This window comes from Aptenodytes forsteri, unplaced genomic scaffold, assembly GCF_000699145.1.
Source record: "Aptenodytes forsteri isolate BGI_AS27 unplaced genomic scaffold, ASM69914v1 Scaffold3, whole genome shotgun sequence".
NCBI classification, from domain to species: domain Eukaryota; kingdom Metazoa; phylum Chordata; class Aves; order Sphenisciformes; family Spheniscidae; genus Aptenodytes; species Aptenodytes forsteri.
The window spans coordinates 2,278,321-2,349,357 of record NW_008795283.1 but is presented as its reverse complement, the minus strand read 5'-3'; the positions used below and the strand labels follow the sequence as shown (position 1 = coordinate 2,349,357).

The 71,037-nt window shown below is 46.0% G+C and overlaps 1 protein-coding gene across 1 annotated transcript; it reads left to right on the top strand.

Annotated features, from left to right (window-relative positions):
- Positions 1–32,880: 32,880 nt before the first annotated feature.
- Positions 32,881–67,803, top strand: GALNT16 (polypeptide N-acetylgalactosaminyltransferase 16). The gene is made up of 14 exons (XM_009279285.1): positions 32,881–33,056; positions 36,033–36,131; positions 42,742–42,809; positions 45,265–45,330; positions 46,380–46,501; positions 48,559–48,646; positions 49,621–49,705; positions 50,616–50,719; positions 54,409–54,535; positions 55,491–55,583; positions 57,732–57,815; positions 58,857–58,998; positions 60,383–60,499; positions 67,666–67,803. The coding sequence occupies exons 1-14, from the start codon at positions 32,881–32,883 to the stop codon at positions 67,801–67,803; spliced, it is 1,509 nt and encodes a 502-aa protein (XP_009277560.1).
- Positions 67,804–71,037: the final 3,234 nt, after the last annotated feature.

The window sequence follows — 71,037 nt, the reverse complement described above, 5'->3', positions numbered from 1 at the left end:
AATGAAATAACCAGAGGGAAACGTGCTGGGGATGAAGCATGTGGGTCAGCAGGGGACCCTGGCTCGCCTGTGCATCAGGGCGATCACCTCCCTTCTGTAGGGAAAGCCCCGGTGCAGAGCGTGGCTGGGTGGGATCTCTTGCTCTTCCTTGGCTCTCCGCAGGGTGCTGGCTGGTTGTTCCTGTCCCATGGCATCTCAGTGACAGCCCCGGGACCTTGTTCTCTTTTACCTGTTTCGATGGTGAAGACTGCTCCCTTGTGCTCCTCCAGCCCTATCTGCCAGCTCCTGTAGTAGGGTTGTAGGCTCTTTGGAGCTCGTCGTGTTGGTTGTTGCTGCTGTTCTGCCTGTACAGCGCCTAGTGCAGAGGCCGTGATCCACAACACGTCCCGTACGATCACATTAAGGTAAAGGCATAACTAAAGTGAGACCCATGGACTGGGAGTTGAGCTGGCTTACTGACTGAGCTGCAAACTCATCCTCCTTACAGGCTTCTGTGCCTCAGTTTCCCCAAAGTCTAAAATGGAGATTTTTATCTGCTTCACAGGGCTTTTGGGAGGCTTAGCTTGCAAGTTTTGTAAAGAGCTGGAGATGAGATAACCTTAGCAAAACATTTGGTTGAGTTCACCCTTTGTACACGTTTCAACCAAGAATGGGATTAGCAGAAATGCAGCAGGTCAGGGATGATCTGCTGCAAGAGGAAGACGTTAAAGCCACAGCACTGTGAGCTCTGCGTGCTGAACAACAGGATTTATGAGGAAAGGCTGTGTTCTATAAGTCCATATTCCTGCAACTAATAAAAGTGATAAAGGACAGGAGCTGGACTGTCCTCATCAGATTTCCAGGTCCAAATTGTGCTCATGGCTGCGGAGACAGTGAGATATATAGGAGTACATTTAAAAAAAAAAAAAAAAAAAAAAAAAAAAGGGTTTTTTTGTTGCAGCCATTCCTGCTGTGGCCAGACCCCTGCAACACTTTATTTTTTTTGATCTCTGTGGGATCTCTCTTATAAATGCCAGATGAGAGGCCTGTGCCAGCTCCCTGGGAAAGGATGACTTGGTAACTGTTTCTCTGGGGGTATTACTGCAGGAGGAAGGTTCAGTGACAGTTCGACAGCTTAATATTTTATTTACGGTGTTTATGTTTTAAAAACGTGGGAATGAATGCCATTTGCCTAAATGGCAGTTTTACATTTTACATTTAATTTGTCCCAGTGGCCCATGTGGCACATGAAAAAATAAAAAAAAGAAATGAGGTCTGTGGGGGTGAAACGCAGACCTCCTGAAGGTCATCTTTGACCCGAGCCTTTCCATTAAGCAAGTGAGTGAAGCAGCCGCAAGTTTTAGCAAAATGAAGCGTTCTTTCAGTATGCAGCTGCTTCCCCAGTTAGATTTGTCTTTGCATTTACAAAAATGCCCTAGCAAACCTCAAGATTTACTAAAAATTTAGCATGGTTTGCTGGAAACAGAAGACTTTGAGAGACATCTCAGGTCACTGTTTGCCATGACTGAAACTTGACCCAGGTGCTTCATCCCGAGGCAGGCAGGTCAGGAGTCACTTGAAAGGCAAGGGGAGAAGATCTGGTTTTGTTTCAGTGGCACCGAACTGGGACTGCTTGTGTTGGAGTGCTGAAAAATGACTTAATTACTCCTGTTAGAAAAACATGCAGCGTAGCACAAAGGCAATGAAATAACCAGAGGGAAACGTGCTGGGGATGAAGCATGTGGGTCAGCAGGGGACCCTGGCTCGCCTGTGCATCAGGGCGATCACCTCCCTTCTGTAGGGAAAGCCCCGGTGCAGAGCGTGGCTGGGTGGGATCTCTTGCTCTTCCTTGGCTCTCCGCAGGGTGCTGGCTGGTTGTTCCTGTCCCATGGCATCTCAGTGACAGCCCCGGGACCTTGTTCTCTTTTACCTGTTTCGATGGTGAAGACTGCTCCCTTGTGCTCCTCCAGCCCTATCTGCCAGCTCCTGTAGTAGGGTTGTAGGCTCTTTGGAGCTCGTCGTGTTGGTTGTTGCTGCTGTTCTGCCTGTACAGCGCCTAGTGCAAAGGCCGTGATCCACAACACGTCCCGTACGATCACATTAAGGTAAAGGCATAACTAAAGTGAGACCCATGGACTGGGAGTTGAGCTGGCTTACTGACTGAGCTGCAAACTCATCCTCCTTACAGGCTTCTGTGCCTCAGTTTCCCCAAAGTCTAAAATGGAGATTTTTATCTGCTTCACAGGGCTTTTGGGAGGCTTAGCTTGCAAGTTTTGTAAAGAGCTGGAGATGAGATAACCTTAGCAAAACATTTGGTTGAGTTCACCCTTTGTACACGTTTCAACCAAGAATGGGATTAGCAGAAATGCAGCAGGTCAGGGATGATCTGCTGCAAGAGGAAGACGTTAAAGCCACAGCACTGTGAGCTCTGCGTGCTGAACAACAGGATTTATGAGGAAAGGCTGTGTTCTATAAGCCCATATTCCTGCAACTAATAAAAGTGATAAAGGACAGGAGCTGGACTGTCCTCATCAGATTTCCAGGTCCAAATTGTGCTCATGGCTGCGGAGACAGTGAGATATATAGGAGTACATTTAAAAAAAAAAAAAAAAAAAAAAAAAAGTGGTCTCTTGGGCCCCATCTTTGCAGAGAAATTACCCATGTTGTGATGTGCTTTGAGCATATGGGTAATTTCTCAGTGTTGGTAGAGCCCGAGTTTTTGACAGGCAGCTGCGGGCTCTCTTTGGAGCCGCTTCAGGGGCATCGTCCCTGCAGAGAACTGCCTCAGCTCCTTCTGCGGTGGCAGTGGAGGTCCAGCAGCACTGTTGGTGTGTCAGCTCTGTGCTACCCTGGGACGTGAATGAGGCTGCTGCGTGGGGCTGCCCCTGGGCAGGGAAGCTGTTTTAGCCAGTCTGATGATGCTTGGTTGGTCATCCTGCCATGATGGAGCTGCAGGGTTGACTTTGCAGTCCAGGCTTCAAGGCTGCCATGGTCAGGCTGGGTTAATGCTCCAACTTCTGACTCTTATAGCACAGGCACTGATGACACTTGGCTAAAGCTGCAGAAAATGATCTGCTTTAACCTCTTGTTTTCTTTCTCCCACTTGCCAAATGTTTCCTCTTTTAAGCTGAAATGTTGTCCTTGTGAGGAGGCTTTGTTTTAAAGTAGCAGAGAGAAAAAGCAACTGTGCTGAAACCTGCATCAGCCATTTTGTGGGCTCAGGAGGAAAAAAAATAGGAATATTTTTCTTGTCTTTTTTATTTTGGACAGGCTGAATCCTGAAACAGCCGGGTCTTGGCTGGAAAAGTGGTCTTACCCAATGAAGGTGTCTTCAGAGGTTCTCTGAAAAAGTCTTCTTGCAGGACAAAATTGGAAAACACTCATGCTTTCCATCTGTTTGCATGCTGAGTGCCCCAAATGAAGTATTTGGTGCCAGTGTGTCACGGTTAGTAATGCCATGCTGTACCTTTGTGCCTTTTGATATCAAGTATGCAGTAAAAAGCTTAATAAATGAGGAAGAGCATTTAAGAGCTGCAAAAAGCAGTGTGGTTCCTTTGGTAACTGGTGAGTTAGTCTCTGAGTGTGGGAACAGGGATACAGTAGCAGTGCAAATGGGAGCCATCACATCCACACAATGAAGTTAAAAAAAATCTGTGCTCCCTATGTAGTTTTCAAAGTAATTTTAAATTGTAAAAATTAATAGTAAAGTATCGGGGTTAGGAAATGTGAATGTTGCGAGTGCTCACTGCAGACTCCTGTTGCTCAGTGATGTGATCATGCTGTAATTCCCAAGTGCTAGACTACGCATGTGTTGTTGTTTTGTTATTTTTTTTTTCTTTGTACCTTTCTGGGAGACATTTTGGATCTAGTTGCATAGTAGGAATTACCAGCTACACCAGGCTGCTGATGGAGTTGGCTGTATGTGTTTCCTAACCTTCTGGGATGTCTCAATTTGGCTGAAGTACCCATTTTACACCTAAAGGTAGGGCACAACCTCCCAAAGTGATCTCTGGGTGGGTTGATAGGGGCAGTGACAAACAGGTAGGGCATAACCCTGTCCCCAGCATAGGGACGCTTAGTTGCCATGTCCCCGCTGGTGCTACACTTGCTTCTGTGATGCTAAGGCTCTTGGTTTTGTATTCGGGAACAGCAGAGCCGGCTCCCCTGGCAGTACCAGATGCAGGCTGGGGTGAGCACAGTAATGTTCTCCCCTCGCTCGGAGTGCAATGTGGTGTTTATAGTGAGCTTGGGTTGGCAGCAGAAGGATGGATGCTCTGCAATGAGGTAACACTTTCATAAAATCTGTTGGAGCAAATCTGAGCAAACACGTCTGTTTGCATCCTCTCTGCGTTCGGGTGGTCTAAGTCTGGTTGTGCCGTGCCCTGGGATGCCCCATTGCTGTGCCGTGCCTGCTAGCTGAGCAGCCCTGTGGGGCATTTCCAGTCTGTGCTGGGAAAACTGGACCACACTGGTTGGGCACTCCCAAAGAAATTTTGGGAAAGGCTGGGAAATCAGTGTTCCTTCAGAACTAGCTGTGGTCATCACAGAGGGTCTGTTGGGTCAGGCAGTGATGAGATGTGGTCAAGTGAGGTCTGGCCTTGGGGAGGTTGCCCAAGCACCTATCAAAAGCTCCCTTTGGCCAATTGTGAAAGGGTTTTAAGTCAGTGGATGGACTGCTGGCTCGGGTCAGGTTCTTGAACAGACACATATCTCATGCTACATGTTAGGCAAGCCAGGAGGAGGTGGTTTACAGTGAAAGTAAACAACGCTGTCCTTACAGCGCAGTATACAGATTGAGTCACATCGGGTAGTAGGGAAAATCTGCTGATCTGCTTGCATCGCTTAGCTTACAGCATTATTAAAAATAATTATTAATTGTAAATTATTTACTCATTAGTTTTCTTAGGCCCAAAGCCACACCTTCAGAAAAGATGTGCTGGAGTTGAAGGGAAACATGGTGGGGTGATATAAATGATTGTGCTCAGCAGGCTAATATGAAAAATAGGTTATTTGGTATATTCTCCTTTCTGCTGCTGTTCAGCCATTAGTTGTGCAGCTCAGTGCTGTGTGCTTGGTACCACTCTGACCTTTGCTGCCCCTTGCACCTGTGAATCAAGGGGGCTACCTGGGTGCTCCTGCCACCCCCATGGTTTTGGACACGTTAGTCTCAGCATGGCAATGCCCTGGCAGTAGAGTCTTCTCGCCCGCTGCTGGCATCCTCGGGGCAGTGGGTCTCACCAACTCTCACTGAGGAATTGGCAGGGACAGTGTACTGCGGGGACCTTGTTGTAAGTGTATGATGTGTGCAAAGCTGAGCCCTTTAAATCTTGGTGCCCTAGTTAACAGGAATTTAGTCCTCCCAACCTGTCACAGTCCATCTCTTTTTTCCTCCTCTTTCTTTTTAGTTAGAGGATTACAATTGTCGCATTGAGCTTAAAGGGGATTGGAATGCTCTGTATCTTTCTTCTGCCTTTCCCCGATATCTCCTAAGAGGCATCATAAAGAAAGGGCAGGAATGGATAAACAGTTATTAGCATCACTGCAAGTGCTGAAGAAGGGATGAGAAAATTCTCCCTAACCTTTCACGCCTGCCTTCTTGCAGGGTCTGCATGGGATGCTCTGTGACCTTCTGAGCTGTGACAGCTCCCTGACACACTGGCGTTAGCCCGTGTCCCCAGATAGCCTGGTATGCAGGAGCAGGGACTCCTGGCAGTCAGCTGGGCAGGAGCAGCAGCTCCAGGAGGGGAAAGTGCTGATGGGAACTAGGTGTATGAAGGGATCCCCTTCTTATTCTTCTGTGCCTCCTGTACAGAAGGAGCCCTGTAAGGTGTTATTCTAGTTCCCCAGCTCACGAGTGCGCAAAAGGAACTTGTTGCTGCCCGTGGGTTGCATGTTCAGAAAACCAGTATGCAGATGCACTCAGTTCCTTCAGCTGGGCTTCAGCAGAATCCAGAACTGTAACATCTAAAGTTTGAATGAAATATCTTGACTTTTTTGGCGGGGTGGGTGAGTGGTGCTATTCACCATGCAAGAATCCTTCAAAGTGTTAGAAAGCAGAAATGCACGGTGACCATTTGAACTCCCTAGTTTATATAGCAATAAATCTAAGAAATTAGGAAATAATGCAGCGCACAGCATTTATTAAATGTCCAGGAATTTGCTAAACTGAGTCTTGTGACAGATTCATTAAGACTAAGTAAATTTTGAGGATCCATGTTACATTATCAATTTTCTCATGTAACTTTCTGTTAATGCTTTTATAATTCCACTAGAAATACACCTCCCACAGCTATATTTAACTTGCTGGCCCTGTGTGAAGCTTTACCATTCTCTGTGGCAAGGACAGCCATGAAGCATGTTGCCAGAAGGTTATTTTAAATCATTAAAAGCAATTCATATCTTTCCAGTCTTGAGTAGGTGAGCTGAATCTGAATGGAAAATATTTCTATCTAGCTCAGAATTTGCTTTAAGTTATCAATTTAATATTTTTCTGCCCAAGGTAAATTCCCATATCATTGTCATTGTCCCATATCTGATGTGGGTAGATTTAGACGCATTTTGCTTATTGCCTATCAGTTGGTGGCCCTTTGAGAGTCAGATGGTGCTGAGCCCACCCCAGGCTAAGCAGCTCTGCAACGCAGGGTTCAGATCCGCACTGGGTCACTATCGGGGTGGCTCCAGCCATTATCTGGGTCTGCTTGGCAAGAGCTGGGTGAGTGTTGGCAGTGTGCTTAGGGTTCAGGTGCAAAAGGAGAGACATGGAGAAAAGCTGTTCTCTATGAAAACTCAGCTGGCTCTGGCGGCTGCCAGCCTTTCCCTGCCCTGGCTGTAACTCTGTATGCCAGGGGAGTGCCTAGCCTGGCTCACAGCTGGATGTGTATCTCTGTAGCAGACTCCTTCTGGTGACTTGTTGGATAATAAACTGTTAGGGGCTGCCACACGCCTGCCTGGAGTTACCAGTCACCTTGCCATCCTTTTCTGAGCGATTTGCACATCAAAGTTACGCAGCCTGAGATCTCCCGTACGTCTTGCTCCTAGCCCAGACCTCACGTACAGCCTGTGCTGCTGGGTCCCTCCTGATAGTCTGCAGATCCCTCCTCATAGGGGTGGTTGGGTATCCAGAGCGGGGGCGCTTCTGTGCAAGGTGAAATGTGAACTGAAAAGACAGTCTCTGTCCCGGGGAGTTTATAACCTCCATAGATGAGTAAGATAAAGGGTTGGGGAGAGAAAACATTCTTCCCCCGCCATTTCCCTGATGTAGAGCTGAGATTAAGCCTCAATCTCTGCTGAAAGGAAGAACAGAAAAAAAAAAGGTATGTTCGTTATTCAGATCTGCTAACCTCTGGTTATTAACGCTGATTAAAATACCAGTGAAGCCAAGACAGCTTGGATATTAACTGTGTACCAACATGAATTCAAAGAACTTGGTACTAGACTCAAGCTATTACCCAGAGACAATTAAAACTCGGTTTGTCCTGTGGTAGCTGCTGTTGTAACTGGCCGTACCTCATTCTTGTTAGAGTTTCACTTGCCTTGGTAATTTGGATCACCTTCCCACCATCTGTAATTTCTATGTGGTCAGTGATGGGCTCGTCACTTAAAAACCACTTTGGCACTTCGCATAACTTGAGGCGGCTGAGATAGCTTGGGGGGAATAAATTTGGCTCGTGTCTGGGGAGGTCGGGAACTTTCCACCCCCTCAATTACCCCGCGTGCCAGCTCAGGTTTTGGTGTGCATTTTTTTCTACGTGTTCATTTGGGGAAAGAAGCAGCATTTAAGGATAAGCCACTGAGAGCGGGGGTGGGGAGACAGGTTAGAAAAAGCTTCTAAATGATTCCTGTATGTGCAAATGTTAATCATTAAACCTGTTACCACTTAACAGCATGACTTCTTGTTATGACAAGCTGTCTCTCTAGGCTGAACAGGAATAAATCTCAGGGTGTTTGCGGAGCTCTGGGAGCTGGACTTCAGCCTCTCCCACCTCAGCCCTAATACTGCATGCTGTTTAAGCACTCCTTAGCGGGCTGTGGTGGTGACCCATGTGGCAGTGGGGCTCCTTGGGGCTGCTGCTGCTGCTGCTTCAGTCTTAACGCTGTCTTTGGAGAGTTAAATTCTCAACTTAATCAGGGTAAAGTGAGGTTCCCCACGTTATGTTGTTTTTAATGCCGAGTGACATCTGTAATCAGCATCTGGATTCTAGTTCTGTGCTCAGACCAGTAGCCTGTGTGATTTGCTCTTCTTGGGGGGAAAAAAGACACTGTAGGCACTTTAACCATTCTCTCTGCAGAATAAAGAGTGTTTGCATCTGGGAGTACACTCCTGGCATTTGTAGTATGTATTCGTTTTTTGTCTTGCTACCAAGTTCTTAAAGCAGATAGGTAACAGCAACGTGGGTGCCTGCATGCTGAAACACTTATATTCCTGTCCAGTGGCACAAGTTGTAATGGGCAATACCATCTGACTGGGCGTATGGCCTTTTTGCCACAAGTTATCAAGAGTCAAATGCAAACACAAGCAGCAGCATCTACTGTCACAGGAGCAGAATTTTACAAGGATGAATTCGGCTAGTTGTACTCATTTCCGTGCAAAATAGGAGTCTGAATGTAGGACATCCACTGCTGCGGATGTCGAGAAGGGGTAGGTGACTATTTCAGACTCTAGCTCTCTGGACAACATCAGTTGGATGATGAAAAGTTACAAATGGATGATTAGGCCTTTACCCCCGTTGTTTTGGCAAGTGAGATTGGGTAATATTTCTTGCTAGTAATTCTGTAATGCAGGCAGGGGAAACTTAGCAGTCTAAAGCTTGAGGGCCCTGGGGTATAGCCTGTACCTGAGCTGGATAAGCCACTCTGCGAGGCACGCTGGAGACAATCTCTCCTAATGAGAAAGATGAGTAGCAATGTTTCTGGGGCAGCAGCAATATGCCACCTCAGAAGGGCTCCTAACAGCCACAAGCAGCTCTAAGTCCTTTGGGAAGTCTGTCCTGTTTGACATATACTTGCTATTGCTTCTTGAATGTCTCCATACAGCACTATGGGATTGGGACAGAATTGGTTCTTCAGAATGGCTCTGTGCTGTAAGCAGAAATGGGCTATTTGGAGTTACTTGAGGGGGAAAAAATGGCCAAAATAAATAGACTGAAAACCCTGATGATCTAAAGGAAATACCTTTGCTCCTGAGAAGGGTGAATTTAATTAAATTGATTTGGTGCATTTCTGAGAGTGTGAAGGTGAACAGCAATATGCTCCTTGGTTTGCTGAATTAGCTTACATGAACTTGGAGGAGCTTCCTTTTTGCTCTCTGCGGGTAAGAAAGACGTATGAAAAAGCCTGGGGTGCAAGAACTTTTGTCTTTAATATATGCTCCTGGTGTAGGGTGGGTGTGGAAGTATTCAAATATATTTAAAACATTTGAATGTTTGCTGAAATGTAGAATCTTAAGATTGTCTTTCTTACCTTATCACTTCAGCTATTTGAGTTTATTAGGAAAAAAGAGGGCTTTTTTGTGTTTCTTCTTAACACATACAGTGTGGTTTGCATCAGTCACAGAAAGTGGAGATGTTAAAATGACTGTATCATCCAGGCAGCCTCCCTGCAGATGCTGACTGCCTCCTGTAGTAATGGCCCACACTATCTTTTGGAGCGTCTTTCTTGTTTGGGGAGATACAGAAACGATCCGATAGCTCTTCCTTCCCTCCGTCCCGTTAAATAGGTTGACAATATAATATGCAGGATGCACAACGCTGTGGTTTTAGTCTGTATTGAGCCAGATTGAATGCTCAAGGTCCGAAACCAGAAGGAAAGATTATCTAAAGATGCTGGGATTATAGGGTAGGATTCAATGTCACTGGGCTGGAGCTGGCTGCTCCTTGCTGTAGAAGGAGCTCGGCCACATCCCCTCCTTTGAAGATGCGTGATTTGGGAGGAAAGGACTGCTGTTAGAGAGGCCTGTCTGCTCCTCCAGAGCTAATTTAAGAGCCTGCCTCCCATTCAGGCAAGGGAAATGCTATCAGTGGAATTGTTCCTAGTATACTAAGTGGCCTGGCTGTATGTCATGGCCTAATGGTGTTACCGCAGAGAGCAGCAGATAGAGGATGATTTTCCTTGAACGTTTTCTTTGCTGCGTGGGAAAGGGGCTGCTCCCATCTGATTCAGCTGCTAGGCAGCCAGATTTCTCTCTGCTGGTCAATAAACAAACTGCTGTTTTATGCACCAGAAACTGGGGTACTGGCTGCTATAGTTATGACTTAATTTCTAGTGTCAGATTAGTTAGGACTTAGATATTGCACCAAGCCAAGGATCTATCTACTAAAGATGTACAGGCTAAAAGTGAATCCATATTTCTACGTTAAACAGATTTGTAGCAGCATCTGCAGCGGCCCAATGATTTTTACAGGGGAAACAGTCCAGAGACAGTAAGATTGAGACACTTCAGTTGGTACTTTTGGTAATAAACATTTTTTGCGTTGACATGTCTGGTGCACTTGACTCTTTAGAAATGTGGTAAGTGCTTAAGCATCTTCTTTTACAGATCAAGAGTCTGAGGGAGGCTCAGAAAGGTTAAAGTCTTGATTTACACTGATTGCTCAGGCTCCATTGACTTTCTCTTTGAACGTTTTCGCACCAGGCATTTGACTGACATCCCTTTCCCTAGAGCTTCAGTGCATGTGCAAATAGTCACAGCTATTTTGCAGGGAGGGGAGGTGGATCAAGGAAAAGTGACGTGAATATACCCCACTGATGCACAGTGCCAGCATGCTTTGCCCCCCAAGGATGATGCTTCTCCTCTTGGGGTGTCTTTGGGACGAAGCATCAAGAGTGCTCAGGTGTCTGTTTGCAAGTGTGACATCTTGCAGTGCTGCAAGGTGAAGACCCTTGTAATGAGCGGCTCGAATGAGGCAAACAGTAACGAGTTGTCCAGGGATGGTTCATTGGCTCCTGCCTAGCAGAAGGAAAAGTGTCACTGATTTGTGCTTACCTAGCTATGCAACTGAATTTTATCCTTAAACTGGGCTCCTGGTTAAGATAAAATCCCTTGGGTGAGACGCATGCCATTTGCACAGGGTTCTTAATTGGAAGAATTAATCATAAACACGGGCATCTTTCTCTTGTTAATATGGCAGGGGATAGAGATTAATTACATCAGCAGAAATCTGTCTGTTGTTGTTTACTATTTCTATGAAATGTGACAGTTCTTAGTGTCTTCAGACAGAGATGGGGTTCCATAGGATATTGCTGTGCTGCCACTATTATGCTTTTAATTATTTAATGAATTACTGACTTTTGAGTTGAGGTAGCTCCACAAGGCTTGTTATCTGCTGATCAGGAGATGCTTAAAACTTGCATGTTCAAAAATTTCTAGATCTGCAGTGATAAAGGGAGACAATCATGGCATGTTTAAATTTTTAATAGCAGCCCTCTCCTAAAATATCTGTTCTCCTCTCCCATACTGCCACTAGCAAAGGAAGGGATAGAGTGCAAGGAGATAATTTACTATGATAATTTCAAAATTAACAGCTTAGTTTGGGGCACAAGTAGATCTTGCATCCTGCTTCTCTCCCCTCTGTCCTCCTGCCCCCTCCAGTTCAGCTGGCCAAGGGATGCCATTTTGAAAGTGTCTGAAGAAGAGAAAGTCTGTGCAGAGCTCAAGAAGTGGAGATTAAAATTGCTTATTGGGTTCTTCTATGTGAAACCTAGCTTCCAGCGCCAAGGATTAATTGCTTACATTCAGGTTTTGAAGGGTCTGTGTCTCTCGCAGAGAATAATGCAAGAACAGCTTGCTGGCTCCGAAGCACGTAAGCATCATTTGAAATGCTTGCTGGTGGGGTGCAGCAGGGCTCTCCTCTGAAGCTAGTGGGAGCAATTAGACCACTGGAGAGTTGGTTTTGGTGGGGTTTTTTGGCCAGTAATCCCCATCTCCTCAGGGAAATTTTCTTTTAGCTGGTTTGTCTCCTTTCTTCCTCCCCAGATGGATATCACGATATAAACAGATTGCTAAGGAGAACTGTTTCCTTTCCCTGCCTAAAAAGGAAGTGAACGTATGGAAGCTGTCTCATGGAGACAAGTTTTGAGTCCTCTTTTAACTTGGCAAAGACTTTGCTCTCAGCCCAGGAGCCTTGAGGAGCAACGCCAGTGTGGCAGGCAGAGGCAGAAAGGGAAGCCCACATAGATGGCTTACAGAAAGAACGGACAAAGTGTGTATTGAGGATATCAGTGTTGTAGCAGCTGGGTACACACCTATAGCGTACTGGGCCAAATCCCACTCTGGCTCTCATGGTAGGTAAAAGTTGTGATTTTCAGCTGCTTCTGTCCTCTAATCACGAAAGTGAGGAGATTTGTGGTATTACTAGAGAGGAGATGAGTGTTTGTCCATGTGTTTAATTAAGACCTGCTCTTCAGTGAGTGCTTTATTGCAGATGCTCTCTGCACACTTCTTGCACTTTTCTTTTGGGATAAAAGTGTTGAGAAATTTTCTTCAACCCCTTGTCTTCTGTACTCTCATGTCATGAGTTAGGGATGAAAGTGCCTCCTCTGCCAAATATGATCTGATGGAAGGTCTTGCCTGGAAGATTTATTTATTTGAGTATGAGGTTTTAAGTTTAAGTGGACATTAAGTTGGTATTTAAAGAAGTATCTCAAACTGAAGGAGGGTAGAACAAGCATTTCTGCCTGTCCTTGTTCTCAAGTCTGCAGTGCCTATCACTCTCGGAAGATGAACTGACTGTTGTGGAGTTGTTAAGATGCTTGAAGAGTCACTGACCTGTGGGCTGTGGAGCCTTCTCTGTCCAGAAACCCTCCCTGAATAGTTTCTCCACAGTTTTTTAAATGTCTAGCTTGCAGTTTGGGTGCCCAGACATGAATGATTTTAAGATCTGTTGCATGTCTGAGGACAAGAGTTACAGACACTTAGAACAGATAAGAATTTAGTTAAAATTGGTAAGAATTTACTGACAATCCATAGCTTATTGGATTCCTCCATGTAAAATCTCATGTACAGCACTGAGGTTTAATTGATTAAACTCTTCTCTAGAAAATTTTATTCTTTCAGATGTGTTTAATGTAAAATTGCCTTACTGGCTCAAAAAAGCATAAAAACAGGAGTTTAAAGTGGTTGTTGCCAGGCAGAGAATACTGTTATCTGCTTTTAATTATAGGATAATATTTTCCTTAAAAAAAAAAAAAAAAAGGTGAATCCAAGTCTTTTGTATTCTTATGGTGAATGGAAGCAGTTAAACACTTTGGGGTTGAGATTTGCAAGGTCTTTCAGATGAAGGACTTAGGTAGACCTGGAAGTAGGTGTTTTATGAAGCTGTTTCCTGCTTTGCAGTTCTCCCTTTGAGCTGAGATGGAAAGGTGTTAATCACTTCTCAAGGGCCCTGCAAGACATTGCTGCGGTCTTGTGAACATCGTTGATTGTGTCCTCCAAAAGATCTTGCTGGGACCATGCAGCTGGAAGAAGGGATGGACAGCTGTGGTAGCTTGCTGAAAGAAGCAAGAATATTTGATTTAAGAGCCTGCAGGCACTTATTACTGTTCCTCTTGTTCTGTTAAGGCGCTAATCTTATATTTTGCTCTGCAGGTTGCCATGAACAACTGTGCCATTCCTCCAGATTTTGCTAGCTGCCAGGAGGGACAGTGCTTGGGAGGTCAAGAAACACAGGAGGAACTAGTCTTACCAAGATGTCCCTCCATCTGTCTGCAAACGATGCTTGTATTTCCTTGTCCCTCAGTACTGCCTCCCTTTTGGGCTGTGAAAGAGGCAGAGGCTGAGCCGGTACGGCCCCGTACCAGCGGGAGATGGGGGCTCTGCTAGGTCATGAGAGGCCTGGGGGCAGAGGGGTCATCTTCCAATAACTGGACTGAGAAGACACTGAGGGATGTGAGGTGTATTTGGAAGGAGTCAGGGGGGAAACAGGAGGAACAAAAGCCAAGTTGGTCTCCACCAGATGCTGGCTGTGGTCCCTGAGGAAAAGCATTTTTGCTCTGTTGCCACTGATGTTTGTACTCAAGGTTAAAGCACTTGGGCAGAAGTGAAGACACCATTCTGGGAATGTTTTGCTTCAGATGGGTTGACTGCAAAGGGAATTCTTGTTGTTAGCCTGGTATTAACCAGGGGCTATGAGAAGGATGACGACTGTCACTTGCCTGGTATCATGGAAGTGTGTAGTGAAGGGTGACATTAAGTCATTATCAACTAAAAGAAGTTGAGGGAGTTCCTTTCCCTCTTGGTTTAAAACTTGTTGCTTCACACAGGCTAACACGGTGCTCTGGGAAGAGATCGAAGGGGTGAATGGGGATGGGTTCTCTATATATGCTTTTCTCACTCGCTGCTTCCCTCCAAAGTTTATCAGTAATTTGGGAATTGGTTCTGGCATATTGCTCTTTATGTTATAATAGAAGTCGTCTGTTAAAGGCGTATCTGATGGGTGCTGGAGTACTTGTACAAGCTGTTATCTGTTAAGATGTAACCAGGTTAAAGATGGTCGTTTGCTGGGGTGGTTGCTGCACCCCCAGCTCCAGTTCAGCACTGAGTGGAGGGACTGGGAAGAAAGGTGCCATTTGGACTTGCAGCCCTCAGTTCAGCTCCAAGGGCTGCTGGAGCAGCCTTGCTGGAAATATCCTTGCAGTTTGAGCCACTGGCCTAAATGCTGGCTCCATAACCCAGAGAGTGAATACTAACCTGGAGATAGAAAAGTCTCACAGCCTCTGACTAAGCGCATCTAAGTGACACGGAATGGAGAGAGCTTGCAGGGAGGCCAGGCAGGATGGATAAAGAAAGTTAATTTGGGGGGGAAGTATATTGCAAAGTGGCAAGATAGGACCAACTTTTTTTTCCTTGTGCTTTTTTCTCTGCACTCTAGACTGCAGAGAACAGCATCTATTTAAACATCCCTATAGACTTTCCTCACTTTCAGATGAGGAAAGAAAGGGACAATAATTTTTTAGGAAACCTGAGGTGTGGCTACGTGCACAGTTTCTGAACTGGGTTGCCTGGGAGATGTGTATGTGTTACCTGCGTGGGTGTATATTGACATCCTTGAGGTTCATGTGGCAGCCCAGCTATGAGTGCATACTGTAGTGATATTTTAATTGTGATAACTTCTGGAAACTTCTTTTCAGTACAGGGGATTTTCATCATCTCTGTACTTATTTTCCTGTTTTCCTTAAAGTAGTAATTCAGATGGTTCTCCTACTGCTCTGAGTGGTACAAACAAAACAGGGACAAGCCATTTGACCTCCTGAGCAAAACCATTGGAGGTCAGAGGGATGCGTCCCTGTATCTACCAAGGGAACTGACATACCTACCTAATGAGAGACCAAACCTGATCAGTTTGGCTGGTGCACTTCTGTCCCCACCAAGCAGAGGTCTATCTTGGACACCTTTAGTTTAAAAGCCTCAGAGCCTTCCTGCAGAAAGGGCTGGTGGCAGGTGGCTCCAGGACCCAGCTGCATTCCTTCCTCTCATGTTTCTCTTGTCTGGGGCAATCCTAAGCAGGACTTGGGGCATCCAAGAGCTAGAGACAAGCCAGGTTACAGTCCCCTCCCGTGTGAGGGTGGGCTTGCCCAACCCTGGATGACTCATGTGTGCATCCTCTGATGAAGTCACCAAGGCAGCAGTGACTTGCAGCACGTAGAGCTCTCATTAGTTGAAGGTGATGTCTGAGCCTAGTAGCAGGAGCTCCACCAGCAAAAACCAGTGAAACACTTTCAACTCCATTGATTAAAACTGCAATAAATGAGCTTGTGATGGTTCAGTGAAGTTGTAGTACCTCAACCCATGAGATTTTGTTAGATGTTTCAGTGTTCCCAAGTTAATGAGCCTCCTTGAGATAGGTATCTCTTTTCTCTTGACACCTATCATCACGTCTCAGACCTGGCACAGTAGGATTTGAACTGTGTGACACTAGTTAATGCAGAGATATAAATTGCTATTGCATTACCTTCGCCACGGTGAGTGGTCTGTGTCAATTGTCTCTCTCCAAGGCAGCCATTTTTAAGCAGTCCATCACACGCTACAATTACACTTTTGGTGAGGAAGATCACTTACTTTCTGCAAAAAGAAACATGATTTCTTCCCTAATCTATGATTAAAGTTCAGTGGACTTTTGAAAGATACCTTTCTACTTTCCTTTAACAAAATTATTCATTCTGCTGTTCTGCATGACTGACATATATATATCAACCACAGGCCTTTAGCATCACAGTACAAACCTCTACTGCCTGTGTTTAAGGACTGATTATTCATTTGCAGGAACAGTACCAGGCAGTTATCCTCTGCGAACTGGCATACAGAAATGGGTAGTGTGCAGTCCTAGCAAATCAGGAGGGTAGGCTTGCAAAAATTGCTCCATTTTATGATGGATGTACTTTACAAAGATTTGATGCTGTGAGACAGTTTTCTATTGTTTAACTTAACTGCTAGTTTGTAATGAAGAGTGTGCTGCTAAGCTCTTCTGCTCCGCCTGTTTGGGGCATTGGTTGCTAAAGGGTCAGCTTTCCCAAATTACCTGAATGTACCACGTATTTGGGGTTTTTTTAAAAAAAAAAAAAAAAAAAAAAAAAGCTTCTGGCAAAAGGATACCTTTCTGCTGCTGGAAGGATTCTCCCTTGGGTATCCTTGACTCTGAATGTGGCCACAGTTAATTATATTTAGGGGAGTAAGTTTCTGGCAATCAACTTGTTTCATCTTTTCCGGATTCCTTGGAGTAGCCTGTGAATGCCATGCTGAAAACCAAGCTGTTGACCAATGTATGTTGGCATGTCAGTTCTGGAAAACACCCTTATGATAGTTGTATTAAGGCTTCTGTAGATCACTACCAGACCCTGGAAGCAGACTCTAGCATTGAAGGAAAAGTTGGCTTTACATTATTTGTGCTGGTCTTGTAAGCTGCTTTTGGCTGAACTGTTTAGGGGAGAAGCTGAACGTGGATGCTCATAACAATCTGATGATTGTTCTGAGAAAAGTTAATCACAAGAGCTCCCCGAGGAGGTAAGGAGGCACAGTAGCATGGTACTCATCAGCGTGGGTAGGTAGCAACACCATGCTGGGAGCAGGCATCAGAAATGGCTTCCGTGAATGAAGTTGGCAGAGCCCTGCAATTGCAGTGAGGTGTGAGGCAGGAGCTGAGCATCTCCTCTCAGCACCCTGCTCCCAGGTAGCAGGCCTTGCCGCGTCCGCAGCATGCTGCGAGTATTTAATTTCCTTTTCACATAACTGGGAACTGGTTCTGTTTGCACTGGATAAGAACCTAGCTTTAAAAAAAAACAAAAGCAACAAAACAAACTAAAAATTACTATGGTATTGCTATGGTAACAAACATCTAGAAATGCAGACAGATCTCTCTGTCAACTGCAGGCTTGGGCTTTATAGCCTGTGTCCTGATGGTTGCATATGCAATCAGAGACAGAAATGATGCTGTAAAGGGAAAACAGCAGCAGGTTTATGATTCCTTCGGATCTTTCCAAATATGAGACCTACTGCTCCCTCTGAGGCAGGCTAGGAGCAGTTGCAGGCTTTTGGTACGCATCTGTCATTGCCTGTTCACTACCCACCCAGGCAATGAGAGATGAGGGGCCAAATGCACTTCACAGCACTGTTATGGCTGAGCAGAAATGGCTGATTATGGGATCAACATTGGAATATCCTGCATTCTGAGTTTAAGAACACCTTAGCCTCTCATCGGGTTTTTGGGGAGCTTTGACTAGTTGGAGAAGACAAATTCATTTTGCACATAGTGTATCATTTGCAGCTTCCAGCAGCATGTTCAACAGCAGGCCTGGGGGAAGGCAAAGGGAGCTCAACTTCTTCCCTGGCGTGGTGTTTAGTTGTGTGTGCAGTGGTTCTGGGTTTTGCTTTGTTTTCATTCTTGTTTTCCATTTTCACTCTGTTATGGGCAGCGTTAAAATCAGTGAAGAAGGAGGGGAGGTACCAGCAGCAGAGAGCTTTGAGCTTCTGGCTGAGATGGAGTAGGTTCTTCCAAAGCACCCCCAAAGCATGGGGTGTCTTGGGAACTCAGCCAGCCATATTCCCCTCCACAAGCATCTCCCCAAAAATATGGCAGGATTGGGCAATAGGGCAGGAGAAAAAGGGAAGGAACTTCCACCAGGGCAATTGTGGAGGTGTAGGGGACCCTGCTATAATCGTGGAGGCTGATGTTAGAGAGGAGACCACCTGTCCTGAGCGGCTTTGAAGAGGAGAAAAGACCTCAAAATGCTGCCTCCTAAAAGAGGTCTTTTCTCCCTGCAGCCCTCCCTGAGCAATGATCCTGGAAGGATCCTGGCATGTGAAAAGGAAGCTGCCTCTTGTAATGCAAGGATTTCTCTGGCTTGCCGCTGCTCTGGCTCCCCTCGGGACCAAGTCACAGGCTGATTATTCCTGACTACCATTTCTGGCTTCAAATTAGTTGAAGCTACTGAGTCTGAGAGATCACTGGGCACTTGATCTGGACACTTTTGGCATACCACTTGTTTCTGTTCTACTTTGCATGTGATTGCAGGGAAGCAAGGAAAGAAATCCAGGGAGCTCAGTCTCCTGCATCAGGGCACACGTTGGTATGTAGTTATGTGCAGTCACGCCAATTAATGCTGGTAGTGGACATGCATGGTAAAACTGGCTTTGCGCTGACACTTGTAATTCTGGATTGCCCTCTGTGCTGACTGCTTGACTTTACAACCTTAAATATGCCTTTTAATCTTGGTTTGGGGTGGAGGGGGCAAGGGAGAGAAGCTAGATGAAGTAATATATGTATTGACAGACAGTGAAGTGCTCTTCAATGAAGGTAGATAAAGTCCTGAAGGATGTGCACCTGTAAAAGTTCGGTACGTCTCTCATCACTGGTTTCAGAGAGCCAGAGCAACTCATGTTGCTTAAACATCTGTTAATTATGGAGAAAGATTGAAAAATGCTGTCCTGGTAATTGGCTGGGTCCTGAGTGGCGAACATGTTACTCAATGGGCACGAGAGCTGCTGTGCATGCTCTGGCTCACACCCTGTGGCTGCAGAGGTCTCAGTGGGAGCTGCCTTTGTGCTAATCAAAAATAAGATCTGAACTATTAAATGCATTTTATTCAGTAGGAGGTGCTGCTCTGCTAAAGAGTTTTGTTCTTTATTGGCGTTGGGTGTGTTGGGGGTCAGACCACCTTCAGCAGTGGCAGGGATAGACTGCCACTGTACAGGGCATGCAGGTGAATACACTGCCTGGGTGCTGTTGCTCCGTAATCCTGCCACATTCAGACCCATTGTATAGAATACTTTTATGTCTGACCAGCTACAGTAAGAAATGCTTTTTCCAGACTGTGTAATGCAGAGTTACAAGTTAATTCCTCTTTCACATTCACCTTTTGTCATTTAAGGGTAGGCCTCTTGCATCTTGTTCCCTCTCTAACAGTTCTTTCAAGGTTTTTGGTGGTTGATTTTCTAGTTTGGGTTTTTTTAAAGTTTATTTTGTGATATCTTTGGTGCTGTCTGTCCCCACGCTTGCAGCCACAGCTCTGCTTTTGGTTTTATGAATTTTTTTAAACCTACTTTGAACAAACCTGTCAGCACATTTCTTTTGTTCATGTTTGTTCATCTCCATGTTCCCTTCTGGAGCCAGAAATGCTAAAACCCAACAAGAGCGAGCCAGAAATATGAAGAATGTCTCAATGTCTTTTTCTATTTGGGAGAAAATGAATTGCATTACAGACTCCATGTCTCTAACAAGCTGTATTGCATTTAACCTTTACCTCGCCACCACAACTTCCAGCTAGAAATGTATACATTATTTGTCTTCTGAAGGCTATTTAACAACATATTAGTTAGAATCGTTTCTAAACACAAGCCATTTTCCAGGGCAAATAAAGATTTGGAAGAAGGGGAAGTTCAGTGTGTTAAACAGTGTGATTTTTCCAATAGATTGTAATAAAATCATGAGCGTGAACGACTGAAAGGTAGTGGACAACTGGGGCCTCGATGAGTACTCTGTGTGTGTTTGTTTCTCTCTGTTTATATTTTTGTTGTGGCCGAAATCCTGTCCTGCTGATATCACTGGGAATTTTGCCACTGGATTTCACTAGTAGTTTACAGCACACTTAGATTTTTACATTGTGTTCTTCTGAAGACAAACAACGCCTCTGTGCTTCTTGCTGCTCTCTGCAAAAAGGAGCAAGCAGACCTCACCGAGCAGGGCTCATCCTCGTGAGCAACCCTGTGGTTTTCATGGAGCTATGACAGGACTGAATGTTGTATCTAGGGTTTTTTTCATTCATATTTAGGAAGGCTGCTGAAGGCCCAGGCGCGATTCTTTGACCATCACAGCACTGGTGGTTTTTTGGAGCTGTGCTCTCTCTTTGGTGAAATAAATCTGTGTGGTGAAAAATGCACCTGCTCGGTGTTCCTAGGCAATGGGAGGTAGCTGGGCTATTCTGCTGCCCAAAGAAGTGAATGGAGTTTGCTCGGTCCTACTGGTTATACTCAGCTGTCGTACTTTGAAAGAAGAGAATCTAAAACAATGCATCCGATGGATCTTGAGAAGGGAAAGCTGTCTTCCTTGATAGCATAAGTTATACTCACACAACACTCCTCTGGGAAGCAACAGATCAGGGGCACAGCCCCAGCTATCAGACACAGACACCCACATTTTTCTTATGACACATGCATGAACTTTTAGTTTGAAAATTGCTCGCAGAGTGGAAACTGCTGAGCTGGTGGCTGGGTTGTGAGCCAGCCAGCCGTGGTGGGGGGAGGCTGTCAGGAGTGCAGTCTTTGCGTGGTGTGAGGAAAGTGGGACCGGGCTGCAGGGCTCTGGGAGCTTTCTAAAAATGAAATTTGGGCAAAACCTTACCAGTTGAATATGTGGAGAAAAATGTCAGACACATCTTTTAATAAATGAACTCAAAACTAGCAGCTCCCCAAATCTGCCTGATCAGACTTATGGTTTAGCCAGGCCAGAAAACAGCTATAGCCCAAGGTTTCTGTAGCGGTGTTATTGCTGACCACAAACATTCAACTATTACTTGATTTGAAAATCAAGTTTTGTGTTCGTTATCTTCACCTTCTGGGTTTTGAATTTCTACATATCCACCTTTTTCTCTTCTGCAACTACGAAGGCACAAAATTATCCTTTCAAAAGAAAAGCTGTGAGTTCTCCTAACAACATAACCCAGGAGGTGCATCTTTACAAGATGATCTTACAGTAAGAGACTCACAACAGAACTGTGAGCACTGTATGTGCGGAGTCAGATGATGGCTGCCCTTTGTTTTGGGTGGGGATTGACAGAGTAATGGATTTTAAAGATCCTTGCTGGTCATTGTAATCATTGACTTTATTTTGTTGCAGTTTGCACGCAGAATGAGAGAGTAATGGATTTTAAAGATCCTTGCTGGTCATTGTAATCATTGACTTTATTTTGTTGCAGTTTGCACCTGCAGAATGAGACGAGTGGCTGTGTGAGGGACCGTGTTGCTTTGTGCATGGGGAGAGCTGTGTTGCCGTGAGCAGTGGTTTTGGCCATACCTGTCCTGAGTGTATTTCAAGACTGTCAGATGCGTGCATTTTTGTGATGCCCGCTTCAGTGGCTCTGCTCTTCCTTACATGCCCAGCTCTTTCTTGGTTGACAGTGATTAAATGGCAGAGCAGAGAGGCTGTTGAGGAGGCCTCTATTAATAATGTGATTGAAGTCTAGAATGACAGAGGCCTGCATAGCGTAACACAGGGTTTTTTCGTATTTGACAGGCATATATGAGCCCATTTCATGATGCTTCATTGGTATGCACCATCCTTGATTAAATTTGCTATTGGGGAGGTGAATTTAATGCCTTTGCAAATGGAGACCCAAGCAGGAGCAGAGCGCGGCTCTGAGCATCTTGTCAGTTCAAATTGATTGCTGAGTCCTGGAACTGGAGCAATGCAGTAACTGAAAAATTAATCAATTAAAACGGAATATAATTTGGCTCCTAAACAAAATGCCAACGGCCTGATATTCTCAAATCTTCACTGACAAATAGACAATGAGTTTTTCCACTACTAGAAGACAATGTTGCATACTGTAGGGCAGAATGCACGGCAGAGAACATATCTGAGTGAACAAGGTCTTGTGCAGAAGGACTCATTTTTGTAATAAATCATGGATGCATATGCACCACCACTATTGTCACTACAGAAAGAATACCAGTACAGTCCCTGGGGATAGATCTCATGGCTTTGAACCTCCAAAATACAAGTCTGCATTGTGAGCTGAAGGTCGTTCTTGAACTTCTCTAAGAAACCAGGTCATGATTCAACAGGGGCATGAGGAGTTACCTTAAGTCACTCTGTTAAACGCCAGTTTGGTTGTTGGTTTACAGACAAGTTGCATTTTCATATTGGGCCTGGCTAACTCCCAACCAACGGGTCCTGCCAGGAGCCTTTCTGAGCGATGTTCAAAAGCTAATGTGAGGAAGAGCTGCGTGGATCATCATGGTAAATTAGCTGACTCGTCAAGGTCGTGTCCTACCCAGGTGTTATTTCCTGGGAAGACAAGCTCTGTGCAGGCACTGGGGCTGTGGGCCAGCCTCCAGGAACAGCATGGTACCCCAGCTGGCACAAAGGCAGGAGTGTGGCTCCCTGAGGTCAGTCTGCCACCTGGCTTGGTCTGCAGGATGTGCTGTGCTTCCCACCTGCGTGGTGCAGCTATCTGTGAGAGGCTGTAACAGGATCTATCTGGTGATTGATTTAACATGGGAGGAGAGAGTTGGTGTGGAATTGGATAATGTTCAAAATCATGACTGAGCAAGACCCGCTAACAAAAACATGTTAGGGAAAGATCTTTTTTGCTGGAAGATGGGGAGAAATTCCCACCTCCTGCTACGGGGCTGGGTTTGTCCCTGGTGGGGGCGTGAAATGTCCCCTTGTCTTCCTGGCACAGCTGTGCATGTGCACAGTATTTCTGTGGAGTGTGAATGTTGGCTAGTTGCAAAACCACACTATTTTATTCTTAATCTTCTAATCTCTGTTAAAGCTCTAACTCTTGAGGATGAATTATTAAAAAGGTACTTCAACTTCCTTTCTCTAGCCTTAGCAAAAAGCCCTTACAAGCGTGATCTTGAAGGCAAAGAAAAGGAGCCCCAAGCTTAATGTAATTAAATATTTTAATGCTTTGGGTGAGTAGTGCCCGCCCCCAGTGCTAGGTGACCTCTGCTCATCTCTTGGGTAACTAGTTCACTGCTGACTATGTTAGCAGCTTATGAGGTCTAAAGTTGCTTTTTCCTTCTCTGTGAAAATATCTGTGGCGGCATCTGTCACTCTAGACAGTTGTGATTCACTGGGAGGAAAAGGCTGAATGTAGGTCACTTGAGTTCAAAGGGAATAGATTAGTACATCAGCACAGGAGGCACATACACACGGCGTGTCTGTGCAGACAGCATAGGTGGTGGGGGAGTGGGCATAGAGAGACACAATTTATGTGACTGATATGTTTAATGAAGATCTAGCTCACCCTCATTTGAACTGTCTTATTGACTTCATAGGTGCTACCAGGTAATCGTGAGGGCATCATCTGTCTTGATACAGAATGCTATATGTCAGTCTGTCATGATACAGATATAAATCAGGGTTCGGGTAATGGCTAAATGGCCACTGAGCATCTAACACTTAGAAGACAAATAACAAACCATTGTTCCTTTCTCTTCTTTGTTTTAATAATTCAAAATCATATGGAAACCAGGGACATTCCTTACATGTTTAAATGTCTACAAAGACCCAGATATTTTTCCAAAAGAAAAAATGCAGCTTCCTGTAGTGCCTTTTTTACTCTGAAGGACCTCAAAACACACTTTTATAAACTGTGTGTATAACCTTTAGCAGAGCAGTATTCCTATATATGGTAAGTAACCTAGATGGCTTTTGCTAAGGAGGTTTGCTATGTGATACTAAACAGATGTCTGAATGCAGACAGCTTCGTGTCCATGTGACAGTCATGTCTCTGTTCAAAACCTTCATTCCCAGAGGCACTGTGTCCTCAGCTACCCATTGAGATTTCTTTCTGACAATGCTGCTGTTTTGGTGAGGATGCCAACATGAACTGCCTAGTCCCTCAGGTATTCAAAGAGTGTGCTGTCATGTCTGTCTTCTCCCTGACAGCAGATGTTGTCGTGGATACTTACGGATAGAGAGAGGTGTGCTTGGAAAACAAGTGGTGTTTCAGGGAAAAACAACCCCACAGACCTCACACCTCTCTCATGCTGGTACTCAGTAATTTTGAAGACCATCCACTCATTATTTTGCAGTGTTTTCTCCACATTGTTTTTCTCCTGGAGAGAAATATAAAAGCATAAAGGTTTCTATGAGCAAAAATGGCAGTGTTCATGTCATAACAAAATTTGCCAAATAGGGAAAAAATGGCTTTACTCCAGGGAATGAGATGAAGATCAAATGAACATAGAAGCCAGATGTATGTGTGTCTGGACATGTGGGTGTTTATACAAAATCAATATATGTGACTGTCATAAATATATTAAAAACAAAAATTGTAATATAATTTTTCAATTTTGCATAAAGGACATCTGTGTGCATTAGACTTCAAACTGAGGGAAGAAATAGGCCTTGGCACTAACTGCTTCACCTCATCTGGGGTCTGGATTTCTACAGTTCTGAGCAGCCTCATTTCCTCAGAGCTGTTTGGAAAAGAGTGCCCTCGGCATCTATCATTGAAGCCCTTTTGGCTTCCACTGCTTTGCTTTCTTCAACACTCCTAAAAACAAAAGACTAGAAGGATGCCTCACGGCATCATGTCCCCTCCCTCCAGTTATGGGCCGTTATGGGCAGTTCCTCCTTCCTGCCTCTGGGCAGTCGGGCCAGAAAACTTTGCAGGATCCAGCCCTTGCTAACTGCTCAAGGTCTATTCAGGATTACATATCTGGGTCAGAGATGGACATACTTTATAGAAGTCATCTCCTACTGTATGTTATATCTATGTAAGCTGTATCTGTCTTGGCCAGCAGTAAAGCATGATAACCAATAGTATTGTGCACCTGTCACAGTGAGGTTGTATAATAAATTCCAGCTTCTCAGGTTATCATTCTACAATGAATATACATCCGGACTGCATTCAGAGGGAAATCCAAGTTGGCATGATTTATCCATGGTCTGCTAATCTACATGGGGGCAGAGAGGGGTTAATTCGTGCTGAAGCCAGTCACTGCATGTGAAAGTGACTTGTTTGCATGCAGTATGATGCTGAGCTCATATAAACCGGCACGGCAGTGAGTACCCTGCACTCTTTAGGGCTGCTGTCTGCAAAATGAATGAGACTGATGTGTGCTGTAGTGCTGGCGCTTGTGCACTGTGTGTTACTTTTGGCTGTTCTCCAGTGGTCAACCCATGCTGCTTTGTATACCTTTGGGACCTGGGCAAAGTGATCCAGATGTGCTTCCTGGAAGCATCCCTCCCTTCTGTAGACAAGGACATGCAGGATCAGGATGAAATATCACAAGAAGGATGCTTCTCCAGAGTCCCTAAAAGGGATGGCTAAGTAGGATCGTTACCCAGAGGCCACATGGCTGCCTCGGAAGCAAGACTGTGAGTTCTTAGACATGAAAGCAAGGAGTTGGGACCATGGTAGGACAGACACCACCTTTCCATATGCTGAGAAGTTGGATGAGGGTAGTTGTGTGTAAAGCTATCAGAGAACCACTGCTTGTGATAGACAGAGGTAGTAACTTAATTGCTCTTGGGGTTTTTTTGCTGCTCCCCCTATAAACTTCCCACACACTGTTTTCCTTTATTGCGTTGCCTACTTTCTTCCCCAAAACTGCCCAAAAGACCAGCTTGTCAAACCATGGCAAGTCTGCTTGAAAGGTAGCGGCCAAGCCTTGTTTATCGACACACTGCTGTGACCTGTAAGTCAGCAACATCCTGTTTCTAAACTCTTCAGACTAGCAACCCATGTCTGCTTGTGACAGACATCATAGGAGAGTGTGATGTTCACCTCATCCAGGCTGTAGGCAATAACATGGAAAACACTGCCATCTTCTCTGTTTCTTGGAGGAGGCTCTGAAAGTAGCATCTAAAAATTGATGGATGTGGGGAGAACATTGCTGTGGCAACCAAACACAGAAAAATGATTGCTTCTCCTTTCTTGCCTTATACAGGATTTCCACCTTTTCAGGCCAGATGCTTGAGGACACTTTCCTTGTCAACAGCTCAATGTCTGGCAAAACTATGAGGGAAGAAGAGAAGAACAAAATAGAAAATGTTTGGTGGAATCCCATGACTTCCTAGCCATGAGGCAGGGATGGAGAGAAAGGGTTTCTCAGGTCTAAAACAGAAGAGAGCAGAGATGCAGTCTTGCAGAGCTGGCAGAGAATTGCCTCTGCATGCACAGAAGGCAATAAATGCCAGGAGACAGTGGAAAAGAATAGGGAGGTGGAATGGCACCTTGGGCAAGCAGCGGTGCTGGAAAGCAAGCCCCAGCAGACTTTCCCCGCTTCTCACTCCCACCATCCCTTGGTGACTACAACTCTGTTACATGGCCTGGAGAAACCCTGTGAGCTGGGAACCGTGGCCTCTGCTCAGAGGGCATTGAAAATAGCCTCTGCTGGGGGCACACCACTGGTGTCTCAAGCCCAATTTGGAACTGGCAGCAGGCCTCAAGATTGTCCAGTGTTGATGGCAGTAGAAAATCTCTTGTGACCAATTAGTTGGTGTGAGAGCTGATCAATTCAAGTTGCTTTACTGCTTCCATTCTGTTACTCCAGTTTGTGCAAGCTACAAACAAAACATTCAAATCGGTCTCTGAGCTCCTCTGTCAGCACTTGCACTTCTCAAAGAACAGAGATGGTTCTATTTAACTGTGATAATTTTTATTAACGTTTCATAACAGAAGTTCCATAAGAGTATGGTTCCTAAACCACATTTAAAATGCTTTACACAATTAACAAAGCATGAATAAAATAGGGCCTGTGCTGTCAGGCACAGCCTTTTCTCTTAAAGTCTTTTGAGGAATTTTTCAGAGAAGTATATGGACTATTTCATGAGACATAACAAGAGCCATGTGCACACTGGGATTCCTAAACCCAACTGGAAATGCAACACACCCTCTAAAACAAATGCTCTTGGCAACATGCATTCAAGAGACGATATCTTGCAGGTTCAGCCCATCAAGAGTAGCTTGTTCCCTGGGCAAGCAGGATCTCCTGGGAATTTCCTGGGAGTGCTGCAGCTCTCCGTCCTCCCCGTCTGTGCTCTGTGCCATTCATAGCCGATCCATGTGCCAGCATATGGGTTACAGAGCTGAGCAGCACCTGTCTCTGTAGCATTCCCAAGCACTACTGTGCTCCCAGCATCTGATTGCTGGTGGTGGTGCTGTGCTGTCCTGTCCTCTCTCGGGCTTGTCTTCAGGTCACTGGGACAGTGTATGGAGCAAGTGGAGTGAGCCCACGAAGAAAAATTTCACACTGTGTGGGCCCCAGCAGGTCCACTGTGGTTTACAGAGGTGACTCGGTCCTGGACTTTGCTCTGAGGGAAGAGGATTTGCTCAGACAGCAAGGCTGTATCTCAACCCAATGGGTTGAAGCAGGCTTTAAACCAATTCAGAGGGGAAGCCTCTACTGAGGGGGGTTGGACCTGCAGGGCTGGTGGGAGGGAGGTGCTGGCAGGGTTGGGGATCATGGCAGTGGCAGTATGTGAAGCTGCAGCAACAGGATAAATCAAAGGGGGGCCTCAAGTGGGAGGAAAGTTTGGTGAGGTTGTTACTCCCTGGCTTGCTTTATGTCCATATTCATCAGCTAGACCTTCCTGGTCAGTTAGTTCTTCCAGGGAGAGACACGGGGGATGGCTTTGTGGTTGATGCTTTTCTGTCCTGGGATTTGACAGACCTGACACAATCATGAAAATGAGCTTAAAACAAAAGAGAAGCATGGCAGCCCCCTGCTCCATTTGTTGTACTAGCACTAAACACTTGTAAGAAAGATAGACAAAAGCTGCAAAGTATACGTCCTGTCATATAAAACTGCTGTTGGGCTAATTTCACAGTAACTGTAAAATGATTAATTGCACTTACCTTTGAGAGTTTTGCATACCTTACTCTAGTTAAGAAATGATTCCTCATGACCCCTGGAGTATGGTTATCCTTTTTCAATTTGGCCAAGCCTGCTGTTACAAAAAAATACCTTGGGACCCTGAAGTACCCAGCTGCTCTGGTTTTAGTGGCTATTTGCACGATGTTGGAGCTGACATGCCTGTGTCTGGCGGCAGACAGTGACAATGCATGGAGGTGAGTGGCACTGTCTGTATTATGGTCTTGCTATTTTACAGATGATCAGGCCTAGAGGAATATCACTGTGCTAGTCGAGAAATGAGGCTCTCAAGTTTTCATAGATATGCATGGCGTTAATTCCTTCCCCTTAATCCCTTGCTTACGAAGTTAATTTCAGTACTTAAGCAGTTTCTGGTCTCTTGAACCATGTCAAAACACAAATAAGAATGTGCTTTCAACAGCAGAAGTCCATTGATATTGTTAGTTGTTGCTTCCTCAGTCCATTCTGTCACAGAAAGGGAAAAGCGTATGTGAAAATGAGAAATGGTGAAATGAGATTAGAAGGTTTACAGTATTTCCTGAAATTTTGGTATGTGAATTGCATTGGAGGTCTCAGCAATGTTTGGGACAAACCTTAATTTGTGCAAACTACTTTGCTAATCCCTAGTCTAGATACTCACATTTCCAGTGCCTATTCATCTTTATTTCTGTTTTCATCTAGCAAATTTTTTTGGTCTATCACAAAGCATCAGTCAGAAGGAACTGTGCTCTTCTGCTCCCATAACTCCCACTTGTAGTTCCAGCCTCAAGCATGGCGATACAGGGTGTGTAACTACATAGAGAACTTACGGGTATGAACTGTCCTGTTGATGTGGTAAAAGTCTTGACTCTGCACTCAGCTGTACATACTGTGCCTTTAATATACCCAAAGCTCATATGTGTTTATATTGACTTCCTCCTGAAGTGAGAGAAGTTAATGTGAAAAGAGAGGAAAGAGGCGGTGGACGTCAGTCTGCCCTCCTCAGAGGGTTTGGCAGGGGACTGACTACTTATTTCATAGAGAACCTGTGCTGCTCCTGTCAAGTATGTTTTGAATTAAGTGATAAATGTCCTGTAGTCAAACATCTATATTCTAGGAAAATAATCTGATAAAGTCAGATCCGAGCAAGTCAGTCCTTAAAGATAAGCTTTATACTTGCTTTGTCAGGCTTGTTCATAGCTGTCTGGGCTCCACTCAGGATGGTGTTTGCTCTCTTCTCTTAATCTGACTTTGCTGTTGTGTGGTTTGTAATGAGCTGTAACATCTAGGGCTTTTCTGAGGAGCTTCTACCTTGCTGTTTCTGCCATGTTTTGTATTAGCACAGACCTGATGAACTGTAGAGGTCTGTGGTGCCCTTATTGAATTGCATTTATTGTTTTCAGACATTTTTTTTTCCATGTGTTGAGATAATTTTGAATTCTAATTCTGCTCCCCAATGTGTCTGACATTTTTGCTGAATTTCCTATGGATTTGACAAACATACATACTCTGTCTCAATATCCACCACACAGCCGCTTGCTTACTCCCCACCGGTGGGATGGGGGAGAGAATCAGAAGAGTAAAAGTGAGAAAACTCATGGGGTGAGATAAAGACAGTTTAACAGGCAAAGCAAAAGCCGTGCACACAAGCAAAGCAAAACAAGGAATTCATTCACTCCTTCCCATCGGCGTAAGCACTACTTAGCAACAACTAAAACATCGGTGTGTTATCAACATTATTCTCATACTAAATCCAAAACACAGCACTGTACCAGCTACTAGGAAGAATTAACTCTACCCTCCCAGCTTCTTGTGCCCCTCCAGCCTTCTCAGTCAGTAGAGCATGGGGAGCTGAAAGTCCTTGACTAGTGTAAGCACTACTTAGCAACAACTAAAACATCGGTGTGTTATCAACATTATTCTCATACTAAATCCAAAACACAGCACTGTACCAGCTACTAGGAAGAAAATTAACTCTATCCCTGCCGAAACCAGGACAATGTTGATTAGCTGTCTTTCTGGAAGCTGAAGCTAGGCCCTCTGAGCTATCATCCCCTGAATACTCCCTTTTCCCTGTTTGAAGAGAGCACAAAGACATACTGGCTGAAATAAAAATGAGAAATGTTAATGGGCCTTCCTGTCCCTGGCCACTCCCCGGAGCTCCCCCGACCCTGCCCATGGCCCAGGACCCCATGTCAGCTCCCCGGGGCTCCCTCCACCCTGCCTATGACCCAGGACCCCAGGGGCTGTCAGCCCCTGCCCCAGCGACACTGCGGCAGGGGCAGTCTCCAGCTCCCCACAGCCCTGCTCTGCCCGGCCATGGGCCCTGCCAAGGTGGGCCCACGGCCTAGCCCGTCCCCAGAGAGATGCCCGATGCCCAGGGCTCCTGCTGTCCCGGTGCCCCCTGGCTGCCCCACTCCTGTCTGGGGCATGGGATGATCCCTGGCTGCCAGGCCCTGCCCTGAGCCTCGCCATGGGGAGCCCCCGGCCCTCACGGTGCCCTGACAAAATGGCTCCTGAAGACTTGTTGCCACTTCCAGCGTTTTGCAAGACGTTGCTGGCAATATAAACCAAAACGAGCTGTTGCTTTTCCAGGGCTTGGGGAGACAGAGATAAGTAGCAAAGGGCAAGCAAGTGGCCACAAAATATTTAAAGGCATGTGATAAGCTGGGCTTTTGCTACAAATCAGTAGTTTTCTAGGGCAAGAGGAAAAAGAGAAATGGAAGCTAAGTTTGACAAAACTCCTAGTATGAATTAAAGGAGGAAAACATTTCAATTTTTAGAGGTATGAAAGTAATTGTTTTTCTCATCGCACTGAAAATATGATTTCAAGGGAGAGTCTAGGCAGCAGGCTGTGAAATCAGCCATGCAGATAACTGAGCTGTTGCCCTAACCCAGTGACAAGCCCAGCCGGTGCTGTGGCGGCGGATGCTGCGAGGGTCGGCAGGGGGATGACGGCATCCCTCACAGAGGGGCGGCAGGGCAGGCGCTCGCTGCCTGGAGGGGCGGAATGGAGGCAGACATCTGCCGAAGTGTGCCTATGCGAGTGCTGCATTAGGGTAAATCCATGGGCAGCAGCTTGGTTGTGCAGTGGTTGAATAAGTTTCTTTGTGTGGTAAATAGCAGCACTTTTTTTTTCCTGTGAGAAGACATTTCCCTCGTTTTTGTATGGTAAGAAAGAGAAATCTGAGCATCGGGCTGACCTTGGCTGTATTTGGCATAATTTTACCGTCCTTCAGTTTTTTTCTCACTTCCTTCAACTTCTCTCCAAATTTAGTAGTCCTAACCTTTAATTTCTCTTCATCCTCCAGTAGCTTCCTTCCAGAGACCAGGTTGACAAAACTTGCACTCTGGCCACGGCTGCTGAGCTGTCACTGATTTCGTATAACAGTGTTCACGATGGTTTCTGTCCTGTTTGCAGTGCACTCGATTTGCTATATTTCCCATCTCGGCAGGCCAAGTGCAGGATTTCATTGAGCTGTCCACAGGGACACTCAGATCCGTAACCCGAGTGGTCACGGTTCGTTTGAAATCCATCAATGTGCATGAGTAGTTCAATTTGTTTCTTCTAATGTTCATTAACTTGCAGTTGTCTATGCTGAATTTCATTTGCCATCGTCTTACCCAACTGTCTGGTTCTCTTAGGGCTGTCTGCACTGCAGGGTAGCCCTTCTCAGAGAAAGGTGCAGAGATGTTTGTTCTTCTAAGTGCTCTCCTGCTTCAGGAATTTGCCCGGTGCTGTGTCTCATGTTTCCCGACCCATTTAGATGGCTTAACCAAAACACTGTGCGATATTGGGGACCAGTCCATGGTCTCTTGCCCCCTAAAACTCCTAAAAGGAGCCTTATAGCAGAGGGAGAAATGTGATCAAGCCTAGTATTAGAGGGTATCCGAACTATTTTACAGAGAAGGATCTCAAGATCTGGGGATTGTCCAGCACTTTGGATGAGATGTGGATGTGCCAGAATCTGCCTTTTCCAGCAGTTTTAGGGAGCTCCAGCACTCCTTCGTACAAGGCTGGGAGCTTTTTATGGCTTCTTCATGATCTGGTCTAGCAAATGGCTACCACAGACAATTTGTTAAACTTTTATTGTATAAACAATCCTGATTGCTTTATAAGCTGATATTTTACAGTTTCTAGGTTGTTTCCAACCAAAATCTCATATCTAAGAGTTCAGCATGGGCTAGAACTGTGCCTGTCCTCCCTACCAGTGGCCCTAGTGAATAGTCTTCAGGTGCTGGCATTGCACTGACTCTGTGGCCTAAGAAAGCTAGAGGAAAATTAGGAGAGGAGAAGGATGGTCCAGGTGTTTTAGCTCTTGTGTGGGACTGGGAACAGTCACATGCAGCTTCCAACTTTATCACGGACTTCTGTGAGACTGGGCAAAGCTGGGCAGGGCACAGCAGGCAACCTGTTAAATCAGCTGCCTCTGTGTTTGTATGCAATAGCGATTGCCGAAAGGCTGAAACTGTTTTTCCTCAAAATACTGTGTTTCAGCCACATTGGCTGGAGGCTGCTTTCAAACCTGCATTGCCTGGAAGGGTTTCCAAATGCCTGCAGTCTTGCATGTTCTGCGTAACAAGTGCTAAAGGGAATTCGGCTCTGCCTGTGCTATCAGGAACAACAGCTTTCATCCCAAGCTCAGTTGGTAAGGATAGCGAGGCCTGCAATTTTCCTCAGAGAAGGCAATTATAACACCATATCTGTGAGGGTTTCCTGCTTTCCTTTCCAAGCTCTTGCCTGTCCTGCCTTCCCCCATACCTGAGCCACTTCCAGATGTGTGACAAACAACCTGCCTAAACATACGCGTGTCTGAACTTATTACCTGTGTCTAAACATGAGTCAGCTGCTCTCCCTGATGCTCTGATGCTTGTCTCTGCTCTAGATGACAAGGGCTCCCCAAGGAGAGAAGAACAGCCGGAGGGGTTTTGACGAAAAGGCTTACTTGTCCTCAAAGCTGCTGAAGGCCGGAGAAGACCCCTACCGCCAGCATGCTTTTAATCAGCTAGAGAGTGACAAACTCAGCAGCGATCGGCCCATTCGGGACACCAGGCACTACAGGTACCGTGCAGCCCTTGCTCCAAGCCATGGCTGCTGCTTGGTGTGGGGAGCCCACTGCCCTCCTGTATTGTTCTGCAATGTTGGCAAAGGATGGTTTGGGTTTTTCTTTGCCAGCGTCGGTCTGTTACTTCACTGTATTTCATGGTTAATCTGGAAATGTCTCATATGTGCAGAGACTCTTGACTAATTCAGCCCCAGTTTGTTGCTTTTCTAGCATCTCTTCTCCCAGGTCCAAGCACCATCTTGTTGTTTCAGCACAGCCCCTCCATTGCAGCTCAAATTGCTCATCTGACAGTTGTTTTTTGCACAACTCCCCTCACACTCATGGCTTCTCTCAGCAACCCTCTGTCCTGGCCGTAAGGTACACCATTGTTGCAGCCTTGCTTTACTCTGGTGTTCCTCACCTGCTGTGCCCTGGCTGTCTGAAGCTGGTTTGGTGCCTTCTCTCCAGCCTGAGCATTACGGTTTGGATGAAGGCTCCTGGGGTGGGGATGAAACTAAAGTGTGAATACAGTGAATATTTCATGGCTTGCAAAGTGCTTATCATTCTGTCCTTGTTTCTCTGGGGGTCAATTTATTCTGCTGACTAAATTAATCTTTAAATTGCTAATAGTGCTCAGGTAACTATTTTGTAGTTTCTGGAGAACAAAAAGATAATGTTGTACCTTGAAAACTGTAGGTTTGATAGTAATAGGATAGTGTAAAACAGCCTACTTCAAAGGAGAAAAAATAGAAGCAACCTAACCATGTCTGAAATGCTTGTCTATTTGGGCTGGAACCTAGACCCTACCTAGGGTTGCAAAGCAACACTTCACAGCTGCTGGGAATGGGAAACCAGGCATCTAACTTGATCGAAACTGTGAAAGAGATGTCAGAAGACATGGAGCTCTGTGAGCCTGCCAGCACTGACAGCCATCAGGGTGCTTTGTGAATGAAAGCAGTTGGGACTGTGGTTGTGAGATGAAAGTCTTGTGCTCCTGTTCCCTGGCATAGTACTTGGGATTGGCTTTCTAGTGACTCAGAGGCAGAGGTGCCATGTCCTGCGTTACTGACAAGTCTCCCAGCCATGCAGAATTGCTGTTTTCTGTTAATCTACTGTCATGTTCTGGCCTACAAATAGCTCACTTCAAAGGTGAATTATTGTTTATTTTGGTCTGTGGTAGCATGCAGAGCATGCTTTTTGTGAAAAGCCTCATCTGTGCACTTCAATCTGAAGAACAACATATATGCGATTCCCTGGAAATGTATGGCCGTTTCAGCCCCAGCTTTGCAAGGGTTCCCTTCAGCAATGGGGAGTCCAAAGCAGTGTATAATCAGAGCAGATAAACCTATTTCCATGTTCCTTCCCTTTGCAGAGGTGCCCGTTTGGGAATGAGGAAGCTGGTTTTGAGTACCTTGTCTTGTAGCATTATTGGAATGGTTGCTGAGATGGCAACTTAGGATGAGGACTTATTTCAGCTGGTACAAGTTAGATGTGGTTTGAGGAAAGTCCATCCTTGTGTCACAAATAGACCTGGCTCTCTGTTTAAGGACTGGGGAGTCCATAGGTCACTAACACATCACTTTTTCTTCAGGCACCCAAGCAGAGCTTGGGCATACTTGACTCCACATCCTACAAGCTCCTTCTGACCTAGCATGTAGCTGTTTTTTTGATCCAAAGCAAAGAGAGGGCCAACTTTCGAGCACAAACTTTGTCCTTGTGCTCTGTGATGCTGTAATAATGCTGAGATCTTGGGAAGACTTCCCCAAACAACACATACACCAATCTCTGCTGCTTTTTCACTTCTTGATGCCTTAATACATTTTATATGCATTACATCATGGAGTTATTTTGAAACAATAATAAATGTGGTATGTCTCCTGTCTGGCCTCAGGTTTTCCACTTTAGTCTTTATCAAGGTTTCTTTATATGTTTGAAAATTGCTGTAAGAAGCTGCTGTCCCCTTAATAAAATATTGCAATGAAAAAGTCATAAACCAGTAGGATTGAATGTGATGATAAAAACAGTAACAGTTTAGTAATAGCCATAAAAGAATAGTAAGTAAATGTGGAAGTACAAGTAGTGGCTGTAAGAACTGAATTGTATTCCCTCCCAGGATGAGTTCAGTCTATGCGTGGCCTTGAGTTGTTAAAAACACTAGGCCACAATTTCAGGTGTGGGCTTTTCATGTGGCAGGGAATTAGTGCAGACTGACTGCTGTTTGGCACTGGCTGAAAGTTAAGAAGGTGGACACTCTGGAGGAGCAAATCAGCCCAAACCTGCCATTCCTAGTATCTGCCAGAATTGGATCCAGGATTCACATCTGAGAGTTGTTCTCCTCCAAGAATCCTTGTTCTCCACAGGGTATGAGCAGCCCTGGTGCAAGCTGATCCTGAGTTAATCTTTGCTTCTGAGTATGAGAATGAATGTATGTACCGAACATTACAAAGTCAGATGAGAAGGTGGGAGGAATTGCTTTCCATTGCCAGCTGAGGTATTAGTGTTGAACCTCAGCAACTCCCTGATGCAGATCACAGCACTAGCTAGTGTTTTCCTTTCTGTAAAGTCCAATATCCAAAGAATTTGAAAGTGCTTTATACAGTGATGCCTGGGTGTACCAGCTCCGTGCATCCTTAGCATGTGCATGTCCTATGCATGAATAAACAAGATTTTACATAATCACAGGTGAATCCAGGGACTAGAGTCCACGATGTTGAACCTTTGTTCCCCATGAAACCCACGTGCCCTCCTCAGCATGCAGCATCATGAGTTTAGGTATCACAACCTCAAAACTTTGCCTTTCAACAGTCACAGTTCTTTTTAAGCTCTGCCAACCTTGGTGCAGGGGCTGCTGAGGCCTCCTTTGCTGCAGCTCAGCTGTGCTGTTTCTGGTTTTAGCATATTATTCTCTTCTCCTTCAGAAATTCTAGGTACATTGCTGCAGTGGCTGCTGCTGGGTGATGTTTGGCTTACAATTCTGCTCTCCCGTGTTGCAGGTGCACTTCTGTACGCTATGACACAGACTTGCCAGCTACCAGCCTCATCATCACCTTCCACAATGAGGCGCGCTCCACCCTGCTCCGCACGGTGAAGAGGTGAGTTCAGCAAGGGGTGCTGGGCCCAAACGATGGTGCCTGGAAGGGCACTGGTGGAGGGTTAGGCATTTTCCAGTGGTTAGGCAAGCAGGGTGGCTGCAGTCCCCCAAGTGCTTGTGATCTGCCCTCGAGCCGGCCCACTAGGACAGGTCAGGGGCTTGGATTGGCAGTGTGGGCATGTCTTCAAAGACAGAACATATCTGCAGTTAGCTGCTATATAGCCCCCTGTAGGGGGAATCATTAGCAGCAGGAAAGGGGCTGCTGGGCCTGTGTCCACAGGTGGGAACAGGCTGTATGAGCTTAGTTTGGAAGAGTGAGGGGGGACCAAAGGGCACACTGTGGGCTGCTAGATGCAACTGAGAGAAGGGGCTTGGGAGGGACTGTGTTTCATAAGCAGGAATAAGCAGCCAGCCCCCTGCTAGAGCACATGTTACAGGAGCTGGGGCTGGCTCAGTGAGGGCAGGGGGCACAGTCTTCCAAGCAGAAGGTGATGAACTTGAAGTCTCATGGAGACTGAGCCCTTGCGATCTGAGCAGGTGCTCAGACTCACTTGCTGGTAAACAGTTGCTGAACCTGATGGCCCACCAGATCCTCCCTGGGGCTTTGTACACAGACCCTGCTGAACTTGAAGGACACTTGCTATTTTGTACCAGTGTCTCCTCATATCTGAGTATCATCAGGAGTGGCCAAATCTAACCAAGTAAATAGGTGGCATAGTGCCTGTCAGCATCCCAAGCAGACAGGAGCATGCAATTATCTGTACCACAAAGCAATGTTCCAGCTGCTCCTTCCCTTCCCCATCACCACCGCAGAACCCAGGGAGGCTCTTTTCTTTTTAGTTTTCACACAAAAAATGCCCTCTGCCCTCTCTGACTTATCAAGTCATTTCTCAAAGGGTTTCTGAAGCCTGCAAGCAGGTCCAGGAACAGCCTGTGGAGGCTGAAGGAAGAGTGAATTGTCCAGGTAGAAGGTTTAGCTGATAACATCGCTAACAGGAATGCATTATTCATCATCACCACTTCTCCTGTCAGATCCTGTGGGCCTAGAGAAATGTGCTTTGTGAGTAAATAACAGGCTTTTTCAAGTTGGCCTCATGGCTAGGAGGCTGGGTTTCTGTCTGCCAGGTTTTGTGCTACTGTGTTTCCAGAGACCTGTATATATTGCATTAACACATTTTGCCTTTTTACCTCTATCATTTCCTTTTCATTTGAACCATAAAATGAGTTCTACAGAGCCACTGTTCAGAATATGAGCAGATTTGTTTTGAACCATGGTGCTGCTAGGGCAACGGGAGGAGATTTCTGCCGATTACCTCATAGGTCAGACAATAAATGGTTAGGTGCTCAGAAACTGTGGTAGTAGGATCCTTAAGAAAATCTCAAGGCAGCCAATCAAATAGCCAAATGCCATGATAGTTAAAATGAAGAGAAGATGACATTCAGAGCAGCAGTAAAGCATAGAGAGAGAAATTGATATCCAGATCCTATGGAGGTGATGTGTACTAATGAGCAGATGAGTGTTGCCAATGCACTAACAGGCCAGGCTTGCTCAAAGCAAGGTCAACTAGAGTAGGTTGCTCAGGGCTGTGCCTGGTCAGTTTTTAGTATCTCCAAGGATGGAGACTCTGCAACCTCTCTGTGCACTCTCTTCTCAAGGCTAAACAACGCCAGCTCTTTCAACCTCAACTTTTACTTAATTATAACTCAACTCCCTTAATTATCTTAGTGGTCCTTCATTGGACCTGCTTCAGCATGTCCCTCTTTTTCTTGTCCTGGGAAGCCCAGAACTGGACGCAGCACTCAAGATGTGGTATTACCAGTCTCTCAGATGTGGTCTCCTGCAACCCAGAGCCCCCAGCAAAGACCTTGAAAAATGGATGACCCATCTGTTCAGACTGGTCCCTGCAACCCTGCTGCCACTGCAGGACTGCTGTTGTGAGGGACTGGCTGCACTCTGCTGTGAATGGTGGGGTGGATGGCATTTCCTCCCAGACCTCTGGCTACAGCTGAAGTCTTCATTGCCAGATGGTTTACAGCCAGTCCATGTGATTGATTTACTCCTTGCTTACATCAAATGTCAGAAGTGTCCATGATTTATCCCTGTCTGATGAGGGATCCCGAAGGCTGAATTCTTCTTGGGCTCTACAGTATTTTCAGTGTCACACAACCAAGCATTGGCTAGTAGCCTTGTCTTTGAGGCACGGGAGGTTTGACAATGTACACAGAGGTGAAAGCTCAGGTCATGGCTGTGCTGTTAGAAGAGGCATGGGGCTGAGTCCCACTTGCAGGTTAACACTGATGTTACAGAGGGAGTTGAAGATTTCACGGTGCTCTTCAAGGCGTCTTCTGTAACCTCAGAGTCCTGTCTTTCAGCAAAATGCATCTGAATGTGCGAGGCTGAATTACTGCTGTAAGTATAATTGTCACTCAATTCGCATACGCAGTCAGTGCACCAAATACTATGTAATTACTTTGCAGCATTTTGGGATGTCAAGTATCAAAGGGACAGGACTGTTCTGTTCTGTTTGGTTTATGACCTGGCTGTGAGTCTGCAGAGGACCACAGTCTCTTGGTGGTCTTAGCTGCTGACCTGCTTAGCTGCTGACTAGTCAGGCTTGCAGCCTGTCATTATCTCTGTATCCATAAGAGCTTTCTTAAGCCAGGTAGAGCAGGATTATGTAGATAATTAGAATTAACCATTTGAGATGCACCTGTTAAAGTTAAATATGATTACACTGTTATTATGGGCCTCTTCCCAAGTTTAGTTATCATAATTACACTATGGGGATGCTATAAGAGAAGTGGGGGTGGAAGACGACAACTGATGGAAATAAGCAGCACTAAGAGCAAAAATTTCTATGGCCGAAAACTTTTTTAGAGGCCCAATCTTTAGAGGTGAGTAGAATATGTACTACCAGTTGAAGCTTTCATACCTGGGGTCTTTGCAAGCCTGGCTGATGAGTGCCTGAATTTGGGCACTCAAAAATCAGCTGCAAAACTTTGGGAAATTCTAGGAAGAAATGTATGGAAAGGGTACTGGGACTGAACTAATCTTAAAATAAAACTAGAGGGAGCCTAAATGCGCTCCTCTGAGCCAGATACCGTCTTACTATTATCCTGACAGCTCTGCAAGGTAACTCAGCTGAGTGGCAATGCTGGTACCAAAAGGTCTTGGGAAGTGACCCAGGGATGAGACTCCTGCATTACGGTTTATTTCAGGGTGATCTAACCATGGCAGCTGTAGGGGCCAGATCCTGATCTGCAGACCCTTCTTGCTAACCACACCTGCCTGTGTGCGCACATGGACTCGCACAAGTACCTCTGGCAGCTCAGCAGCTGCCAAACTCTCCCTGCTGCCCCTGGGATCTCTGCTGCTGGGTGGAAGCAACGGGAGCGATGTGCTGTTGTTGCCACTTGAGGATGGGAGAAATGTTTCAGTATGAGGGAGAGGGGGAAACAGAGGAGTGACTGTGGGGAGGAATAGCTTCTTCCCTCCAGCACCCTGTCACTTGTCCCTCCTGGTCCCCAGAGGCAGCATGGGCTGCATACCTGCCTGCTGCTGTGGGCTCCAGCCATTTTCCTCCTCTGCCCTAGGCAAAGGCAACAGGCAGCTGGTCCTGCTGCCCAGCCTACAGGCTGCCAGAGGGACCAGGCCAGCACACCAATAGGCCATGCTGCCCCAAATCCTACTGGTCCCAGGCAGGGAGTCCTTCAGACAAATTTTGTTTGTTTGTTTGTTTTCAGTGTAGAGGGAGGCAACTGGTTAAAAATATCCAGCAAGAGACTAAGAAGGGGACTAGGGGAAAAAAAATGGGAAATGGGCTATCCGCCAGAACCTGTGAACATGCCAGTTCAAATGGCTCGTTGCTGGCATCCTCTGTCCTGTAGGAGATGTGTGTCAGTCAAGAGCTGCTTGCCTGGGTAATATTTCTTCCTTGGCAGGACATAGCTGTCACTCTCAAACCAGTTACTTGCTTGGCATCCTGTTCTCCTTCAGAGATAACTTTCACTCAAAAGGCATTTTGTGTGATTGATGTCTGTGCCTGATAAGTCATTAAGCGATACCATCACTTCTGCTGCAGTGACCATTCCTGCAGGAGGGAAAATCAACTGCTTTGTTTTCTGGTCCCTTTCTTTCTCTTTATTTCTGATTTCAGTCAGTATTGCAGGTACTCTTTGGTTTTGGTGCAAATGTAAAGGTGAATAGTCAGGCTTTAAGTCAATGGACTTGAACAGCTGTCTGGTTCGATGCCTATGCAGAGAACTTGTATAAATTCTGATTAAAAGGATGCTGTTGTAATGCTAGAGCATTTGGTACAGCAACTTATTACAATGACAATTTAAATAATGGCAAAAGAGGAGATTATTTTAGAGCAAAAGAAAAAAAAGAGATGCTCCTCTGCTAACATCTGGAATTAACAAGATTATCTGTGAGCCGATGAGGGATGGACAGATCAGCAGAGGAGAGAAACTCATTGGCAATGCTGATGTGGTGTCATGAGACAGAGTGACAGAGTAAGGACACTGATACTGGAAGGAAGCTGTGAGAAAAGACAAAGGAGGTAAGGAATCCATGAGATGAGGGGAGAACAGTCTGTGTTTCTGCTGTAAAAGGCAATTGTCATTTGGATTTTGGAATCCTAATAATACATTTTGTGCCTAAAAGTAATCGATTGTCATGCCAGTCTCTGCACCTCATTGGAAGGAAATACTAGGATTACTGTGTTCCTTGTTAAAAAGACAGACAAGACAAAGTGCAAAGAAGATTAAGTACCTTTCCCAAGGATCCACAGCAAATTATTGCACAGCTGAGAGCAGAACTGGGCATTGAACAATGAGCTGTGAACTCCTTGAGGAGTGTTTTCTCTCTACTGGGGAATCAGTGGACAGGTGAGGAAGAGGGAACAAAGTGTTCGCTTTTTTTTCCCGGTTATGTTGAGTTGGAAGACCTGAAACTTGTGGAGAAAATGTGAGCATTGCTAATAGTCAGGCTAGTGGGAGAAGGTGTAGAATACCATTTTACAGCCATTATGCTGCAGGATGCAGCCTGTCTGGATTGATTGTTTTGCATTGAGTTTGCACAGACAAGAATTTCAGCACAGGGCAACCTTGTCTGTAAAATATGCAGATGATGGCTATGCTGGGAGAAGCTGCACTTATAAATGCAAAGAGGAACATCTCCCACCTCCCACCCCACCATGCTAGAGGATCCAGAGAGGTATGAGCCAAGAGAAGCAAATGAGATTCAGCTTTGAAAAATGCAAGCTCAGTCATCTAGGGACATATAAGCTCAAAATACAAATACTCTCAGAGACATATGAAGCAGCATAAATCTGAAATAGAGTGGGATGTGATACTGAGCAGCGGAGCAGTCAGGATTTTGCTGTGTGAGACAGCAGAAAACTCTCCCAAACTAAGGAAACTTTGGCTCTGTATGCAAAGCCATCAGTGATGCTACTTAGCAAGATGGTAATTTATTTCTCTACAGCTCCATTCCTGGGAATATGGGATTACTCTTGTTGTCCATTTCCTGTATAAAACAAAAAAGCCAAAAAAAAAAAAAAGAAAAAAAAGCCTTTCTGCAGAATTGCTCAAAATCAGAAGAGCGGGTGCCACTGAAATGAGACGGGTTGCTAGAACCAAGAGGACAGTGTTTACCTCTGGTTTTTAATATTACAGTTTGCGTAGCTGTCCTCATCACTGGGGTGACTAAATGTGACTGACCAATCTTGTTGAAGGCAATGAGGACCTGCCTGTGCATAGAGGCGTTGGAGAAGGAGGCTCAAAGGGGGAATATGCTGTGTGGTTGTAGTAGAGCCAGGGGACGGACTTGAAGAAGGTCATGGAAAATTAGTTCAAGCATCTTAAACAAATGAGAGGGACAAAGAGGTCAGAATCAGATTGCTCTGACTCCAGGGTGCCAGGGTGCATCAACCTCTGAGGAGGGCAGAAGCTTTTATCCCCCCTCCTTGTGCGTGAAAGTCCCTGTGTCCTGCAGATGCAAACCCACTGCAGTCCCGAGGGTATTGTGGGGTATGGTGTGACCAGCCTGAGGAAAGGGGGGTGCTCTCAGCAAGTGTGGGGGCTGGTTTGAAAGACAGACAAGTAACAAGCAAAAGAGGAAAAAAAAACCCAAATCCAGAATATTGCCAAAGAAAATTGCCTTTCTCCCAAAGAAGGGAATTGGTGAGAAAGCCCCAGCAGGCCTCATCTGTGGCATTGAGACAGAGCTCCTTGCTGGGGAAGGTGGCAGCTCTCTTTCCGCTCCCCGGCAGTGATGAGCTTTGCCCAGAGCCTGGCAGGTGGGAACGGCTTTCTGGCTGCCTCAGGGCAGGGGCAGCATCCTTTGCTAGCTGCCCCCAGGCAAGTCCGGCAGCTTCCTGGCTGTGGGTCCTTGTAAGGTCTGGCTGAGATGCCATAGCTCTCTGGGATATTCCTGCTTGCAGTTTGGCTCCTGCCAGTGAACCCTGGTACAAGGTTACCTATTCCACATTACTGGAGTTTGGTATTTCTGCTGTAATGCATAGCATAGCAGATTTGTATCAGTCCTACCATTGTCATTATTATGGCAGCTCACAAAGATTGTCTTTTTCCTCCCTGGGTTCCTGCAGCGTCCTGAACCGCACCCCTCCCAGCCTCATCCAGGAGATCATTCTGGTAGATGACTTCAGCTCAGATCGTAAGTATGGACCTATTTCCCTTGCACTTGTTTCTTCCCTTCTGTTTTCCCTCTTTTTGTTTGCTCTGTTCAGTCCCCCTCCCTCACAGAGATTCGCTCTTGTCTGTACACAAGAGATAAAGAAAAGGGAGGAAGTTTTTCTGTGTTTAGTTTATGTCCATGCATGGCAGAGGCCAGAGCTGCTGCTTCTTTTTTTCTTTCCATTAGGTCTTCCCTTTCTGTCAGCTTAGCAGTTTTGGCCAGGTTGCCAGAGATCTCTGTCTAGTTTCATTATGCACCATTTTGTGAGCTGTTTAGCACAGAGATGTATGTAGCAATGGTGTACATGAGCAGAGTGGGTAATTACAAACCAAGAGAGAGCAAGAGGATGCAATGGCGCCTACAGAAAATTCCTGCCTGGGGTCCTGCAGGCAGACTGGGGCGAGACTGTCTGCCTGCCTGCATGTGTCTGGGATCCCAGGTGTCCCTGTGGGAGGCCGTGGAAGGGTTATTGCTTTGGGCAGCGCCATACCTTCTCCTACAGCTTGGCACAGGGATGGAGTGTCTTCTGCATGAGTCCCACCAGACCTGCAGACTGGAGGCTATGGACTCTTTCCATCTGTACAGTTGCTCTTGCTCCTGGCTCTTGTGTAGTAGTGGTGAGGTGGTGGGGGCAGAAGACTTCTTGCTTCTCCCATGATGTGCACTAGATTCAAGGATAATCTAGTTGTGTGCCGCTTATAATAATTTATAATTACTCCTTCAGAACACTTTACAGATAGCTGAGAATGCCCACCTTGCCCTGCTGAGGTAAGGAAGCATTGCTCTTTTGATTTTGTAGCTAAATACATATGTAGCTTTGGCCAAAAAAAAATTTTAAAGGTGGATGCTGAGATTAGGGATTTAACTTTCTGAGGGCCTTAGAGTGTGATAAGGACTGAGCTGTGCCCAGCTGTTGGAGTTGGGTGTTTCTGAGCACCTCCAACAAACAGTCCTAAATGTCCCATATTCAGCATCTAGAAATTCAATTCTTAATGGCCAAAGTGTACCAGATCAACACTGATGGATCTCTGGGACCTGTATGCACAGGGCTCAGCCAGAAACTCCCATTTAGGCTCCTTGGTAAATGGAAAGATTTTTAAAAAGCCCCATCCTCTGACAGCTCTCATTTTTCTCACCGGCAGCTGGATATTTGTGGATACAGCTACTCCCCTGAGGCACCTGCATGGAGGCACTTTAGCGCATGTTTGAGGTCTGACGCTTTGCTTTAATATCCGCCTCGGTTTCTCCAAAGATACGGAGAGTTTGTAAGCTCTGGCAAGTAGTTACAGTCAGAATGATATGCTCCACTCCTGGAGAGTGAATGACTTGATAAGGATTCTCGTACTTACCTGAAGTTGTGACTTTGCCAAGATGAGTGTTGCCTTCTCTTGTAGCAGATGTCCAGCAAAATTTCGGTACTCTGTAATTAAGAGCACCTGCCACTTCACTTGGATGATGCAGCAACTGCCAAAGTGCCCACACAAGAGCATTATTTCAGATTGCATGTATCCTTGAGAATGGAAATGCTCCTGCAGGAACATGCCAAGAGATGCACTTCGGCTAATGGCCTTTGCGTTCTCCCCAGAGCATTCAGTCTGTGGGAGGATGACAGCGGGAAAGGGGAGGTGTGAGACATGAAAAGGAATGAGCAATAAACATGGAAACTGGGGTGAACTTGGTGGAGCAAGGGGAAAGAGCAAGTTAGAAATTGTTGTTCCTGTGACCTCTGCTAGGGCAGGAATAGAAAGAGGATAACAGAGAACTAAAGACCCAGTGCTCATTGGTACAGCTGGGATGGAGCCGGTAGCTGTTCCTCTCTGTCATCTTCCTTGGGCAATGTAAATGAGGGATGGCACGAGCTTCTGGCAAGCTGCCAGCGAAGCCCTCGGTTAGGCATCCATGTGTTAGTGCAATGGTGTCTCCAAGGAAGCAGGTCACATTCCTGTGGCCTTTATTAAATAAAATCAAGCAGAAACTGCCCCGAGAACAAATGGTGGGAAATGCCCAGACGAGCCGCTAAAGGCAAAGAGAGCAGATGGGATCACTTTATATGACAGGACTTTCTTTTACTTAGCACTTCGGTGATTTTCAGCCCTTGCTCCCTGCTGTCTCTCCGTTTCATCAGTGCTTGGTGCCATGTTGCCAGCGCATGCCCCGTTGTTCTTGTGAAACACTGAGCGCAGGAGGGCGAAGGCCTGGCTGCTCAGAGTATCAGGAAACACAGGCTCAGCTGTCCGAGGAGGACAGCAAGCAAGCAGTGCTCTTCTGTGTACTCTTTAGACAACAGGATTAAGGCCATCAGGCTGATTAATGTGATGTTAAGTGAAAGCAGAATTTCCCCTCCCATGGAGAAGCAGAACAGTTAATTGGAGCTCTCTGTTGAAATCAAATAATTCATGCAAGTGTGCCAAATGTTTTTTTTGCCTTCCCTAAGCTGAGGACTGCCAGCTCCTTACCAAGATCCCAAAGGTCAAGTGTCTACGAAACACCCGGCGAGAAGGTGAGTGTGGAAAACTTTGTAGGTACAAAGATTTTGCAGATTTTCCCACATGGCCCTGTTTGCTTGCCAGCTGCTTACATGTTGTTTCTTATGGTTACAGTTTGTTTTTTCAGTATAAGAGTTTGGTGTCCTGGTTTGGAGGCTCTGTGGAGGGAGAACCTGGCTTATCAACCCTCAGGCTTCAGGGCTCTCATTTCATACTTTAAATAATGAGAAGTGGTGTCCAGAGGCCCTGTCTAGAACAAGGACCGCAGTTTAAGATCTTTATGAGTATAGATGCAGATGTAAGTCTTACCCTTTTAAACTCAGAGTGAGTCAAGCCATCTAGGAGATGTAGGAAAGGGAAAAACAATCATATATCTATCATAAATAGATACAATTAAGGAAAGTTATTTCTCATATATCTCCTATGTGCATAAATGGTAATGCTGACTTTCCCAGCTGCTCTTCAGTTTGACTCATATGTGCTGGCTTATTTCTAAACCTGTCAGTGCACAGCAGGCCTGGAGCAAGGATCTGGAAGGGGAGACGGGAGTCACTGCTCAGTTCACAAAGGGCATCCCAGGTAGTGGGATGGTCTGTAAGAAAGTATGGAGACATCTGAGAGCCAGGTTGACATCTCTGACCGCAGGGCAGAATAAAGGACAAGTGGGAATAAAGCAGATAAGCAGTAAGAAAGGCAACAAGCAGAGAGTAGAGCTTGGTCCTATGGAAGTGGTGAGAGAGACATCGAGTAGGCAAGGTACCTGTGAGGAGGGCTGGAAGTGAAGGAGGACATCATCAATGCAGGAACCAGATGAAAGCTCAGTGACATGGACAGAAGTGACAGGTGAGGTCATTATTTGTCTTCTGGGAGGGCTCAGCTGGCAGTGTGTCCCCTAAGGGATGCCCTGCTAAAGCTGCTCTCTACTCCTGATGGAGGTGTGATATAGGAGAACCACCTGCTCTTCTCCTATAATGGCCACACAAAGTATTTTATTTTCTGAAGGAGGTTCAGCTGTTTCCCTTCATAACCTTCCTGCTCCTCTGCTGTCCTTTCCTCATTGTAGGGCTGATTCGCTCTCGGGTACGAGGAGCTGAAGTGGCTACCGCTGACATCCTCACCTTCTTGGACAGTCACTGTGAAGTCAACAGTGAGTGGCTGCAGCCAATGCTTCAGAGAGTGAAAGAGGTGAGCACCATCTCCCCCTCCGGAATGGATGGGCCTGATTTGTCTTGTGCTGGTGGATCCTCTGCCCTCACATGCCATCAGCAGTGCCAGTGAGGACAGCATTCCTAGGAACTCCTCAGGCAGGCTGTCACAGAGGAAGGTACAGCCTGAGCTAGATGGGCAAGAGATCCCTGACAGGCTTCTATGTTCTCCTGCTAATGTGGCAGGGCAGGAGGTGCTCAGTGATGGGATGCAATAGTGAACACTTGAACCACTAACTTATACCTCAGGTCTCCTGCAGGTGCTGTGCTTCCTAGTCCTGTGCACCTGTACATAGGGTAGCCGCTTTGGCAGCACACACTGTGCAACTTTTCCATGGTTGCCATCTCCCTTCTTGCTGCTGGACCCTCCCCTGTGCCTTGTCACTGCCAAAGCTTTCCTTCCATTAATGCTCCCGCCGAGCTGCCAACACACACCACCTGCATGCAGGCAGCTTCCTAGCACAGAGGAGCTGCCTGTGAGTGCAGGGATGTCCCTTTGCTGGTTCACTTGGGAAAGGATTGACATGGGGCTAGAAGAGTGAAAATGAGACAGAAATATTAGCAGCTGTCACCCTGACTGCACTGTAGGGCTGGAGGGGGAGACATGGCTCTGCTGTAAGAGCAAACTGGGGAGAGGTGATGGGAGACGTCACAGCCATGCTTGCAAGTGGCAGGGATTGATCCCCTCCTCTGAAAGGAGGGTTCCATGTAGTAATGGGCCCGAGGAGAAGGGGTGGAGGCTCTAATGCTGCCTTGCATTCATGTCTGCTTGGCTTAATATGAAGGAGCAGAAGAAGGTGAAACTTCAGGATTGGTAACTTAAAAGCTTCTGCTTTTTATTCCTGCTCAATAAATCCTCCATCTCGGAAGCCCATAAATGTTTACTTTACTACTGCTCTTTAAGTCAAGCTGCAGCAGCAGCAGCATAGGGGTCCCTCAGCAGAAAGGACCCACTAGTTCCTTCAAGGAAGGATCTAAGTTGTGAAAGCTTGGGTGCTGACTCCAGTATTATTTAGTGAGCAGATTTCAAGTCAGCCTATTTCTGACCTATTTCATACATTTCTGATGTGCATCCTAGTTCAGATTTCAATCTTGCCTTACCCAGTCCTAGCACTGCCTGGTTGGAGCAGTGGCTGGAGCGCCAGGCTGCTGGGTGGGTGCTGGGGGGACTCAGGCTGGGCAGATATACTCTCGCTGTGCAGCCATCACAGCACGGTGGGGAATAAACATGAATGATAGCTCTCACCTAGGATGTACTATCCTGGCCAAATGCGCTACAGCAGGAGGAACTATTGCATGGCACAAAATGAAGGTTTGATAGGAAAGGCATGGAGGCTGGCAGCTGTCCGATAACAAGACGGTATTTGTGGCATTGCCAGCTCTGTTTTATCATATATTTCAGCTATCACAAGACTGTCTTTAATGTCCTGTCTCATGACGTTGAAAAATTGTTATAATCTCAACTTCTACTTAATAAAAGAATTACAAAGAAAAACTCTAAATACCTATACCCCTTAATGTCAATAATGTACCCCCAATATCTTAATATTATAATATTATGTTTTTTCCAGTTTGCACTATGATTCTTAAGTGTGGGGTCTTGATTCATAGTACTTGTTAGGAAGATGCTTTATTAGTGGGTTGATCATTTCTAGGCTGATGATAATGAGTTAATTCAAGGATGGCTGAGCAGAAGGTATGCTGTCAGTAGATATCAAAAACAAGCACAAAACCTTTGGGATTCATGCCCTGTGACTTGGGCAGGAAATAAAGAGCTGTTTCTTAGCAGCACTCCTGGGTGTTGGGGTCCCAGGCTCCATTCCCCACATCCGTGGTGTGCAGCTGGCTAATACCCACCATCTCCATGTTTGGATGTAGTGGCCACGGATCCCTTGCTCAGCTACCGGAACTGTACTGGAGAAGCCAGACAAAGATTTACATGTGCAGCTTTGTGTTTTCTGATCTCTGGCAGCTTTGCCAGACATTCAAGAAAAGCCTGACTCTTTTTTTTTTTTCCCCTTTCTCTCTCTCCCTCAGGATTATACCCGAGTGGTGAGTCCAATCATTGATGTTATCAGCCTGGATAATTTTGCCTACCTGGCAGCATCAGCAGATCTGAGGGGAGGTGGGTATAATGAATAGCTTGTGTAAGTTAGGCCTGAGGGATGGTGCATGAAAAAGATAATTTACATTCTCTTCAGCTTTCTAAGAAAACAGTGATGCTCTTTCCTGATGGGTTCTCTGTCCTCTTTTTCCTGCAACTTGCAAAGTCAGATCTTTTGCAGAGTTAAAACAAAACCCAACTAGTGTTTTCCTCTTAGGCTTGCATCACTGTCACAACATTTTGCAATTTCAGGGTTTAATTAACTGATTAAACATATCACCATGCCCTCCCTACACTACATGTACACTGGAGTCTGCCAGGCACTTCCAGCTGCTGCTCCTATCTGCCAGACTATCTCATGGCATCTTCTGAAAAGCATTTGCACCTCTCTCCTGGCAGCTGAACACCCTTGCAGCTGTTCCTGTGGTCACCCACAGATCCTGGTGCTCCTCTCCCTCTTCTATGGCTGGGGTTCACTGCCACATTGCTTGCCTGCCAAAGGCTACTCGTTCTGTGGCTACCCTTAACAATGGTATAGTGTTAGTGACTGTGCTGTGCTCAGCTATCCACCACAGGCCATCTATAAATAAATGCTAGTCTTGAAAGAGGTGATGGTTACAGTGATCTGCAGGCCTTTGTTCCCAGAATACATCACATCCCACAAAGTCCTTTGATTAATGCCTCATAACTTTGGCAGACAGGGAGGTGTAAGACAGACTGGCCAAAATGCAGTTACATCTCACACTGACAACACTGTCCTGAAGATATGGAGTGGAATTGAGCAGAGATCTGTAATGCTAAGGGATGAGGATGCCAAGACAGAAGCTGGTGACTTCTTAGCTACATTAGGATAGACTCTTGCCGTTTTGGGTAGACCATGAGGGAGATCAGGGAAGGAAAGTAGGGATAGCCTGTGACGTAAAGGTGGAGACTATCACTGAAGCTAGTAGAAAAACAATAACAAAACCTATTTGACATGTTTTTTTCCTTCTCAGGGTTTGACTGGAGCCTTCACTTTAAGTGGGAGCAGATTCCTATAGAGCAGAAGATGTCCAGAACAGACCCAACTCAGTCTATAAGGTAGCTGTCTCTGATGGACTGTGTACAGTCCTCCAAATGCCTTTACTAAGCCTTCATCAGTATGCCTTACTGAGGACAAAATGCCACAGTGTTCACCTGATGATGACAAACTCTTCTTGTTTTTGTGGTCTCACTCAACACTCCGAATGCCTCAGAAATCCCTTCTGGGGATTTTTAATTTTAATGGGGGTTTTTAATTACCTCCATCTTCCAGGTGAAGAATTAAGGAATGAAGCAGCTAAACAGTCACCCAGGAAGTGTAAAGCAGACCTGGGAACTGAATCTTGCCTAGTAATTTGGGCACACAATTATCCTCCCCTCCTAAATATGCGTGTCTATGGACAAAACAGACTCTGTTGGCTGGAACAGTTATTGCCAGCCTTGCTGCTGTGTACACAGCTCTGAGGAATGTAGAACGTGACAAATCCTGATATAAAAAGTCACAGTGCTTGCCTGTTTAGGCAGACAGCTCCCTGTTTGTAGCGTAAAAGTATCATTCAATTCCTCTGTGTAATTTGTGAGCCTCTGTTTTGTACTCCAGAAACAACCAGCTTGCTAACAGCAGAGCAGTACATTCAGCAAAGTCTCTCACACCGTGTCTACTTGGTGAACACAGTCATCAGACAGTGCCCCTATCATTCCTTCACACTGTGCATATTTGTATAAATGCAAAAGACACAGAATTACTCACGTAGTGCTTGCAGGACCATCTAACAAGGGCAGGAGGATGATCTGGTGAGGAGGGATCTCAGAAGCCTGCTGCAGGTTCACGTCCCAGCTCTACTATTTTTCTCTTTTAAATGAGATACGTTTTGTCAGGCCTGGACAAATTGTCCCCCCTCTAAAATGAGGATGGAGGTGCTACATATATATGTGATTATTTTGTGGGGGCTTGTGTTTTCTTTTCCAGAACCCCTGTCATAGCAGGAGGCATCTTTGTGATCAACAAGTCCTGGTTTAACCACCTGGGAAAATATGATACTCAAATGGACATCTGGGGAGGAGAAAATTTTGGTAAGTTTAGGGTGTTTCAGAGGAATGAAACACTAAAGCAGAACCATTTCCCAGTCTTCATTGCCTACCAGAACTCTCCTTTTGAGAGATCTGATCTGCATGTCGATGTAAGGCTAGGGACATGGTCAGGTAATCCCCATGTCGGTCAGAATTGTACCGCTGTCAGCTTTGTGCAAAGTAAAGTATCCGGGGCATTCATTTTGAAATGGTGCAGGTGGAGCTGAAGAGATAAAAGCCTTACTCTGTTTTGCAGTCAACTTAAATAGACTTTTCTGTAGCTAACGCTGCCAAAAAATTAATGTCACAGATTTGTAAATAAATCCCTTTAAAGAAGAATTTACATGGTGTTTTCTAGCACCCAGAGGACCAATTAGAAAGAAAGAAATAGTCAGGAAGAGGAAACTTTTGTTTCTCTGAACACAGCTGGGAGAGCTGCCTCTTTCTGAAATGCCCTCTGAAACCAGGAAATAATATTTTTGGCTGATAACAGAATATCAAGGTACCACTTTTTTAAAACAAAGTATCTAATAATGAGTGTTTGTGTTCTCTGTTTTCTGAGGTCTTGCTTCAGTTTTATGATATTTGTGAAATTAAAAAGAGACATTAAATGGGGCTTGCATTGGGATCTCAGCAGTGCTATTAGTATCAGCTATGCACTGTAGGCAGAAGTAACAGGCAGCCTTTACCCAGGCATGAAGATCCCCTCTCCTGTGTCCCTCAGACTCCCCTGCATAGCCAAACTCAGCTCCTTGCTGTCACTGGCCCAAGCTGCAGAGCCAGCCACTTGGCCATCCTGCCAGCCTCTGAGCTGCGACTGTGTAAAAGCTGTAAACCCCAAAGATGGAGAAGGAATACTTCTTTAGGCTTTTGGTTGTCTGCTTCTGCCCACCTGGGAACCCAGTGCTGCTGTTTGGTGCGTATGTCAGTAGCTTGATGCTAAGCAGAACTCTCTGCCGTAAGTGGCAGTAAATTACCTGCGCACCCACAGCCCTTCTTGCACGTAGAGCTGATCAAAACCTGCACAGAATTGCTTCATTCTCCTTCAAATTGCTCTCGTAAAGCCTGGCAGTGGCTGGGCCAGGCTGTGTGGGACTGGGCCAGGTGTACAGGGCTTGCCAGTTTTGCCTTGTTGTGTGGTCTGCCTGTAAATTTGTTGTCTCTCATCACTTGTCTCTTATCCTGCACCTCCACTCTTCACTTAAGAGGGCAAAGCTAAATGCACAATGCTCTGTTTAATGGGGCCTGTCCCTGAGCCACATTGCCACACCACCACTGTGATGATGACAATGGGAAGGTATCTTAAAACCAAAACAGACTGTTTTTCTTTTTTAAAGCTAACTTTTGTTCCACTCTTCAGCAGAATGTGAGGCAACAAATCAACCAGTGGCTTCTACATCGAGCCTGTTGCTGTTGCATGGCAGAGGGGTAGAGATCAACCTGTATTTGACAACAAAAAGTATTAATTTTCCTTGAAATAGTCAGAATGGTTAATTTACCCTCTTAAAAAAAGTTTTCCATACTTAATTGAAAATTAGATTTTGTGATCAAGGAAAAATGTTGATAATGTTCTGAGACACTATTTTTACTACAAATTACAATTTTGAGTGGGAAAGGAACTGCTTGGATAAGGTCACCATGTGCAGGTGAGGTGGGAGAATGGTTCTGGCTAATTTTGGTGGGCGAGATGGGCCATTCCCTGCCCATGAAGGCCATTTTTAATAAACTTCTTTGAAACTTTTTTCCTGTGAGGAAACGGGATAAGAGAATGTATGGGAAGGGCACAGAGCCAGACAAGCTCTATGCACACAGCAGGTACACAGAAATGATCAGGCAGCAATTACCAGCTGCCTAAATATCCTTCCAGCTGGATGTGAGCTGGTAAACCCCTTTTTTTCCACTGTGATGGGGAAAAGCCACAGTGATTATGTCATTTAAAACACATATGGACTAGGTCACATCCTGGAAAATATACAGCAAAAAGTTCTCCTATGCTTTCCATCAGAGGATGGATGAAAGTCCTTAATAAGCTATGTTTGATCTCCATTTTCTCTTCTGTGCCCAAAATCTGCATTCTTTTGCCCCTTCTTTAAAGAATTCTGTAATTTACAAACCTGGACATGCAGTCTGTGTGCCTGAGATATCAACGTGGCACGAGGAATCCTCTCTTGGGAAATGGACATCACTTTAAGTTACACATGCTAGATTGAGAGTTTTGTTTTTGTTATAGGCTGGAGTGAGTCAGAACCTCGTTCCCGGAGAGTAAATGCCAGCTGGACACACCACCAGACAGAAACTTATGTCTTGGCCTTTTTTTTGTTTTTAAAGCCCTTCCTCTCTTCGAAGCTGGAACTCCCTGTTGAAAAGAGACTGAACATAATAAGCTCTAGGAAAGAGTCAGGGAGAGAAAAGAGCTAGTAAGAAATGCCACAAAATACAGTCTAATAAAATGGTTTTTTTACTTAGAAGCTAGATTAAATACACCATCTTCCCCCCACAAAAACACACTGTTTAAACAACCTTTCCCGGGAGCTAGAGGGGAAAGCTGTGGAGAAAGATGAAGGTTGGGAAGATGTTAGTATGTGTACATGCTTTGAAACAGCCATTAGATCTGGATACATAATTTCTTTTTCATTTCTGAACATCAGAGCCCCACAATTCAGGCATTACTGGAGGGAGATCCCAACTGTGTAAAGTTTTTGAAGTAATCAGTCTACACAATCTGAAGCCCTTTTGGTAAGGACTACCAAACTACCCAGCTAATTTTCATTTTCCTTCTTTTCTTCTCTTCTCACCGCCACATGAAATGCAAGTGGAAAACCCCTCTGGTGTGGCACTGATTAAACTTGCGAGGACAGACCCGTAAGCTTGAGCGAGGTCACATCTCTTCTGTGATGCAAATAAGCGCCTGTACATCAAAGCTTCATGTTCTTCTAATCCTTTAACAAAATGTTGAATTTAGCTTCAGGACCAGCTGGATTTCTTCAAGTAGCAGGGTTCTCTCCATATTTTTATAGTCACACTATTAGGCTGATTTCTGCTCTCAGTAGCTCCCCCAGCAGAGGCAACAGGTGACAAACTGTCATCCACTTTTTTTTTATTAACATAGCCAAGAGAGCAAGAACAACAAGATACTGTAGGATGGATAACATGGAGGTATGAGGGAGAGGACTCTGCTCTAGACATTGACTCACTTCCTATGCCCTCATCTTGTTCTCTTCTTTCTCCTTGTCTCCTAAACGCTCTTTCTTCCTCACATGATTTGCTTTACATGGTGAATTCTTCTTTTTTTCTTCCATCCACGTGCAAGGCTGGAGAGTTACAGAAGTCCAAAACAAGGTGCATGTGGGGGTGATCTCAGTCTGTTGCCAAATGCCATCCTGAAGGCCTGACAGCAACCACAAGGACCTGGTCAAAGGGAAAGGTGTCTCACTGAAATGCTCGGGGGACCAAGGAGAGGAGTGGGACTGGAAAAGGCTAGGAAGTCTCTGAGCCGCAAGGGTTGCCTCCATTTTAACAAAGGGAGGACAGTTTTTCCACTCTCACCATGGCATTGCTTTTCCTGGTTTTGCTGTTGCAGGCAATAGATCTAGAGCAGAGGGGCAAGGTTTTCAGGCATACTGCTGAAGTTGCCCTTCTTGGAAATGCTGCCGGTCTGCCTGCAGCTGTATGACTCTTGGGGTCTCTTCCAGAGCTCTCTTTCCGAGTGTGGATGTGCGGTGGCAGCTTGGAGATCGTTCCCTGCAGTCGAGTGGGACACGTGTTCAGGAAGCGCCATCCCTATGACTTCCCTGAGGGCAACGCACTGACTTACATCAAGTAGGTATTGGGTAGTTCCTGGTAGCAGCCAGGCCACCTTGATGTTTGGCATGTCTAAATAAGCCTGAATTCTTTGTTGTCTTTCTGCCTGATGACAGAGGAGAACAGCTTGTGGCTGAGCATCTGTTCTCAAGGGAAGGATGAGCTGCTGTTTTCTGTGAACAAAACCTGTTCCCTCTCTGTTGTTTGTATTAGTGCGCCTTGTTTTTCCTCAGTGTGCAATGGAGGTGGGGAGCAGTACCCCAGAGAGAGACCTTGACCGTTCGTGGATACTGCCCTATGACATGTGCCTGTGTATCAGCAGTGCTTAGTCATTTTTGTTGTCTCTGAGCTGCTTTTGAGTCCAGAGATCCTACTGAGCTGTATATGCTCTGAGACAAGCCCTAAGGACAACTTCCACTGCAGGACAGATGGGAAGAGAAAAAAGATGAGACAAAGTGCTTCACAATGAGAGCGGTTAAGCACTGGCGCAGGGCCCCAGAGAGGTGGTGAAATCTCCATCCTTGGAGATTTCAAAACTCGACCAGGCAAGACCCTGAACAACATGACCTAACCTGAAGCTAGTCTGCTTTGGGCAGGAGGTCGGACCAGGTGATACCTAGAGGTGCTTTCCAAGCTGAATTATTCTGTGGCATTATTCTAATCTAATACTGTAAAGCAGGGTGGTGGTGACAGTCAGTCCAGGTGTCTCTGCAGAGGAAGCGTGTGTGAAAAAATTATGGTAAACTATGGCTGTTAAAATTTTACCTTCTGAACTGAAGCATCCTTGCAAGGCTTTGTAGATTTAACACATTCAATCTATATCCATCTGTACTGCCCACTGTGTTTCACGTTTGGGACTGTCCCCCACTCCCTCCTGGCAGACAGGCCTTGGGTCTGCCCACCCAGTGCCTGCTTGCTGGGAGGGCAGGTTCTCCAGCAGCACTCAGCAAAGCATCTCCTCATCCCCATGCAGGAACACCAAGCGCACAGCAGAGGTGTGGATGGATGAATACAAGCAGTATTACTATGAGGCCCGGCCATCTGCCATTGGGAAGGCATTTGGAAGGTAAGCTGCCCCCAAACCTCGGTAGGAGGGTTTTGGTAAGCCCCTTGCTAGCAAGGAATAGTTTTTGGATCTTCTCTGGGGTGAAGTGTGGGAAACAGAGATGCTCTGAATGGCTGGCTTGCCAGGGAGGTTGCAGCTTGAGTGTCTGGCTAACAAGGTTTGATCCTAATTCACTTTATTTTTCCCCCAGTAACCCTGCATAAATCATTTGTTAGCAGAAGGCCGAAGGGATCTGTAATGAAATTAAAAGGACAGACATTTTAAGTGAATAGATAAGAATATTTTCTACCACAGTATGCAACTGCTCTGGAAATGTGAGCTATGCAGTTACTAGAGCTTGATCCAAAGTTCCTGTGCGGATGCAGAATCCTGGGGCAAGCACGGCTAGCTAGCACATGGGGCGGGTTGCAGTTGGTGCACTCCCCTCTTTCCTGATGAGTGAATGGGTGGTTTGCCTGGTTTGTAGGGCAGGAGAGAGCGTGGCCAATGGTGAGACATGTCATTTAGAAACACAATCTGGTTGTGACTCGTCTCAAGCACCTGCTGAGCGCACTTCTATGCAGAATTGTGCTCCTTACAGCACCTTTGCTAAAGCTGTCTCCAGGCCACATGGGATTCACTGTTATGGGCTTAAGCATTCTTTGTGACCCAGAAATCAGTGATGGACACCAAAACCTGGGATGAGGGGAGAGCTTGCTCTCTGTGCTGACAAACCCCTATAACTCCCAAATAAACGTGAAAAATCCCCAGAGTGGTGTATATCTGTGGGTTATATCTGCAGATTATATCTGCCTGTGAACAAGTGGCTATTGCTGTATCAGCTTGAGGACTTGGCAAATGTGGTTGTATCTCAAATGTGTAGCTACATGCACTGGGTAATGAGGCATCTCCTGCTTATTTGATGACAAGCAGATTTGGTCTGACCCACACACACTTTTTTGTTGTACATTGTGCTTTATTCTTATGATGCATTACATATTTTTGTACAAATAGGTTTGCCTACCTAATTTATCTGTCTTTGAGCTGACAGCAGCAGCTGGGCTGGGGCCAAATAGCAAGTAACCCCACTGCTTGTGAAGGAAGCCAGACTATTGCATATTGGACATGGGTATATTGCTAATGTGTTTTAGGGCCAAAGCCTGCACTTCTTGTTCACACAGACTTCCTAGTGGCTTTACTGGCAGCATTGGCTGAATAAGAGCTGGAGCGGAGCTGTAGGATTTGATTTCAGGCAATTTCTTGACCTGTAGTAACAGTCCTGTGAACCTGCATTAAATCTAGATTTTAGAATGCAAATGCCTCTGACACCATCACTGTCAGCTGGGCCTAAAATGGACCCTCCTTCCCCACAATTTTGATGTGAATATAGGATCTAAGTACATTCTCCTGAAGTGTGGGCAGTACAGTGGCCTCTGTGGGCTGAGGATGGCAAGGAGCAAGGGTACAGCTTGAAGAGGAGAGTGTCACCGTCCCTAGTGTCATTGCTCAGTAGGACTGCTTGAGGGAGGTCCTCTTCTTCAGCCAGCTAAAGCCAAGCAAATCAGCAGTGGGAGGACTACTGCAGCAGACAGTTACCGGGATGCTGAGTTCATTTCCCCTTATACTCCTCCCCTTTCCCAAAACTGCCTAAGAACAAATAATTATGTTCTTTAGGTCTGAAACCCAGCCAGAGCCTCGAGCTGCTGCTGTGTTCCCTCACCTCTAGCACACAGAGATTAACCATTTGTATATACCTGAGCACCAACACTTTCTAGGCCTTTTCAGAGGCTGATGGTTGTGCAAGTTTCATGGCATGCCTCTACAGGGGTACCCAGAGGCAGAAACACTTTCATGGTCCTACACTAGTTTTTCTGCAATGTATTATTTAACACTGTAAGACCTGGGCCCTGCCATCGTTTTGAGCCAAAGGAAGTGCAGGAATTGCTCTCTGAAGGTGTTTATGTCTTCCTTTTCTATTTCCTGCCATTTGCCTCTCTCCTCCGTTTCACCTCAGGTCACTGCTAGTGCTCTGAACGCAGCAACAACTAGGTGGGAGAATGAGTAAGGAGGAAAAGTCATATAGTCTCCCACAAACCTCCTGGCCGATCTTCATTGTTCCCCTCCCTCCTGTTCACTACCTTATCCTCAACAACCTGCCTGTGTTTCCAGTGTTGCAGACCGAGTGGAGCAGCGACGCAAACTGAACTGTAAATCCTTCCAGTGGTATCTGGAGAATGTCTACCCTGAGCTCAAGTGAGTCAGTTCTCCACTTGTAGAAATCTCTGAAGGATCTGGGAGGTGGGTCACAACAAGAAGCTGAGCCTTGGCGGCAGTGGGCAAAAGAGAGACTTATGCTTGGAAGAGGTTTTCCTCTGTTCTTCTTTTTGGTGAGAAACCTGTGATTTCCTGGCTTGTATCATCACAACAACTCTGCAAAAGGTTTGTTGCTCCTGCCTCTGGGAGCCCTCTGCTCTGTCCCATACAGCTGTCCCTCAGAGATGTGCAACAGTGGTGTTTTCGGAGGTGTGGGGTGTAGGCATGTGCCAGGGCACTACATCCCTCCCCGTTAAGGCTTGGTCTCTGCCTGTTGGATGCTCTGCCTGGAGGTAGTTGAGCCAAGTAGAGCTGGACAGCCTCAGTGCAGAGGTGCGGGTGGTTCAGAGAAAGCCCCAGTGAATGCCAGAACCAGCTGTGCCTGTGGCTTCCCCTGCCACAGGTCAGGATGCAGTAGTGCTGTGGCATTGCTCTGCTGGGAGGTAGCCTGGGTAGAGCTGTGTTGTTAGCACTTGCTAGCTAACACACCCTGGCAACATATCTTTACATCTCAGTCAAGCAAAGTCTGCAGCTAACATGGGTCAAGGCTAAAACATCCAGCTGTAGTCTGGCCCTGACAGATCTTTCCTGTATTGCTACCAAGGAGACAGTGAATATGTGCTAGCACTGGGGGGAAGACTCTGGAAAAGGGGGAGGCAGAAGCAGGATAAATCAGCGTAGATATGGCTTTTTACTGTCAGTGGCCTCTTTCAGAAGAGACATCACACTGAAATGCTTGGGGTGCACCTAAAGCACATTATGCCTTCTAAAACAAAAGGGTACCCGCCCTCTGACCAAGTTCTTAATTGACTTTTGCCTCCTCCAGGCATTTCCAGTGGATAGCTAGCATGGTATTGTTCTTTTTCTGTCAAATAAAGGGGACTATGTTTCAGTAAGGGGCCAGTTACGCCCTTCTAAATGTGTGTGTGCTTTGGACATTTCTGTGTACGAAATGCCATGCAATTGTTATTTTACTTCAAGGGTTCCTGAAAAGGAGCTGATTCCAGGAATAATTAAACAAGGAGGAAACTGCCTGGAGTCTCGGGCACAGGATACCACAGGGAATACATTGGCTGGCATGGGAATCTGTAAAGGAACAGTGAACAATCCACCTGTCACTCAGGTAAGGCAGGCTTCAGTTTGGTGCTTTGCTCCTGCTTCTGCCCTTTTTATTACTGGTGAATGAAAAGGCATCTCTGGCCTTGGTGGGTTTGTACAGAGGTAAATGAAGAAGAATTTGGCCATGTTAATGATTTTAACAGTAAGCAGAAAAAGAAGCTGTGCCCATCTCTTAGAGCTCGGTTGGCTCAACAGACCCAGCAGTCAGGCATAGAGTGGGAAGGGTTTGATCACTCAAAGACAACAGGTAGCGCTTGAACGCTCAGGGGTGTGACTAGTCTGTGCAGTAGGCATGCAACCAGGGTTTGAATCATGTAGCTGTTCCCACTCAGACTGTCGCTTGGGTGTGCTCTGCTTCACCGTCCAACCCATGAGAACTGGTCCTGGGATGTGCTTGGCTAGTACCCTGGCACGTGGGTAAGAGATTTTCCCAGGATCAGAAACGTTCCTTGGTCTGCCGGTTCAGCTGTAGCTGCAGATGGTTTGAATTGTGCTGTTTTACAGATGTGTTTCAGTATAAAGCCCAAACAGAGTTTAAATAGCTAAGACCACAGCTGCAGTAATTTGGTGCAGCTCTCCTAACTGCAGTGGAGCTGTTCTGGTTTATACCATCTGATGATCTGCACTCAGCCTCTTCTTTTGGTGACTGAAAGCAGCAGGGAAGCAGCTTGAGAAAGTTAAGGGTCACAGTAGGATATTTTATGCCAGAAAATACATATTCACATCTGTTAACTGTTGGAAACCAGTTTGCAGCCAGTGTTCAACATGCCATTTAATCTGACTCATTGTTCCATGTCGTTACCGTTTGAAATCTCTGAAACTTATTGCATTTTGTATTTCTTCCTTGGGGAAAGTATAATAATAATAGTTAATTGGGTTAGGTATCCATCTAGTGAGAGGAGGGAAAAATGAAGTGGCTTGTGCTTTATGTGTGCTGGTGATATATGTTAGCCCGTGGATATGCTTGCATGTGTTTTGCTTCACTTGACAGTCTATAGGTCCCAGATACCTGTTACAGAACATATCTGCTGTGTAAAATATATGCAGAAGCAGTTGCATGTCATGTAAATCAGGGATCAGGGACCTCCCTGCTTTGTAGGCCTAAACCTGTAAAGCTGCAGAGCAGGGAGTTCCATGGGATCCAAGGTTAATCAGACAGCTCAGATGGTATGGGGAGCCAGCTGCAGGCTTTGAAATAGTCATGCTGCACCAAGCCTGAGCATAAACTTCTGATCAGGTGAAGACTGCTGTCATAGTCTTCCCAGGGAGCCTTTGGTAAGAGTTGAACAAAGGATACAAGTTTTTGAAATACCTGATAGAAAAAACTCTTTCTCCCTCATCTGATAACCATTATGATCCTAATGGAACCTTTTTTTCTTATGCCAAAGGAGTGGGTATTCAGTGACCCTGTAATTAGACAGCAGGACAAGTGTCTTTCCATTACTTCCTTCTCTACTGGCTCTCAGATCACACTGGAAGCCTGCAATCAAAAAGATGGCAGACAGGTAGGTAACTGTGCACCTGTTTTTAATCCCTCCATTGCTACATACCAGTGTTCCTACATCAGCGCAGCCTGCAAGGGCAAACCTAGTACTATCAAAGTGTATAAAAGGCCCTTCCATTCTTCTGCATCTCCCTCTCTGGTGTGTTTCATAAGCTCGGATGTATGAGACTGCCCGGAACCAAAGCGGGGAGCACAGACCCATACTGGGGTGTGGGAGTCTGCTCTGCCTGGGCCCTCGGCCGTGTGGTTAGCTCCAGCTCAGTAGCACCCCGACCTCGCTCCTTCTATACGTTTATGTTCAGCTGGATCAGTGCATGGATGGAGCACAGCATCAGAGAGGGGTAGATAAACAGCAAATGCTTTGAGATACCCAAGGGAAGGGCGGTGTGTACTATCATTTGTTTACTTATTTAGAAGTGAGAGAACTGTGTTCTTTGTGCTGTCTTTGGACATGTGAACAGACCTCTAAAACTGAGTGTGTGCAACTCATTCGAGAAATACCGACTGACATAAAGCACCGTATGTTCCACCCAAACTGCTCCCTGAGGAAAAATACACAGCAGCAGTGTTCCCAACAAAATGCAGTGTTCCCAACAAAATGCAGATCTGTGACTCTTATGCTGTTTCCAAGATGTGCATCCCTGATCTGTCAGGACACATAAGTCATTTTGCCTTACAGCACAAGGTAAGAGATGGCCTCTGCAATGGCCAGGGTGCCCTCACAGGGATGTGTGTGCCTTTTTATCAGAACTGGGCAAAACACAGCAGGTGACAACATAGCACTGGCAGACAGTGGACTGGGCTTGTTTTATCCCTAGTTCCTGTGCTTCCCTCTACACCAAAACAGAACACATTTTCTGTCATCTAAGGCTATGCTGGCTCTGTGTTTTCTGACACATCTATTGTTTTGATAGCCCAAAGGTAGGAGACGGCTCAGCCTGCTACCAGTCCTCAGCAGCATCCTCTTTTGTCAGTACTTTTTATTGCTATACGAATCTCTGAATGTAGTTCTTCCTGAAAGAAAGCACTGAAATCCAGTCTTGCCCATTTATGGAAAGCCTGTGTAGACTTTCCTCTGGAGGGCTGGTTAATGCAGAAATGTCTTGAAGAGTTGTCACCGTGAATACGCTGGGAAAACTCTGAGTTCAGATTAGCCTTGCAAGGATATCCCAGGTGAGCTGTGCTTGCCTGCTCCTTTTTCTTGTTGGTGATCACTCACCCCCTCGCTGTGTAATTAGGTCACTTTGCTTCCCCTTAGGTGCCTTGCAACATTTTCCTCCCTGGCAGCAGAGAGGACCCTAGCAGCTGCCAAAATCAGCTGTCTTTCCTCGCCTCCCCTGTCATGGAAGGACAAGGGTCCCCTGAAGCGGGGTGGAGTACAAGCCCTATTAGACAGAAGAGAGATTAATCCACACTAACACAAGCAGGCTCATTCTGCTGCTGGAATAGGATTTATTGAGCCTTGATGTGTTGATTATATACAGGCTCATTATAAAGACATGCACACACACTTAAGGATGTGAGCTGTTGTTTTCCATTACCTTATGTGAACAAACTGCACTTAAATCAAGGACTTGAGCTAGCAGATGATTTAGCCAACTGACTGTAAGCAAGGATTTTGCTTAAGCATTTCAAATAATTAGAGACTGATTTGAATCACAGCTGCCATTCCAAACTACTTTGCGGCTGAAGGGATGAGGTGGGAGAAGTGCATTTGAATTTTTAATCTAATTTGGGTTGAAATGCTCTGAAATGTTGGGGTTTTTTTGGAAGTCCCAAACGCCCATTTCAGATTTCTGCTTATAAAGCCAGTTCTACTTGCAATGCTCAAGTTTGTTGTGTTCTTGGGGAACGTTGTTATGGTCCCTTCCTTCCATAAACACACAGTAATTGTTGTTAATACTGACATTGGATTTTAATTAGCTTGAAGTCAGTCATCTTTGCAAACTATCCCATTCTCTCTCCTCCATTTCTTTTCTAGAGGGGCCACCTGCATCTAACGCAATGTTTTCTGCTTACTTTGGGAACTGACTCTTTCTCTGCTGGGTCCTAGCTAGAGTGGAAAGTGAAGCTAACAACTTTTATGGGGGTCATCTGAGAGTTTATGTCTGGGCTGACAAGGCGTGTTTCTGGCAACAGAGAGCCAAGACAGAGAGGGAGTCTTGTTCTTCCTGGGTTGGCAGCTTGCAGAACCCCCTGCCTAGGATGTCATCCAAGCCCAGCTCCTGATATTTGGGAGGTTGAATTTCAAGGAAATGGCCACTGCTGTAGAAACTTTGAAGTGCGAAATGATAGAGCAAAGCTGGAGGGAACAAACTCCTTCAGTTGCCCTACAACTTGCCTGTCTCCCCATGGGTACTCACAGCCCGAAGTGTGAGTGCTGGGGGGAGAGCAGTGTTTTCAAACTACACATGGGTGTAGCCACTCCTCAGTTCAAGTGGGCTTCTCAGAAAGTCAGAGGGGCTGAGTGGGAGTCGAGGAAGGGAAGTTGAGCTACTTCAGAGAGGTGGAGGTGGTAAGCAAAAGCCCCGAGTAGGTGGTCTGAATCGAAGGGGGTGAGCCTGGGCAACGTGCATCACACATACAATATCTTAAGAGGAGACGGCGGCATGATGAAAAGCCCATCTTTGAACATCTCTGGTGTCACTGTCATCAGAGGCCTGTGGTAGAAGACGTTTTGACTTTTCTGGATCTAGACTTCATGTCTACGTCTGAGTGATGCAAAAGCAAGATTTCTGACACAAGATGGGGCTTCATTTTTTAGTGTCACCAGAGCAGATTGGTTAGATCCTTATGACAGCACCATACAGCTCCTAAAGTTGCTTTCTGTTTTCAAACATACTGAATCTGTGCCCATGCTACACAGCTGTTGTGCATTAAGCGTGTCCACAGGGCAGATAATTTTGTTGTTATTTTTGAGTGCTAACAACAGTCCATCTAACATATATGTAATACTCTAGTGGAGACTTTACAGTATTATGAGCTGTATCTAGAGTATTACTTCAAAATAAGTCTAGAACTTTGCAAGTAGGAGGATACGAGACAATGGTCAAAATTTAGATGGTTTTTGGTTCTGTCAGACTACTCTCCCTTGGGTTGAAAGGAACCAGGAACAAAATCTATTTGGCACCATGATCCCGTTGATCATTCAACAGCAACAGCTGGCACCACTAGCAGAAGACCAGCCAAGAGCTATTCTGCATAATCAGAACTAGATTTCAAACCAGATGGATGTTATCCATAATGTTATTTGGAGAATAGCATTTTTTAGTTGAATGCACAATAAATTGTTGCCTTTAGCTTTGGTTTTGGCTCTGACTGACGGTGGGAGTGGCGTTTTAATTTGTACTATAGTGAGGACAAATAGAAGGCAAAGTGAGAGTCAGAAACTAAAACAGGAGAAAGAAAATGAGAAACACTGGCACAGTATTTCCCAACAGAACAAGAAGCATGCTGAGAAATCCTATTAAACAGCCATATTTCATTAAAATGTGCTGAAGGAATGTGACCCCAGCCTGAAAATGAGGACACTAAGTTTTCTTGTGAGACAAACACTGTTTGAAGTCCTGTGTGCCTTTAGACGTGATTGGGAAATTTTTCCCACCTTGCTTCTCAGTGTATCATATTACCTGAAGTGCAGACAAATGCAATTTTATATAGACTATCAGAAAAGAGAAGGAGTGAAAACCTATCTGTTCTGGAAGCACCTGACTTTTGATTACCCTGAAAAATTACACTAGTGTAAATACTTTCTGCTCTTGTATATATTGGGTAGAAGAGGACGGGCTGTTTCTGACTTTTCTCTTAGTAATTGCACATGGAGTGCCTCTATCCAGTCACCTCAAAGTACTTTACAACAATAGATAATAAAGATGGAGAGAGAGCTTTACAAAAGAGTGGGGAAATTTTTGGTTGACACTGGGGAAGAGGATCAAGACACAATGTTACAAAGAAAATACAGATTCTTATTTTTCCATCTCCACTCCGAACCTGCTGTGACCAGTAAACTGTATTATCTCCATCTGCACAAGAAAGGGAGACCAAGGAAGATTTTCAAGCCAAAATTTTTCAGATTGTGCAATGCTTATATCTTCCAAAAGCTTTCCTTCCAAGTACAGGCCAGTCATAATGTCTGGGTGTAGGAGAGGAGAGGACTCCCTCTAATGTTTGGCTGCGTATGCAGGAGGTGTCTGTTTGGTTTTCCTAAAGATGGGCATCATCACTGTCATTTAAAAGTTAGCTGTCCAGGCTCCCCTTGTGGTCTGTGGAGAAAGCTGGGCCCTCCCAGAAGGTGCTTGTACCTTGGACCCCTCCATAAGTATGTCACCAGGTGACTAGTTTAGACTAAGTTGTCCAGCTCTGAGGTGGCTGACAGTGGGAGATGAGCATCCTATCTCCTGTTTCCACCCATTCCTACTGCCCACTCTCAAGGGTCTGACATATGATGTGTCCCTACAGGGTTAGGCGTTGGGCTGTCCTTGGTAATGCTGTGGTCTGGCAGTCAGGCAGGGGCGTCATGTGAAAAGTTCAGGTGAAGTCAGGGGAGTTGCTCTGGTATCTCACAGAGGGCAGCAAAGCACAGTTTCTGACCAGAAAGGGTAGAATCCATCATTCTGAAAATACCACTTCCATGTGAGATGAGGAGCCCTGCTTTGGCTTTTACTGTCAGTATGCTTTATAATAGCTCCATGCATGGCACCTCCCTGCAGCCCAGATGAGCCTTATATTCAATTCTGTCACCTTTTCAGCATTTCTCCTCCCCCTTCCCCATCCTCGCCCCACTTTCTGTTGAACATAGGGATCCGGGATGACTTGAAACGCTCGCTGGGCTTTCCAGTGGTGTGATTCACTAAGAAGCTGATTGATTTGGTGTAGTTTGTTAGCAGCAGAAAATGTGCTCTGGTGAGTGTTTGCTGGTGTCCTGCTGTGTCTGTTGCTGTAGACTCTCCCTACAGACATCACAGTGGGTACCTGCTCAGCATGGAGAGATGACACAGCAGCGGGTCTCTGATCTGGAGGAATAACATGAACGAGCCTCCCAGTGGTGCTAGTTTTCTCCTGAATGGCTAGGGGGGAGAAGAAAACCAGTGTCTCTTGGTAATTGCCCTTGTCCTCCATCTCAAATCTCATAACAGCATACTCCTTTAGAGCAGGGTCTTCTGGTGAGCTATGGGGCGTGTGGGAGAGATGGCTGGCGGGCGTTCTCTAGCACATGCACAGAGGAAAGCAAAGGAGGAGGCTGGGAATTCACAAGTATAGAGAGGTGGAGGGGGGGCGTGGAGGGCAAGGAAGAGTTTCCCTTTGCACATTAGGTGTGCTTTGGAGAAGGTCAAAAGTCTCTTCACTGAGGTGTCTGTGACCCTGGGAAACAGTGGTGGGGAGGCTGTTGTGCAGAGACTGAACCAGCTCGGCACAGTGTGCTGCTTTCCAGGGGAGAAGGCCTCCTGCCTTCCACTCCATCATTACAGCTGCTGCTTTATGGTATTAACTCTTCCTCAGCTGTTTGCAGGGAGACTTCTGCCAGATGAGAGCCAGATGGCTCTAGGACCTGTGTAGCTACGCATTGGGTTGCAGCAGCTAGTGATGGCATTACAGTGCACAGACTGCATTGTACCTTCGTCTCCATCATCACTACATTCCTCTGCCCCCTTGCCTATTAAAACCAGCTTCTTCCTGCTGCACAAAGAGCTCTCCTTCAGTGGTATCCTGTCAGTCAGGGCTAGCAGTGCTGGCAAAGTGATCCTGCCTCTGGTATTTAGTGTGAAGGAATATGTGATACAGGAGCAACGGATTACTCTGGGCTTTGCAGCTGCCCTGCCCTCCAAGAAACATAACCAGCACACAGATTTGGAGGAGAGTTGCCAGCAATATGTGAACATAACTGGATGTCTTAAACCACGCAGCATGTGGCAATGTTTGCTGTGTTACCCAAGAATTAAAATGTTGGTAAGTTTTGACATTGTCTGGATATTGCAGGAATTTTTTTATTCCCTTTGCATATCATTTCTGCAACAGCCTTGAGGTCCATCAGTGCTGTCAAGCTGTTTCTTTTTCTTCATCAGTCTCACGGGTTAGCCAAAACATCCTCATAGTATTCCTAAGCTGTTTACTGTCTGAACGCCCAGACCCTAGTTCTAACTGGGTCATCTGCGTGACTGTGAAAAGAGTGATGGGAAAATCCCTGGAGCCTGGAGCACTCAATCCAATAACCTGCTGATCTCAGCTGTGCCCCACTGGAGGGAAATGGCACAGCCTCACCTGGGAGATCCCAAGTCCACAGACTCGTTTCTACTTTTTTTCTCCTCACTATCAGCCACAGTGGTCCCAGTTCTTTCCAGCAGGGATGGAAGGTACAGCCCTTTCCCAGCAGAATTTGCAGTTCAAGGTTAGGATATATGCTTTGTTTCCTGGAAAGCAGCACAACCAAAGTGGACCTTCAGGAAAGGGTTGCATGTGGGACCTTGTGGATATGCTCTGAGGGGAGCAGACTCAGAGGACAGCACTGCAGAAAGCAGAGCAATATGTACTGAGAAGCTGTCAAATGGACACATATAAACTGAAATGTTGGCAGGACAGATAAGATTACGAAGAAGAGCCAGCTGAGAAGGGTGCAGAGCTATGGAGAGCTTTCAATGTGGTACTGATAAAAATCTTGAATTTGATGAGAGGAGAGATGAGGGGACATGGAAGAGAGAGAGATACAATGTAGTCAAGCAGCAGGAAGTGTGATTTTTGCTTTCTGTGGATGGATTGCTTTCCATGTTGGGAGAGCTTTCAATGCTTTGCTTTCTATGGATTGGAAAGAAACCATAGAAGGGTTTCAGGTTTTGACAGGTATCTGGGTGCCTAGAGATGCAGGACAAAGAATGGCAGGGAAATTGTGAATATAATATGCTTTTGAAAATGCCAGTAGTTGCTGATTTTTGTGTTGTTTGCCTTCTCCATGCTTCTGAATATCTAGCCCTATAATTCAGCTAAACTCAAACTCCAGGTATCATTAATACAGAAAACCAGTGCTTTGGAGATGCTGCCCATACCCAGATTTTCAGTCTCCCCAGTTGTTGGGCTATACTTGAGGTTTATGCTCAGCCTTTCTCCTCCAGCTTGGACACACAGTTCCCTGGTGAAATGGAAGTAACAGCATGTTTCTTTTCTGTCTTCTCACAGAAGTGGAAGATGAAAGGCAGTTTCATTCAACACTTTGTTAGCGGTCTCTGCCTGGAAAACCAGACTGGGAGAGTGGTGACCAACCCTTGCCAAGCAGATGTACCTGGCCAACAGTGGGAGCTGCTACAAGCAACATGATGGTAGCACAGAGATCTCCTTGTTTCTTTGTGCATGAGACTTTGGGAACAGAGGGGGATCGGGAAGGGAGGAATGGTTTTGTATGTCTGACCCTAAATGTTTTCATTGTGCCCATCTGCAAGCCATTTCAGCTGAGCACTTGGTGTTTTTGAGCTTTTCAGAGAAGAAGCTGGGGGTGAGAGAGGGATGAGGAGACTTGTTGAAATCTTCCCATCTGTTGTCTTAAGTTCTTCTTTGTAGCTGAAGTCCATGCACAGCTGCACCCAGAGAGGGGGGAGGACCCAGCCCAATACTCGGAGTGACTAGAGCTGCCTTGCAGCTCTCCCCATCCGTTCCTTTCTCTGCATCCAGAGTCCACGACCTTCAGTCCAACAGCTTAAATGATGCTTATACAAACATTGGTAGCTCTTTGCCTTCCCTGGCTTTTCGCTCTAACATCGTGCATCATTTATGCATGTGTGTCTCTTAGTGAGGACTGGCCAGAAAAAGAGTCACCATGATGAGTGGAGGGGCTGGGAAGGAACTAGCAGACCCTGGGGGCAGGTTTTTAACCTCTTTGTGGTGGGCCTGGTCCTTCCTCTGCCCACAGTAGCTGCCCTACAGCCAAATGGGCTGAGGCTGGGAAATGAGGCACAATGCTGACAAGAGAGCTAGGAAAGGGACAATATCTGTTTTAGCAGCATAACCAGGGATTGTTTTGGGGACTATTCCCTGTTGAATTCTTGCTTCCAGTTTTTTACGGGTGGAAGGCCAGCCCTACCTCCATGAGTGATCCAAGCCCACAGGCAGCCCAGCTGGACCTGGGCTCAGGGTACCATACTCCTGTGGAGCTGGTCAGAGACAGGTGCCGACACTTTGGGATGCCGGGGAAGCTGGGACCATTCTCTGGCTGCTCTTCCTGGTGCCATCAGACACTGCCTGCTGCACCCCACATCGAAGGTGATGCACAGAGCTATGTGGGCAGCACACACTGACAGTGCCACTGCACTTGGTTTAGGCCTGTGGCAGGAGCCCACCCAGTATCCCGCTGCGAGAGGCAGAAGGGGACAGCCCCTAGGTCATCGCAGGCTTCCTGCTGCTGGCTGGGCAGGAGCACAGCCCTCTCGTTGGCTCTGCAGCTCTGCGTGGCCCTTGTGAACACAGCCTGGCATGACAAGCCATCGCTTTGTCTAGTAGCTTTTCCCCCTCTCTCTCAGAAAGAGGAGGTGAAAAGGCCTGGGGCTGCTCCATTGGCGACACCCAGCTCTCCTCCCAGTGGGCATCTTGGGGAGGTTTGTTGGTGAAGCTGAAACTGCCCCCTGCACAAATGCTGCCACAGTACAGGCCTGCCCTGAGAGATCTCTCCTTTGTGTTCTGGAAATACCGAAGACAACTGGTGTCTCTAGCTAGCATCCCAGTCCTGCTCCCAGTTACCAGTCAGCGGTAGCTGAGTGAGGGTTTTCAGACCTGCAAGGAGAAGCTTACCTATTCAAATAAAAAAAAAATTCCCACAACGTTACCTTTTCCTACTAGATCTGTTAAACTTTCCTCTTGGAGCTAGGTTTTGTAAACCAACCCTCCTCTCCAAGAGCCTGGCAGAGGAACCAGATGGTGGGGCCACCTTCAGTAGGTAATTGCTTGCATGGATCCTTTCTGATCTGGTGTAAAAGAAACAGGATGTTCACTTGGATTCTGAACAGCTGGCTGCTTTTGATCATGCTTGAGTCCCTTTTTAATTCTTTCTCCTACCTTGGTATTAGCCCAAACAGTTGACAAAAGAACAGATACTGTTCTTCATACGTTGCATGTGCTCAAAAGTGCTTGTGTGAGAACTGGACGATTTGTTTTCTGTTCTCAGTTCTTTTATTTAAAAAAATAAATCAGCCAGGTGGCAGGAGCTCTTTTCCTGTTTCCCCCTTCACTTTGACATCAGCTCACCATCTCAACACTGATTAACCAGATGAATGACCTGCCTGCACTGTGAAAACTCAGGAGGCATTTCCCTTTGGTCCCAAGCTTACAGCACGGTGCAGCCACACTTTTGTGTGGGAGTGGGGGCATTGACTCTGCAGAGGTTTCTCTTTCCCTGTATAGAGATGCTTTGGGCCTGAACCACTGAGGCCAGGAAAGAGAAGGAAAGAAAATAGCCTAGGAACAGAAAGAGGGCGGGGCAGGCAGACATGTCATGGGGAAGAGATACCGTCCTACTAGCAATTGCTTTTTTAAACAAGAATATGCAGGAGATGCTACTTCCAGAACAGCATCATTAGGAACAGTCAAGGTCTCGCATACATGGCTTGAAAAAAGTTGTTGCAAAGACGGACAAAAGGCCATTGAGCTGATACTGTACATAAGCTCTGTATACAATGAAGTGCTAAAGGATTACGTATTTTCATCAAAATGCATCCTATGTGGACCATCTGAGCTTCCCCCATGTCACTCTCCAGCAGCTTAAGGGTTACAGCTAACAGCATGTTCACTCCTCCACCAGGTACTGCTTCCTTCCTTCTTGCTCCCACTGTGTGCGTGCAGCTTTCTTGCAGTTCCTTCTTCATAACTGTACTGGGACTAGGACCCAGCTCCTCTACAATTCTCCTGACTGCTGCAGAACACAGGAGCCCTGCTTATAAACCGTCTCCAAGCTTTGGGCCAGCCTTGGTTCAAAGGGCTCTTGTCAGCATGCTGGCTACTGCCCTTGACTTTATGCTTGGCTCCAATCTTGGAGGTTAGTGACCGCTCCTGGAGCAGAGGTGCCTGGACTAGCTGTGCTGATTTGTGCCTCTCTTCCTACTGCTCACCACCTGGCAGAGTGTGAGCTGGCATCCATTTGGAGCTGTGAGCTGGGGCAGCTGAAGATTGGATACTCTCCTTCTTCAGGTGCCCTGGCCTGGGGGAGAAAAGGGAAAAAAGGTGGGCATATGCTAGATGTCAATAACTTAAATTACCCCTGGAGTTAGGGGCTACCAGAGCCCTAACTCTACCTGGTTTTGGACATGTTCTCCTGAGGTCACCTGCTTACTCTGCTGTCAGCTAAAGCACTGCTCACTGGACCTTCCCTTAGGCCCAGTGCAGACCTCCCCCCACGTTATCTTCTGGAAGCCATTGGTTTCCAATGGATTTTAGCAATTACTGAGAAGGAGGTGCATTACAAAAGGCTGCTTTCAAGTGTGGGCAAACTAAACTTCTCCTCAGAATAAACAACATCTTGTCCAAACTCATTATTAGCATACTTTCCGTTTCCCTTGCACTGAAGGG

What these genes read in the sequence shown, in the direction of transcription:
- GALNT16 (XM_009279285.1), top strand. Translation starts at nt 32,881, where the DNA reads ATGACAAGGGCTCCCCAAGGAGAGAAGAACAGCCGGAGGGGTTTTGAC. An exon ending in CGGGACACCAGGCACTACAG is followed by an intron (nt 33,057 to 36,032) that starts GTACCGTGCAGC and finishes CCCGTGTTGCAG; the next exon opens with GTGCACTTCTGTACGCTATG. An exon ending in CTGGGGAGGAGAAAATTTTG is followed by an intron (nt 50,720 to 54,408) that starts GTAAGTTTAGGG and finishes GGTCTCTTCCAG; the next exon opens with AGCTCTCTTTCCGAGTGTGG.